At 40.7% G+C, this 72089-nt stretch overlaps 1 protein-coding gene across 1 annotated transcript; it reads right to left on the minus strand.

The window, feature by feature from the left end:
* Positions 1–7458: 7458 nt before the first annotated feature.
* On the minus strand, positions 7459–58515 carry PPARG (peroxisome proliferator activated receptor gamma). Its single transcript, XM_041427565.1, has 7 exons — positions 58454–58515; positions 27039–27266; positions 24617–24786; positions 23030–23168; positions 18187–18386; positions 14581–15031; positions 7459–8050 (listed from the first exon to the last, which is right to left on the minus strand). The coding sequence occupies exons 2-7, from the start codon at positions 27256–27258 to the stop codon at positions 7803–7805; spliced, it is 1428 nt and encodes a 475-aa protein (XP_041283499.1). The 5' UTR covers positions 27259–27266; positions 58454–58515; the 3' UTR covers positions 7459–7802.
* Between the last annotated feature and the right edge of the window lie 13574 nt (positions 58516–72089).

A 72089-nucleotide genomic window follows, 5' to 3' on the forward strand; every position in this document is an offset into this window, starting at 1 on the left:
GCTCCTCTTTCCCTCTTGGTTTAATAATGCCCACAGCTGAATGATAGTGTTCCTGCAAGTGGAACTTTGAGGATTCTGGCTATACAGAAAGAAATTTCTCAGCCACTGGAATTCAGTGAGGCTTGAGCCCAGCCCAGGATCAGTGCAGGATTCACACTGTGCTCATGGCAATCCCTTTTCACTATTTTTAGTGCCTCATTTATTCTTCAAATCACTTTGCCTTTATGTTCTTCAGACATCCCATCTGCATTTTTGGAGCAGGTATCCCCAGTGTTCCATTTAGGATCAAATCCTGCTCCCTTTGGGCACCCCAACCCCTCCTCCCTAGGAACATGAACCTCATTTGTACATCATTCCATGGAGGCCAACCCTACAAATGCTGGCTCAAGGACTTCTCCTGGAAACCTTGTCTGATAGAGAGTGGACAGAACCCAGACCACGAGCCCCTGAGTGGTGCCACTTGGAACACAAATGGGATTTTTCTCCAAAGGTGAGCAGCTTCCCCACTCTCGGCTTGATCCCAGATTTGAGGCTCTGCCCTTGCCCTGGGCAGTTTCCAGTAGAGCTCTGGGTTAATTTTGTGCCAGGCTTGGTGCTGGTTAAGCACAGCTTTATTGTGTACCAAAGGAAGTGCACAGCAAACAGGGAGGAGACATTATATATAAAATTCCTGGCTGGGTGCTTTACAGCCCACTGGTTCCTCCCTCCCAGTATATCCCTGCCCATGGCAGGACAACTGCAATTAGTTGTTCCTAAATGTCCCTTCCAACCCAGCCCTTTCAGTGACAATATTTGGGTTAAATAGTATCATTTCCACTACTGACAATTTCTTGTGGTACCACTGGTGTTGGGCCTGGCAGATGAACACCTCACAGTCCAAGGAGCAAATGAAAAGTGATGCCTTTGGGAACCAAAAATAGCTTCCATCAGAAAATCCCCTCTTTGTGGCACAGAACTTGTACTGCTGGGTGCTACAAGTGCCCTCCTCAGCGCCCAGGCTCTCCAGGTAACTCCTACAAGCCACCTTTCAACCCTGTCATGTTTTCAAATTCCATCTCTTAGCAGGGCTTCGCCCCCTGTGATTTCATCTGGGTGTGATGCCATTGCCTCCAAGGCCATTTTAGCATTGGAATTACACTTGCAAGCAGACTCTGCACCTTGGAATTGCAGTGGGAAATGCAGAGTCCTTAGTGTAGAGTCCACCCAGAAAAGAAGGTGAATAACTCCCAGTTAAATTTCTACCACCTTCATTTATTTTTATTTTTTGTCAATAACAGCTGAAAAATTAAAAAAGGCTATTAATTTACTAAGAATTTAATAAGTTTTACTTTTAATATTTAGAACAAACCTGTCTCTGATAGTCATTTTTCATTGTCCTTTTCCACAGAACTGCAAGTGCAAGCTTAATAGGAGGACTCAGAGAATTCTATGCCATAAATTGATATTGGAAAGTCAAAGCGCCATGGAAGTCTCATCTTCTTTGAATCTGGCTTCATTACCCCTGTTTATATTTTACTGTAAAAATGCATAGACTAAAAATATCAAATATTTTACTCAAGCTGATCAGGCAGAGTCCAGATGCAGAGGAACCTGCACATCCCTGTGCCCTTCCTACCAGTCTAGAATTAATCACATTAATCTACATTCAAACGTGAAAACTGAAGAGTAAAGGACTATAAAAGAAGAAATATTCAGCTGGGGAAATATTTAGCTAAAGAGCTCCTGGATCTTTTGATTAAAGTTCAGCTAAGAGACAGCAAGTTTAACATAATCTGGATTCCAACACACAGCAACAAACCCATTCCTTTGGACTGTGCATCTTAATTTACTTCTGACTGCAGGACTCTGATCATTCCTCTCCTTCCATTTACTCTGCTTTGAGGCTGAGCTGGGAAGGAATTTTGGGAGTCTGCATTCTTCCCAAAAGGACCTCCCTGTGCACAAGGAGCCCAGCTGGAACTGTGAACTTGAGCAGGGTTCTGCTGGTGGCTCAGTGCTCGTGTTGGGGTTCTGTGCCATGGAAGGAAACCCAGCAACCAAAGTCCACCAGGAGCAGCTGATTCAAAGGCATCTCATTGATCAGTCCCTGATGTCCTCCTGTTACCAATGGAGACCCAAATCCATTTTTTAAGGTCTAGAACCCAAAGCTTGCCCTTGTTACAGGAGCCACCTCCTCCACTCTGCTGACATTTTTCATTTATTCAGCCTGCAGAAGACAGGTCTCCCTTGCCAGCAAGCAGATGTTCACCAAGAAGGTTTTGCTAACTGATCAATTGCAAAATCCCTCACTGCAATCCTTTAGAAAATCAGATGCCCTCTGTCCTTCCTCCCACTCCAGCTTAGTTGCCAAAACTTACATACAAAATTATTACTGTAATGTTTTATAGTCACTGGGAAAAAAAATATCCACTTGGTCTTACAGAATGATGTGAAATGAATCTGTGGCCTCAAAAGGAAAAAAAAAAAAGTCTATTAAAAGTAGCTCTTTTTCCTCCCTCCTCCCTCTCCCAGGCCCCTTTTACTCCCCTCCCCCAACAATAAAGGATGTTTTGGAACAGCCTTTTCAGGAAACATTTCCACAGCAAAATGCAGCATCATTTATAATATTTAAAGCTACATTTTTGTTGAGATGGCTTGGCAGGCTTTGCTTGCAAATCTGGCAGGATATGGCCAGCTGAGAGTTAGCACTAACAGACCGAGGATATGCTGACACAACAGAATGCTTTAATCACCCTTGCAGCAGCAGGACAAGATCCTCTCCTGCACTGCCAGCTCTTCCCAGTGTGAGAACCAATGGTGCTGCGTGCTCCTCCTTCCCTCCCCTGCCTCTGGAGACTCCAGCTCTCCCTTGCTGTCTCCACTGAGCTAAAAAAGCCTCCTTGGGTAACAGCACATAACATAATGAGCAATGGATATTCCTCTTGGCCAACGCTGTTATGAAAATGCTCCCCATTTCCAGCACAATGAGGAAGCTTAATAATTAAAAAGAAAGACTTTAACCAGTTTGTGTCCCAATAGAAGGGCTATTTTCACTAGCAGCTAAAGCTCTTTTTTGGCTTTAACCTTTTCTGAAGCAGGGCTGAGAGCCCAGTTTGCAAAATCCCAACTGGAAACTCGTCCCGTTTGAGAGCTGGGAGCTGATCTCAGCCACTCACAACAATCTCTCAAAGCAAATTAATTTCACATTTCAAAGGAGTCCTGAAGCATTTAACCCCAAAAATCTGAGAGCTGCTGCCTTGACTAATGCTTGCCCAGAGCAAGACTTACCCAGAGAATTCCTGCTGCAGGATCCAGCCAAGCTACAGACTTGCAATCCTTCACTATTCTCCACATTAAGCAATAAAGAGACGCAGTGAAAGAGGCTGTGCAATGAACAAACCTTTCCTATCTTGGGAGCATATGAATTTAGAGGTGCTGTTTAGTGGCTTTGGTGCATTGAAAGTTCTTGCAAACACCAAGTGCATGTGGCATTTGGCTCTTGGGAAAAAATAAAGGTAAAATCCTGTGAGGCCCTGCACACACACACATCAAACCCTGCCACACTGCATCCAAAGCTGTGGAATCATTTCCTCCTTTCTTCCTTTGCTGGGTCAGTCTTTGCCTTCTGAGTGTTTACTTCAGGCCAGTGAAGATGTGCTGCCTAATTTCCTCTGCATCTCTTCCTGCGTATCCAAACAAAAATCCAGAAGTTCAGGAATTGTTTTTCCTACACCCATCATTTCCAGGGCTGAGAAGAGCGCAGGTACATTCCTTGTATCCATGGGGTTGGATACAGCCCTGTGCAGCTGATTTTTAACCACTGGTTTTCAGACCAGGCACTCGGAATGGGATTTATGATGAGACCCATACTTTTTTCCAGGGCTGGAATGGGAACCTGAGCTGTTTGACGGGTGTGTGACTGAGCTGCTGATCCAGGAGGGGTTTGCTGGGGGTGTTCCCCCTCAGTTTTGTTCACCTTCTTCTGTAAATTTCTAGCTGCAGCTTTGTATCACTTGTGTTTGCAAAGTTTGGGTTACATCCATTCAAGGGATATTACCTCTTTTTTAAAGGGGGAAAAGTCCTATTGAAGCATACTCAGCCTCAAGACAGAGTTTGCAGCCACAAATCAAAAATAAAATCTGATCCCTCAGGGCTTGTCTGTGCCCATAGTGGCTGGACCTGTGGGGTGTTAGCTGAGGGAAGGGGCTCAGCAGCTCTTGGCAAGCCCATTTCCCATTTCCCATGTTTTGGAATGCTGAGGGCTGGCTGTGCTGGTAGAAGGTTCTGTTAGGGAGGGCTGAAGGGAGGTGAAACACCTGCACCAGGGGTCCAAAAGGGTTTTCCATGCTTTTATGGAAGCTGTGGCTAAAATGGACTGGGCTGCAGCAATGGGGATGCTGGACATTCTTTTTCTCCTCTCAGTTTCCTTTCTAGGCCCTCACAGCAACATTTGCTGGAGAAATGGTCACCAGTGTAGCCTGAAGAAGGAAATGTCCCTGCTGAACAGGAACCTTTGAGCTCCTACAAGGAATGTTCTGCTGCCTGACAGGGCGAGGGGAACAGGCTGGATGTGTGCAGGGACACCAAATGACTTTCCCTGGCTCAATTTTCCTGCAGGTTTTCCACAGAAAAAGCAGATCAGTGTGAAATACAAGGCAGAATGACAGCCCAGAAGTTTCAAAGCCTGTGGGAATGTCCAGGATCCCACACCATCCCTGAGGATATCATGATGTAGTGCACAGATGACTGAGGGGCAGCACAACACCAGCAAAACCAGGTTCTTCAAAGGCAGGCATGTACCAGCTGCCTGCTTCTATTTTTGAGTAGTTCAATGTTTTTAGTAGCACCGAAGATCAAAACCCAAATTGTTCATTTATGGCATAGCCCATTCTACCCAAAACTCTAGAGAGTCTGAAAGTATTACAACCTACTGATGAACTCCCATTAGCAAGTTTGTGTTTTTAATAAATAAAGTCCCATAGAAACAGAAAGTATTTACAATTAGATCAAAATTCTGAATATAATTCACAAGAGAAAATGCTATTTTTTGAGAAGATGTTTTCATATCCTCATAACAGTCATTTGTTCTAAATTAGTACATAGCAATTGTCCATTAAATGAACATTTTTCCCTTAAGACCTATTCTTGTAGAAAAGTATTTCAGGCAAAACTTCTTAACCATGATGTAACCACTCAGAATCAGAACATGTCAGTGATTAGTAACTCACATAAAAAATTAACACTTTGCATGGCTTGAGGAAAACATGGTGAATAATATCAATATGTGAGAGCAGACAGGGTGTGGGGAGAACAACATTTTATTAGAGCAGCTGATACAGTTGAAAGAAAAGTAGAGGCTTTTGGGCACTCAGTGCCTTCATCCTCATAAAGGATAACACCCATTCCTGCAAAACTCTTCGGATTATGATTCCATTAGCACTCTGGAAACATAGGGATTTTGGACTGAGTGCCTTAGGCACTGTCACTGCTGAATGGACAGTTTCAGAAATATTACCCCTTGCAGGAGTGGGATGAAGCTCTTTGGTTAATGTGCTGCTGGGTTACACAGATTTTTTTCAGTGCTTTAACAAAGTACTGAACTCAGTTTCCCTGTCAGAGCATCTCTGCCACTTATTTTCAAATAATTTTGAATATTACTTCTGTAAGGACATGCCCTAAAATTCCTTTTTTTTTGAAGCCACTTCTGGACTTCCATTTCAAGGGAAGCCAGTGGGAAATTGATTGTTTAAGACATGCAGGCTCAGATTCATGGTTCTTGCTGGGTGCTGCTGTGACAGGAATTCAGTGCTGGAGCTGGGGTCCATCCCAGCTCATCTCTGACCCACCCTCCACAGGAGGGGGCAGCTCTGGGAATTCTCCCACCGAGGGATGGAAGGCAACGCTTCAAATGAAAAGTGGAAAACAACTTAAACCAGTGGGAGAACCTTCCCTTTTGCATTGTAACAGCCATGGAAGCGTGGATGCAATTCCTGCCAGGCACTGCTCAGCTGGAACCACCTGAAACGTGCAGCAAGGCTGCAGAGCTGAGCATGGCTGCAGTGCTGTGTGTGCTCCAGGCCATCTTTCTGAGCCACCTGAGATGACCTCACTGCAAGCCTGGCAGGATCAAAGCTGCTCTCTGCAGCCTGGCAGTGACTTCATCTCAGTGCAATTCCACCCCTGGGCTCCACACCTGGAGGGGAATGATCCAATTCCCCAAACTTCCTGGTGGGAACAACGCTCACTGCTCACCTCAGGCCCAGAGGTTACCTGAAATCAGCAGCAGGAAACGTTTCCAGGTGTAGCAGGCATGAGCTGAAGGATTAATTTTAGTATTTACCTCTCTCAGCTCCTTTATTGCATAATTTGCATTGGCTTAAGAGTTTCAAGGTCTGCATTAGGAGCAAAGCCAATTTCTACTCCCTGAAGATCCTACTCACACCTACATCACCTCTTTGTCCACTTGGGAATCACCACTCTCCTTGTCTCAGTTTAAGGCACATTTTTTGCTACATTAAAAAAATACAGAGGGAGGAAACCAAGGGTATTGGGGACTTCTCCTTATTTTGATATATATGTTACCAATAGTGGCTTTTCCCCCAAGTGTTCCCTCTCCTGGTCCACCACTGTGGGTCCCCCCCTGCTTGATGTAGTCAGGGGTCACATTCAGAAACTGTCAAAGGTGGGCAGGTGAAATGTGAATCTCTCACCTCAGCACCAAGAATACCCTAAAATGTCATTGTTAGGAAATTTATCTTCTGTTAAATCTGTAAATTCACTCTGCTGTGCTCTGCTCCCTGGGGAACTCTTGGGTGACATCACAGGGCAATGCATGCAAGAAAAGCAACAACCTCAACAGCAGGAAGATCTCCCAGTGCCCCTGGATGAACACCTAGGCCTTGAGTCAAACCCAGGGCGCAGAGTCTCCATCACAGCTTTATCTTTACACAAGAATTAATCTAAACCTTGCTTTTGTTTAGGAGTTAATTTGTCAGCATTGCAATTTTCCATGATATTTTGACTGCTGTTCAATGGCAGTTTATCAAATAACTGGGGAAGGTCTTGGGCCAAGAGGTTTGCACCAACCTATTCCAGCTCAGCCCTGGCTGCTGTGGGGTGGGAACTGGAGTAGCTGCTGCTCCAGCTGCCTCACACTTGCCCGAGCAGAGGAATCAAAAGGACTCTGTTTCCTAGGAGTGCTGAGCAGTGCATATTCCTCCCCTAATGAGTTCTTGAAGTGGCATCTGATTTCTCAGTTTGCCCACAAAGGAGTGGCCTGATCTCTCCTTACACCCCTTTAGAGAGCTCTGCCAGTGTCAAATCTTGTTATGGAAGGCATGAACATTTTCAGACCTGACACCTCTCCCTTTGGCCTTTGAGGCTCTCCTGGGAAGTTACACCAATCTGTGACTGAATTTTACTGTGCTGCTGCCTTGGGAGCACAAAATGGAACGCTAATGCTTCAAACATTTCCCTGGGAATGCTCAAGGAGAAAGGTTTTTATTTAGTTGAAATTTTAACTGCATGCTTGAGTGAAGCATCGATCATACTCGGACAGCAATTTTAGGAAATAACGTAGTTAAAAAAATTAATTCTGAAAATACTGCCAACAATTTCATGATATAGATACTTTTAATATTAAAAGTAAATTGTAAATGTGTCTTTATAAACAATATGCATAAAATAGATCTACTATACTAAGCTCTCTCTTTTTAAATGCTGTTTCACAGTAATCTCTTAGGTACGCCAAGTTTTTCCCTCATAGAAATAGTGCAATCTGAAGAACATACATCGTGTCAGGGGATCAACAGCTGCTCTGCTCATTAATACAGGTCCTTGTAGATCTCTTGTAGCAGAGGATGGAGGCTCATGTCCGTCTCGGTTTTCTTGATGACCTGCAGGAGCTGCACGTGCTCCGTGACGATCTGCCTCAGGTCCGTCATTTTCTGCAGCAGCTTTGCAAACAGCTGCGAGGACTCGGGGTGGTTCAGCTTCAGCTGCAGCTCCAGGGCTTGCAAAAGGTTGTCCTGAATGTCTTCAATGGGCTTCACATTTAGCAACCCCGGGCGGTCTGGGGGAAAAAGGGTTGGGAGTTTATCAGCACTGTAACAGCGATTTTCTGCGTTAATTTCTTAACGTGTTTATCAGCAAATTCTGATGGCGTGGCCACCAGGCAGCTTGTAAGGTTTCCCTGGGATCTGCTCAAAGGAGTTTTAGGATTAGTCTTGGGAACATTTCCCCTAGGTGCTCTGAGGAAAAAAAGGGTTGTGAGTTTATCAGCATCACAGCACCAGTGCCATGCATTAATTTCTTACATATTTCTTAGCAAATTCAGCTTTTACAGATGGCATTTCCTGAGAACTGTCTGACCATCAGGTAGTTTGTAAGATTTCACTGGGATTTGCTCAGAGGGGTTTGAGAACTAGTTTATATCTAGAACTAGGTTTATCCACTGACATTTCTCTAGGTTTAATCTACTGCAGTGGATTAAACTAGTGGGTTTTCTGCAATAAACTGGGAGTGTGTATGGGAAAAAAAGAGTGAGATAGTTGGGGGATAAACAATCCATATCAGGTAATTCACTTCTGGAAAATCAATATGTACTGATGGTTTGCATGTAGTTGCTGCCACTAAAAATGTTTCTTGCTAAGGTGGATGTGAACCTATCAAAACTAAAAAAAAAAGCAAAAAAAAAGCATAAACTCAACTTCTGCAGTTTATTTCATTCTCTAGCACTAAAAGTTAATGAAATGTTGAATGTCTAAGCAATGAAACCTGCATAACTTTGTTAAATTCTCACATATGACAACAACCACCATGAATTTGTTACTGCTAAAATACTTAACACTGGGTAACACATCCCAAACATCATAATAAATCGTGAAAAGAGTCAATAATTTAAATAACATTTGCTGTGTAGCTATGAAATTATTCTCATAGTTTGATCAATAAAAAGCAGTGCCTACTGCAAGCCTTAAATCAATTCCCTGAGGCAGTGATTCCATTTCAGCAAGGACAAGAGGCTGATCTCCATTAAAAACATTAAAAATAAGCTGTTATTTCCTGTGATCTTGCTAACCTTTCTGAGCAGAGAGTTCTCCTAGCTCAGCTCGACTTGTGCTGGCAAAAAAGGCTGGGAGAAAACAAAGCTCTTTATAAATACATCGTGGCTTTACCTCATGGGGAAAACTGCAGTGCAAACTAAAAGGCAAAGCTGGCAGGAAAACCAGCGAGGGAGCCATGAAAATGAAGGTCACTGATCAGGAAAGGATACTCAGCTCTCCAAGAGGGGAGGTTTAGGCAGAGTTTTTCAGAGATAGGAATAAAAGTAATTTTGAGTGTGAACCTGTTTGTCAATGCGCTCGTCTTGCAGACATCATTTATTTATCCCATTTAACTGATAACCCCATAAAATCTGGTTCAGAAAGTCTGTGAGTAAATATAACAAAAGGTTTCCTTTTTATGAATTTTTTAGCAGATTTTTCAGGATACCTAAAGAATTTTTGATAAATAATAGATATTTATATTTGGATGACCTGCATGCATTGCATGGGCTGCAGAATCGAGTTGACATCCTTCTGAAAGTTGCCAAATTTCACCATTTCGAAGCTGTAATAATTTGGGGTTGTGATAGCTTTAAATTCTCCTTGTGTGCTGCAGCTGAACTCTGAGCTAGCTGGGCATGACTCAGTGTGCAGGGACAGGAAAAATCAGAGAGCACAAAGAGGAGGCCTCGATTTCCCCTGAGATCCAGCTCCCTTTGTCCCCTGCTCCTGTGGGGTGGGAAGTTTTTGGGGTGTGAGCTTTTCAGGAGCCAATCCCAATTCAGATATTGGGCTTCAGAATCCAGGAGGAAACTCCACTGGGTCTGGAATTTATCAGGAGCCCCCTGAATTTGGGTGCCTGAGACTGCAGGGGCTAAAATCCTGAAAAACCCCGTGAAAAACCCCAATCTGATGATTTTTTAATGACCCAGTGGGACCAGAGGCAGAAAAGATGACTCTGACAAAAGCCTAGGAGATCATCAGATGTTATTTTTATATAAGCCAATTCAAGAGGAAGGAAAATTCCCATTGAAGGCAAGAGAGATTTTTCATGAATGAGAACTTCAGGATATGGGCAGTGTTTTTTGGGTGTTGACAGTTTGCTTTACTTTCTCAGTAAAAACCTCTTACAGAGGAAAATGCTGCTTCTGTTCCAAGAAACTTATCTAAATCAGGAAAAAAAAAGGAAATAAGAGGCAAAAGCTTAAACATCCAGCTATTATGGTATATTTCAAGCTGTTAAAATGCTCTTAAATATAGATCTGCTCCAGACCAATTTGGTTTTGTACCAAAAAGTCAGTTTTGTGCAGTGAGGAGCTGCAGAGGGATGTGCCTTGCAGGAAAAAGGAAAATGCTATTTATTACATTTGTTTATTCACATTTCCTTTATATTTTCACTCATTGTCATACAGCTGCTTCAATTGCTTTGAAAACTATTCTAAAAAATGTTCACAGTGACTGGGAAAGGCCAATAACCCCAAAGTTCTGAGAGCAAGCAGTACCACTCTGTGTAAATTGATATTCTACACTGTCTCAGGGGAAAATACTTTATTTGTTTGTTTACTTACTTATTTGGATGCCTCTTTCATGTCCCTAGCAATAATTACAATCTTTTCTACCTGGTCCCCACATATGAAATTGCCACCTGCATGTCTTTACATTTTATTCTCTTTGAATGAATGCATTTTGCTTTTAAATGCACATTTTAAAATCTCAGTGAAAAACCAGGCAAGGATCTGGCTGAGTGAACACACGCGCTCCTTCTTTTTTTCTTTTGCTGAGGCAGATGTGACTCAGCACTTTGAGGTTTGTCTTCTGAGACTGTCACATGTATTGGAGTCACCAGGAGTTTGTCAGAACAAAGAAATGCTTTGTAATCAGAGCAAGAACTGCAGATCATCACTGGAGGCATTGAACAAGAGTGCAGGATTTGTGTGGCACTGAAATAGGAACTACTTCTTGGTAATAGTCTGGGATAAAACTTCAAATTTTGCTCAGCTGAGAATGCAGCAAAATTATTGAACGTGGTGTTTACACCAGGAGCAGGGACTTGTGGCTTAAAATTCAAGGTAAAAAACACACATAAAACAGAAAAAGTGACTTTAGAAGCATCTTTGGATTTAAATACCAGTTTGAATGCACATGGACTGGCAGAGTGAGGATCTTTACGGGGATACTCTGCCCCAAACACTGCTGGATCCAAATATTCCTGTATCCAAATATTCCTGTATCCAAATATTCCTGTATCCAAATATTCATTATCCAAACACTGCTGGATCCAAACATTCCGGTATCCAAACATTCCTGTATCTATATATTCCTGTATCCCAACATTCCTGTATCCCAAAATTCCTGTATACAGGAATTTTATACGTTTTATACACTGCTGTAACTAACCACTGCAGAAGATAATACACAAAAATTCGAGTCCATCCATGCTGCAAAATTCCCTTTTGAGCTTTCTCTTTGTTTGACAACAGCCTGCTTGAGTGAGTTTGCTCAGTTCACAAATGAGAATTGTCCCAGTAAGGTTTGCAGTATTCTCTTTCCTGCCCAAACTGAGCCATCCAGCTCGTTCTCCCTAACACTTCTTGTGGCAGAGTTCATTTTCAGCTCAGGTGGATGTGATATTTTAAAGATGCTTCAGTTCTTTTTCATGTATAGTAGAGCACTCACTACTGACTGAGAGTGAGTCTCAGTGGCAGAGAAGAAAAAAATCTCCTAAAAAAAAAGCTTCCCAAATCTCATTTAACCAAAGTGTGTCTTTTAAAGTCACCACAGCTGAGCTGGAAGGATGTTGTAATGAGGGTTTGCTGCTGCTGCTGCTGGCTAAAAGCATTTCTGTTGTACAAGCCAGGTGAAACCCTATGCTCACACACAGTCTCTGTCTGACCAGCATTAAATTCAGAATACAAGACTTTGTTTGCCATTGACTTTGTTTTCCAGCACCAATAGTAAGAGCAGCTCTGCAGAAATGAGTTCAGAGAAACATTTGGAATAGTTGAGGCAGAGAGAGGCTGCACTGAGCAGCTCAGGAACAGTAAAATCCACTGTGGGAGTATTTTCCATCTGTTGCTATTACAGTTAATTTGTCAGCTCCTTATTGCTGTGATTTGGGCTTTTTGCCTTTTGAGATAACATGCAAAAGCAGCTGTTTGGTTATCAAAAGGCTAAAGAGTTTTATAGGATTTGTGGCAAATTCCAAACACTTCCCAAGGAAAAGCTTTCCATGTGTGATGTTCCAGCTGGAATTATCTTTCCCTTTCCCTGCTCCTCTTCTGTTAGAGCTGCACAAGAGCCAGCCCCCCTGGAGCCAGCTGAGTTAGCATAATTTCACCAGGTAATCACAGATTCACTGCCATTTAGAGCCCCTGGCTGGGATCTTTTTGGGTTTCACAAAGTGGTTTTGTGTCAGAGATGTTTGTACACAGGATTCGTGAAGGGATTTAAGCGTTGCAGAATTTCTGCAGCAAGGCAAGACCTCGAGGTGCTCTGCTGTTGAAATCCTGTACTCAGTGAAATCACCCTGCTATATTCAAATAGTTCTTACAGAAACACAATTTTGCAAGGGTGTAGCTCTTACAGAAACGTCTGAGACAGCTGAGAAATAGGACCCAGTTTTATATCACACAAGATATTTTAATCCCACAGAAGGCACCCAGTTCAATAGATATCATATCTGGCTGTAAATTCCATGATAAAAGATTTCTTTAATTGGCAACAAAGCTTAATTATTTTCAAAAATTTTTTTTTTTTCCAAGCAGCTATCATGCTTTTTGGAAAAAAAAAAAGTTCTACAAAAGGACAGGGAGGTCTTTGTTGAAATTAAAGGATCTTCCTAGAAAGGACTGATTTATATTTATATGGATTTATATGTCTCTACAGATTTGTTTCAGAGTTTTGCTACAGTTACTTGATTCAAATTCATTAGTTCTTTACAAGTCTCTCTTTACAAGTTTACAAATTATTCTGGAAAAAAAAAAGAGACATGCTGATAAATCTGGCTCAACCCAGTTAATTATTGTAAGTGAATCACTGTCCTCCTGCAATCTAAAACCTGAGATTGGTTACATCATTCCTATTTCCTCTGGTGGAAACCAAGCACTGCTGAGGACAGGGCTCTGCTGAACACAAATTCCCTTTTTGCAGTTAGGAGTGAATTTTGAGAGGCCTTTTTCTCATCTGTCACATTTCATTATACCAAAACCTACAAAATATTGGCACGTTCTGAGTAGTGCCCTGAGAGGCTTGTACTATTTCTCCTCTCCCATCAAAACCAACCAAAACTACCCAGCAAGGTGTTTTCCTTCCTGAATTAATGCAGAGCCCTCGGGGATCACCGTGCCCAAGGTTTGCACAAGGAAATTTCTGGGAGGAATTCTTGCTGGGAGCAGAATCAGTGGGACAAATTCTACTGTGACCCCTTATTATTCCTGAATGAAACACGGTGCCAGGAGGAACTGGAGGTGAATTTAAATGCAGATATACCTCAGAGTGCTCTCCCAGCAGCAGGGCTGCTGTTAGAACAATAGCATGAGGTTGTGTGTGATTGCTGAAAAGAAATCTAATAACAAAATCCTCGGCACTGCTCTGCAGAGATGAATCCAGAGCATTCAGCACATTCCTGCCATGGATGTGTGCAGCTCCACCTTGGGCCAAAATACACACAGATCAGTAGGGCAAGATTTTGTTTGTGCAACATCACTGCCTTGGGAGTGTTGGCCAAAGGAACAGGGCTTCGATGTGTCTGGAATACATCTGAAGGTGTCTAAGTGAAATAAATCCTGGTAGGCAGCAGTAATTCCCAAAACAGAGCAGTGACATCACCTCAGGAGCAGAGAACACACTGGCTGGCTGCAGAAAAGCTGAAATTCAGAGTTTTTTCAGTGAAGTGTTGAAAGTGGGCAGTCTGATACCTGGGATTTCAGGTGTATGCTTTGTTCAAAGCGTGATGTGTGAAGATACAGCTGAGGAAAGCTGAACAAGCCCACAATGCCTGGTTGTTTTATTTTTTTTAGGTGACCATAATTTTCCTGAAAAATGCATTTCCCCCTCCTTTTAAAGGCAAACAAAACCTTTCATGAATGGTAGGACAATGAAAAGCACCATAACTCTGTAAGCCCAACACCACCTATCCCTTTGGAATTGTTCTGGAGTCAAAGCTGTTTGTGGTCAATTAGCAAGCCACACAATCTAATTGCAGGTTTAAAAAACAAAAAATCTCCTGCAGAATTTTAGCTCCTGGCAGTGAAATTCCACCCTTCCTGTTTTCCAAAAGATAGCCCTGATTTTGTTTTTTGCCTAAATGAACTGATGACTCAGCAGGCATTTCCAGTTCCATCTCTAATATCGGGGCATTTCCATTTTCAGTTTCTGTCTGGAACTGAATAAAGGATGAACAACAAAAAGAGATTTGAAAATTACTAAAAAAAGCTCTGTGTAACTGCACTCACTTCCAGCCCCGAGCACTTTGCTGTTTGGGCAGGAGTTAAAGGTGTCAATCCATCAAATCCCATATAAATTCTCTAAAATCCCACATAACTAAGAGAGCACTTACCTCCACTTAGGATAATGACAGCTATAAATATTGCCAGGTCACTGTCATCTAATTCCAGTGCATTGAACTTCACAGCAAACTCAAACTTGGGCTCCATAAAGTCACAGAAAGGTTTCCTCAGGCTCTTCAGGAACTCCCGCGTCATGAACCCTTGTCCATCGGATATGAGAACCCCATCCTTATTCATCAGAGAGGCCAGCAGGGTGTAGATGATCTCATGGACCCCGTACTTCAGCAGAGTCACTTGGTCGTTGAGGTCGAGGTTGACAAAGCCCGGGATGTTCTTGGCGAACTCGGTGATCTCCTGCACGGCCTCCACGGAGCGGAACTGGCAGCGCTGGAAGATGCGGATGGCCACCTCCTTGTTCTCCTCCTGCAGGGGGGACACGTGCTTGCACTTGATCTGGTCTTCTCCCATCATCAAAGAGTTCATGTCATAAATAACAAAGGGCTGGAAACAAAGGGAAATTCCAGTTACTCCCAAATGTCCTCCCCGCGAGCATCAGGCTCCTGAGGAACCCCAAGAGAACTCAGCAGCAGCCCCTCAGACATCTCTGAGGAACCTGTCAAGGGTTTCCAAAGAGTTAAATAGTCCTGAGGAACTTGTCAAATGTTCCCCAAATAGTTAAATTGTCCTGAAAAACCTGTCAAGCGTTTCCAAATAGTTGAATTTTCCTAGAGGAACCTAAAGAGTTGCCCAAAGAGTTAAATTGTGCTGAGGAACCTAGAGGATTCCCAAACAGTTAAATTGTCCTGAGGAACCTGTCAAGGGCTCCCCGAAGAGTTAAATTATCCTAAACCTATAAAAACAAATATCCCCACAATGTTAAAATGATTTACAGAAAGGCCAAGTAAAGGGGGGAAGAAGCACTATTTTAAAGTATCCAGAGTTTTGCCTTTTCCTTTGCTTGTTTGGTTTTTGTTTTACAGAATGCTTTGCTTGTTCGCTTTTTGTTTCATAGAATGTAATTCCAGAATCCAAAGTTTGGAATGTTGAACAAAAGGTTTAAATGATCCTACCTTTACCTGAATTATAACAGCTTTTAAAAAAGAGAATCTAATGAGTGGAAAGGAACTTTTTTTTTTTTTTTTTTTTTTTTTGGTAGAAAGACAAAGAATATTCTCATTTTGATTACTTTATTTACTTTCATGTTCCTTTCATGTTCTATCCTAGGAAACACTGCAAATAATATTAACTTTCCGGTATTGATTAACAGATAAATGTAGCCTTTTGCTGTTAATTCCTGTAAAAATAACAACATTAGGATATGTTTAAACCCACTCAGCTCGTCTTTGGGAAAGAAAAAACAAATACCATGCTACAAACCACAATTCAGAACACAAAAATGAGGCTGACTGTGAAATAAACTCAACTGGAACAAATCAATTTTGAAAGCAGCTTAGCAAAAGTAGTGCCAGAATACTTGTATTAGGATCTGGAAACAATCTCTTCCAGAATATGCAAAAGAAGCTCCTTGGTTTAAAGAAGTGGTTATGTGAGGATTTCTCAAATTCATTTGAAGAATCTTCCCTTCAGAGGATTTATGGCTGAATAGTTCATTGCTGCACTGAACAAATCTCACTGATAGGAATAGGTGTGTTAACATACTTGATCAATTAATTAAAATACAAGGGATTATACTCCAACAATCAGACTAAACAAGTAATTTTTTAAATGGAGGGTCATTTATGATTGCAGATTGAAATAGGGTTTTATGTTTACAGCTCCAGACCATGACATTCCAGGAGGGACAGTGTGAGGGATGAAATTATTTTCCCACTTGCACTGAGGATTTCAGTGTGAAACTGAAACAACAAACACTCTGCACTGAGAAAAGCCAGGAGAGCAGGAATTTTTCAGGTAATGACATTTTGGCAGCAGCAAAGCCATTAAATACATATCTGCACATATGGATATGCACACACGTGGAATAGTGGAGCAACAGGATTGCAGCAGATGCTTTCAAAATGCATATTTTTGTTCTAGTGGGCAATTTCTACCTGTTCTTTCTAGTGGGAGCACCGAGTAGAAGAAAAAGTCATTATTAGTCCATGCCCACCTGCTTTAGAAAGCTGATATTACACCACTGGCCTATCCATGATAGATTAAAATTAAGAAAGAGTTCAAAACAGCCAAAGATTTTTAACATAAAGATTCAGATGAACTTGAGAGCAGAATCTGATGTCAAATGAGCTCTGTATATCCCAGGAGATGATGAAGAACTCATTCCAGTTTTGATACACTCACTTGCCTATGCAAACAGTTTAAATTAATTCAGATCATACAGCAACTAAAAAATAACATGAATTTAAACCATGCCTATAGTAAACAGTTTGATGCTCCAGAGCACCAAATCCATTCATAAAACATGAAATTGTGTAACCATTAAATACTCAGTGTCACTCTTGCAGTGGTATCTTCAAGAAAGACTTGAAAACTGGCAGCACTGAAAAGCTGGCTTCTGTCTACTGTTTTATTGCTGTTTCTAATGTGCCAAAGTTTAAAAACTCCCAAAAAGAAAGGAGAATTAATTGATGCAATTATACATTTACTGAGTGAGAATAGCAGTGGTGGAACTTTTCAGGCACGAGTAGGTTGCACATCAGTTTCTGCAGAATAAATAAACTTAGCTAATTCAAACTTTATGCTGAAAAGTTATTCACGTTGTTAGTGCCCACCACATCTTTTATGTAAGGGGTCAACCAATTTCCGGCCAACATTAAAATTATTATTTTAATTGTCTTTAAGGAAAGGAAGAAATACCTTTTTGGAGCCCAAAATACCTCTGAGTTATTGAAATTCTTAAGGAAAATAAAATACACTGTTGTAATCCTGACAATAACATTTATGCCAATGATAGAAAATAAATCAAGCTAAGAGTTATAAGTTGTGGAAAACTATTTTGTTCTTTAGGTATTAAAATACTGTTACCAACATGATCAGATATTATTTATGCTCCTCTCACTGATACAGAAGATTATTCTGCATTGCAAATGAAGTTTCCAAGGCAATCCACAAAAACCCACTTATCACTAGTCCTTACTTTTCCAAGATTTTCCTGTCCATTCTCCTAAAATTCCAACTGCACCAACTCAGGGCACTGCTGTGACCTGAGATAACCCAGAGAAAACAGGAATTCATCAGAGCTTCATAAGAACGAGCATCACATAAGAATGTGCTGGGGCTGGAACCATTTGCCACTTAGGAAAAGGAATATTCCTCAGGGAACAGCAATTCCTGACAGCTGGAGAGGCACCTTAAACAGATAGTGTGGAAGATAACCTCTGGGCAAGGAGAGGGAAAACGGGAAGAGAGGATCAGGGAATACAAAAAGGTTAAGGTGACCTTCAAATTCTTGTCCTGGTTTCAAGTATTTTATTAGGTGAACTTGGAGTTTTTTCAAATAATGTTTACTTACCCTATCTAAAAACATTTCCTGTGTTTCAGAGACAGCTTGAAATGTGTAACTGCCAACAGCAAAGTGTTTTTTTTTTTTTTTTTAGGTTCAGTGTTTTGTAGTTTTTTTTTTTTTAAGAGCTGCCTTGTCAGCTCTGTGAACCATTTACTCAGAAAAAAGGAAGAAACAGAAAGAAGAGGGAACTGACTGATTTGTCTGTCGTCTTTCCTGTCAGGATGGCCCTCGCCTTGGCTTTGGTCAGAGGGAAGGACTTGATGTAGGAGTCGTAGAGGTGCTTGGCCAGCGCGCGCAGGTCGGCGGACTCGGGGTTCAGCTGCTCGATGTCGCTGGAGATCTCCGCCAGCAGCTTCTCCTTCTCCGCCTGGGGCATCCGCCCGAACCTGATGGCTGAGAACACCACAAGAGTTACAAAACCCCACATTTCAGTGGCCTTTCTGCCACCTTCCTGCACCTGCCGCTGCTCCTCAAGAAGCACATTTGAGTTTTCGTCGCCTTTCGGCGCCGGTGCCTCAGCGGGGTTAGGCAAGCGAGGAGCGAGGGTTTTCTGCATTTAGTCAAAAGAGCTGGAGAGCTTGAAAGAAATGTAAACAAACAAATTCACCAAAGAAATCATCTCTGTGCCCACTATCATACCTTGCTTAGAAATACAAACCCCCTGGTTCTACCTCCAATCTACATAAAATGCAAAGAATATTTAAGATATTAAAGTTCTGTTGGCTCAGGGTGGGAACCACAGTTGAGCCTTGTATTGTTCTGGGCAAATCACCACACGGATCTGAGATTCTTCATTTGTTTAGAAACAAAATCCTCACATGCCTTGCAGGAAGGAATTCCTAAATAATTCAGCAGAATTTAACACAGCAAGTGCTATAAAATGTTACCATCAGAATGAAGGAATGGGGAAGGAGGCTGTACAGGGAACAAAAAGCTGGAAAAGGCTGAGTTGCTCGTGGCACCTCGATGTATGTGCAGCATTGAAAAACCAGGAAATGGTTCTACCTCATCAGATGAGCTCAAAATTGCTCAGATCTCCTCTGCACCTCCTCCTTTTCCATCCTGTACTTCCTAAGCAAGACTATCCATGTGGGGACTGACTGGGGCATGTTTCAAATGAGCCATCAAAATCAAGACTGATTTATCACATGATATTTCGGTAAACAGAATTTATTTTGTTTTATGAAAACAGAACAGAACAAAAGAGCATCCAAACAAGAAACGGAAGGAAGAAATCAAGGTCTGCATTTTGGCCCTAGGGGGAAATAGAAATATTATGAATATTTTTTCAGTGATTAGTGTGTTCCTTGGATAAAGGAAAAGTGCTGCTAAGATCATATATAGATGATTTTACTGGGAATGTTTATTTTGGAAACAGGCAGCCACTTTTCTGTGAGTTTGCTGCAATGTTTTGATGGGCAAACAGGACATTTTATTCCAAGAATAAATAATTATGTCACAACACATCCCCCCCTCTCCATTTTTCCTATATTATATTTATTGATCAGTTGTCTAATTTGATGGCTGTAGAAACAAAGTTGTTTATTTTTATGACTGAACTCCTCTTTCAGCAATCTCAGTCTGGGAGTGAGATGTGCTGGATATTTCAGAATCACTTGGGTGTCCTTGATATTAAGTTATTAAATATCCTTGATATTAAATTAGACTGAACACCAGCAGGAAATGATTCTGTTGTGGGCCTGCTCCTGAGAGCTGAGGTTTGCAAAAGCAGATTCACAGTCTGGGATCCCACTGGCAGAAGACTCCATTCCATCAAAAGAAAAGGTGATCAGGACTCAAATGTATTTTAAATACCACATTTCATTATAAAGTATATTTTGAATATTAAAAATATTTAACAAGGAGGGTTGTGAATCAAGAATTCCTATCTTACCATTTCATAGCCATAGGATTTATTTTTCCATAGAATAAATTATTCTAAGTGTATTTGGAATATACTTTTTTTGGTGAGATATCAGATGCAGCAGATTCTGTTCAATGTTTATTAGCATTGCAGGCAAAATCTGGAGCAAAATCAATTCTGTGGGACTAGCATAGCAGTTTCCTTCTGTAAAAATCCTTGTCACTGTCATTTTCAGGGGGCTGAGACAAAAACCAGGGAGAGCTCAGGCAGCGAGAGGTTGATGGGAGGAATTGGGAAAGGGGGATTTTGGATGGGAGCAGAAGGAGGGGCTGATGATGATGCCAGTTCCAAAGGTCAGGCTGGAAAAGGAGAGCCTGGGGAGGAATCAGCAGGGCTGGGAAAAGCCTGGGAGAGCTCTGGAAGCCCAGCTGGCTGAGGGGGCTCAGGTGGTAGCTTCTCTCCCCACAGTCCCAGACTGTGCAGGTCTGGGCAGGAGCCTGCAGCTGGAGCCTGGATTTCTCTCTTTCCTTGGGCAGTTCCTGCTTTTCTTTGAATTCCAGCATTCCCCAAATGTCAGGAGCAGAAAGCCAACAGTGAACACAGTCAGTTCCTCGTGCTGCATTCTGTCCTTTCTGTGGAAGAACTACAGTATTTATCCTCACCCCAGGTTTTACCTCTTGGAGAAGTTAAATGTAAAAAAAGATGGTTGCTCTTCTGTAGGGCACTGCTCTTCTGATTGTCTGGATTATTTCTGGGCATAAAGGAGACCCCAAATAGCCCATCAATGCAGTTTGTTATGCTAGAAATCAGAAGGTAAAGCCAGGCTGGATACCTGTCTGATTTCAGTGGAGATGTGCCCAGACTGAGCAATCCCCTGCTCCCAGAGCTGATGATAAAGACATTGCCATGTGTTCTTTTTATCCCATTGCAGTAGCTGAGTTCATACCAGCAGCACATTTAGCAGAAGAGAACAAAATAAATGACATTTCAAAACAAAAGAACCAAGCTTCTGCTCAGTGGCACTTGAGAACCCATTCTGCACCACTCAGGGTTAAGCCCAGAGCAGCACTGTGGCTTGAGAAGGAAAGGAAAACAATATTCCAAGCATGAGAACACCACTGTCTTTTTTAACCTTTAGCCAAGCGGTATGGAGCATTTCTACGTGAAAAAATGTGGCTGTAGCTGCTGAGTGTCTCCCTGCAGTCCCCCTTTTGTCCTGATCATTTTGCAATAATACATCCACACAAGACTGGAGCCCTCAGGCACAAATAACCCACATTCTGCCTCAAAGCATTTAAAATTCTGCTAATTTCCCTACCCGAGTGGCTGAAGTGGAATCTGGAGATGCAACATTAAGACGTGTCTCAGTGCCATTGGTGAAACGCCCTGGCTCCACCTCCAGTCTACATGAAATGTAAAGAATATTTAAGATATCAAAGTTCTGTGGCTGAGGGTGGGAACATGGGTAGGAACACATCCTGTGTTGCATTTCTTTATGTTTCTGGGTCCTTAAAAGTGAAATTCAGCTTTTTTTTTGATAAATTAGTTTATAAATTATGAAGGAATGAGGGTGTAGTGTTGCATTTCTTTACGTTTCTGGTTGCTTAAAAGTGAAATTCAGCTTTTTTTGATAAATTAGTTTATAAATTATGAAGGAATGAGGGTGTTTTGTGCAAGGCAATGTACCCAGAGGGGACAAAATAAAAAAGGCAAGCGTAGAAGGCAATGTTTGAATAGAAACACTGAGTCCTTGTTGGGAGAACTCCTGGTTGGAGCAAAGGAAAATGTTCCTTAGAGCCCTGGGGCAAATGGCTTTGCCCTTTTTCTGCCTCCCTTGAATCTAGAACTTTTGGTGCCACAGCTTCTGCCTGGGAAGTGGCTAAAGAGGGAAAAATGCAGATGAAATGTGAATTTTAAAGCTGTTCTAGATGTTGTAAGGCAGAGAGAATGGTCTGGGCCATCCCTTCCTGATGGAACTGCCCATGGATCCCACAGACACAAATGGGAGCTGTGCTGCCAGGCTAGGGGAGAATTTGGCATGCACCTTGAAAATAATAATAAAAAATCTTCCTGAATTACTATAAAAATACCCACAGTAGCATTTCAAAATTAGATTTATTTTTAAGTGTTACTGTTGCATCCCAGGAATTTGAAAACCATATTTTCTATTAGCAAAACATTTCCCAGACCAATTTACATTCAGTGCATGTATTAACTTTGCAAACCACAATCCAGCTTTCCTCTTGGGGACAGCACACTCATTTTTTATATTGAAAATAATGAAAGTTCTAAAAAAACCACAGAGAAATTATTTTCCCAGTCATGTTTGCAATTCTTTACCCCTAGAATTACATAAGTCTCTATGTTATGACATTTAATTCCTGTTTTTACTCAGCTTTGCCAAAGCAAGGCAACAAAGAATCTTCATTATGTCCTTCTGCCCAAACATTCATAAGTATTTCCACATGAATTGCTCTGGTAACTTTAAAGTTCAGAGGGATTTTCTCCTAGAGCAGGATTGTGATATTCTTCATGCCTTTACTTTTGGTAAAAAGGCAACCACAGATGGGGTGCCCTAGGAAGAAGGAGGATGGGGATTTTTAAAATTGAACAATTCATAAAAATGAATGTTTTCATTTCAAGTTTGTTGTGTTTCAGTATGAGAAATGCTAACTCAGTGATGCCAACAGCCCTTGCTATGCAACCTGTGCAGCAAATTCCAGTTGGTGTTATTCACAAAGCTTCAGATTCTCTAATCTATATTTTATAATCATGTTTTTGGCTTCCAGGAAAGGTATCTTGAGCTCCAGCAAGAAAAAGGGTCTGGTCAGAAAATGAGACAGTGAAGAGAAAAACAGCAATTACACAGGGGATATATTCAGGAGGAACTCCCAATGAGCAGGAATGGTGGAGAGTAAAACCATGTTTTTTGATGGAGAGTAAAATCATGTTGCATTATGTACTAAAGCAAGAAAAGCAACTCTCCACCTATCTGATTTTGATGTGAAAGCAATCTTAAATCACAGAGAGGCTCCTAAATCAGGGCAATCTCTCTGACCTGTATGTCTAAACTGAAGGTGTGGGCATTCCAGCAGCACTTCCAGCAGCTGTGCTGATGTCCCACATTCTTTTCCAGATGAAGCTCTGCTGGTTCAAAGTCCCCTGCACTCACCATTGTGTGACATCCCAACAGCCAGGCACTTCTGGAACCTGCAGTACTGACATTTGTTTCTGCTCTTCTTGTGGATGCGGCAGTTCAGATCGCACCTGTCGTAAATCAGCTTCAACCGGATGGTCCTTCGGAAAAAGCCCTGCAGGGAACAGGGAAAACAGGGACAAGGTGGAACCTGGGAGCAGCCAGTGCATCCTGGCCCTGCTCCCCCCACCCAGAACACCTGAGAGATGGATTTCCAAACGAAGCACAGCTCCTGTCACCATCCCCTCTGCTCCTGTTCATCCTCTGACCTGGTGTGTCCAACCCCATTCAACAGAGGGATGAAATTCCCAGAAAGCTGGAGAAGCTTTAGGGAGTCAGTGGGGTTTAAAGGACATTAGGGATGGAATTTAAGGGCACAACTCCAAAGGAAGCAAAGTTCCATTTGTCATGGACAAATGGACAATTATTACGAACCAAATGTGACATTTTCAAAATTTAAACTTCACTACGAATTGTAGAAATGTAGAAAATTAGTTGTAAAATATGATAAACCAAAAATTCTGCCAACAGCAGTTCAATTTCTCATAAATGAAAATGGTTGTGGGTTATTTATCTTTTTACAGTTTAAAGATGCTTTTTTGGATCAGTCATAATTAATAAATAAAGTTTATCCAGAGTTATCTCCCTTTTTTCCCCTTGTAAAAATTATTTTTTCCTCACAGGGAATAATAACAGTAAAAGCATGATGCCAACTTTTATTTATATAATTAACTGTAATTTAAGTAATGTACTTTGTACTTATTGCTTTATGTGTGTTCCTAATTCACTGCTAAGAATTTTATTTAAGGTCTGGATGGGTTCTTTCCTTTTAGTTATTTTCCTCAAGACACTGACAATGGAGAAGATGGGGATTTCACATTAAAGTCTAATGTTTTTCTTTGAATTCAAAGAAATATTAATAATTTAATTCTCCGGTATGTCTTCCCTCATTCTTGAGGACTGCAATTTTTACACCAAGCATTTGTCCTTTATATGTTATAAACACTAAATATCATTGACATAAAAATAAGTTGGGTTTTAAAGCAGCAAGCACATTCCTCAATACCATCAAACTTCTCTGTAGTCACCTAAAATATGTAAAATGGGTTAAAAAATTCGAATTAATCAGAATAACAGAGCCTGAATTTTAATTTCTCAAAGCTTTGGAGCTGGGCATGAGTTTGGTACATTATAAGAATTCAGATTTTCTGCACATGACGCCCAAGACAGCAGGAATGAAATATGCTTGCATGATTGAAAGAGGGGGAAAAAACACAAAAAAATTTGAATAGATCAATACCACCAACAACAAAAAAGCAAGCTTTTAAAAAACAAGCAAGGTTTTAAAAAACAAAGTTTTATAAAAAAGCAAGGTTTAAAAAAACCCAAGGTTTTAAAAAACTCCTGCTTATTAACCCATAAATTATATGCAGGAAAACTGACGCAAAGACCTAAAACTTTTTTTTTTTTTTTTAGATAAAGCACAAAGGTGTGATTTTACCAAGTGATGATTGAGATGAAAACAGTATCAAATGCTAGTCAAGGTGCTTTTTTGGAGCTCACCTTGCAGCCCTCGCAGGCGTGCACGCCGTAGTGGAAGCCGGAGGCTTTGTCGCCGCACACGCGGCACTCGATGGCCATCAGCGAGTTGGACGCCTCCTCGTGAGCTTTGCTGTACAGCTGAACCTTCTCTGAGAAATAGGGTGGGGAAGGAGGCTCCAGCTTGATGGCACCTGTGCACAGGGGAGAGGTGAGTGGTAAACTCCAGCTGAATTAATGAAGGAGTGATGCCTTGTACAGGCTGCCCTAGAACAGAGGCTGGATGGAGTTACAGAATAAAGCAGGGATTGATTCAAAGGATCTCCTCAATGAATGCCCCTTGGGCAGCACAAGAGCCCGGCCAGGGCTGCACCCAAGATGAACCAAAATGGTCACAAAATGCACCAGCGCTCACGGGGTCTCTCACTGTGATAATTTCTGCTCCATTTGCCTATTGGAGTTAATTGTCCACTTAATTATCCAATTGTCCAATAAAGTCCCATCCTGCTTGTTTTTCTCTCTTCAGCCCACGGTGTTTCTGCTCTTGGGCTGAGATTTGGATCATTTGTCCTTGGTGCCCAGCTGGAGCAGGAACTGTTTTGTCTCCCTGCTCCGTGCAGAGAGCTCCCCATCCCCTCATATGAAGCCCACACCCACACACTAAAGCAGCACAGAATGTGAAAAATAGACAAGCTCAAACCTGAGGCACCAGAAGCAGTGAGGAATAAGCACAAGGCATCCCAGTGATGCTGGGCTGGCATGGCCAGGTCTGCTCCCCAGCAAAGCCAGCAGCAGAGCAGGGCTGCAGAAGGAGCTGGAGCTGCATTGCAGTGGCTGCAAAAGCTGGAAGGGGCAGGTTCTGCTGGACAAAGGGTGTTACAGATCCAGCTTTCAGCTCGGTACTGTGCAATGCTTTCAATATGGATACTAAAAATTAATGTATGGAGAACTCAGGCTTTACTCAGTCTCCACCTGGTTTATTCCTTCAAGGTGTTGAAAACTCCTACAGGGAGAAGGGCTGGAGTGTCTAATCTAGTTTAAAACATATTCAAGTTTCCAATAGAGCTATATATTCAACAATATATTATTCAATAATAATACATTATTATACATAGTAGTATTATATATTATTATATAATATATAGTAGATTATTGTATGATTATATTATTGAATAAATATTCTAGAATATATAATATATATGCATATAGGATAAAATAATATTGGATATTTCCAGAAATTTAGCTCTCTCCTGGGGAAACTGTTCAACTTCGGGAGCAGTTTAGAGATAAATTTTCTCTTCTGAAAGTTTCTAATAAAGAGAGCAATTTCTAATATTGAATGGTCTCAAACAAGTAAATATGATGTCTTTAAATCAATCATCACTGGTCATAGAAGAGAGCTGTGACATTTGAAAGTTACATTACATCAGGGGTGATGTAACAGAGTATTAAAGAAGGTGAATATTTTTATTTTTCCAGATTGGCTGCACTTAACAAACTAGAAAGATTTCTTCCTATATAAATTGGCAAGAAATTACCAAAGTAAAGATGAGGAAGAATTTATGCCATCTAAACTTTGCTGCACTCTTTAAAACTACTTGGCATTAAAGTGTTATGGATATTTCTAATTAAACAGAAGAAAAAATAAATGACTGGTGGAAAAATGTCCATTCATTTATTACAGTAGTAGTGCAGAGACACACAGCTCCTGCTTCACTGTACCACCCAAATTAAACACCTCAATTTCCCCACAAGAATTCCCTGAAAGAGTCCTTGTACAGATCACTACAAATAAAAGTGAGGTCAAATCTAAGCAGAAGTGGATCCTCAAAAGAGTTCCAGGCACAGCAACCTCACATTCCCACTCTGAGTAGGAATGAAGTGACAGTTTATTTAGGAATAGGTCGCTTCCTTTCTTAAAAGGAGTGTTTAGTGTAATTTTTCAGTGTAAATTGTAAAGAGCAGCATGTTTCACAGCAGGTAAGTCATCCAGGAGCTGCGATGGAGTTGTAACAATGCTGTGCCTCAGATGTAGCCAATATTTCTACTCCATACCTTTCTGAGGCTGTTTGGAATTGAAAAGCTGCACATATTAATAATTCAAATTATGCTCTGTCATTCCTCAACATCAGGGAGTTTATTCTGCACTGTGTGCCCTGAGCTCAAAGGAAAAGCTGCACACAAGGTGCAGGAGTAGGAGACAGCAGAGGGGTTCAAGTGTCCTCTAAAATGTAATTTTGGATACTTTATGGTACCTGTCCTAAACTCCAGCTGCTGCTCTGGCAGGGTCTGCTATGAGCACTTTCCCTTTTCTATCTGCCCTGCAAGAACATCTCTGCTGACACAGGAGATGTGAATTCTAAAGCCATTTGCTGCTAGCACACATTCCAGGGAATGAAAGCAACATGGACGCGAGGGAAACACTTCAGAAAAAGGCAGAGCTTACTTTGGCAATCCTGGAGCTTGATATCATATTTATAACCCAGGCCTGACTGGTCAGCTCTGGCAAGGGGAAGATCTTCATAGTGTGGGGAGGAAATGCTGGAGAAGTCAACGGTGGTGAAGGGCTTGATGTCAAAGGAATGTGTGTGATCATCCATGGCTGACAGATCCACGGGGCTGATTCCAAAATTCAGGGGCCAAAACGGCATTTCTGTGTCAACCATTGTAATCCCTGCAAACACCAACAAGAAAATGACATTTTAGGATGTTTATCTCCAATCTGCTCAGCCCCAAGCTGAGCTCCAAGTGTCCCACGTTCACAGGTTTGAGATAAAAACTATAACTGCATCTCTCCATAGCATGCATATCAATAAAATTAGAAGTCTTCCACAAATAAGTCTCATTTTTGCAAAGGCTAAGTACCATTCTTCCCAAATACCTGAAAATCTCAAGGGTTTTTATATGAAGAAAAAACCCCAAAGTAGCTGGTATTAAATAGTGGTGATTTTCCTCCAAATAACCAGAAATATTTGAAAACTGTGCTCGCTCGAGTTTGCCAAAAGTTTAATCCCAGTCTTGAACCCAAGGATCAAGGAAATGTAAGTTATGACTTTTCAAATTCCATATATATGAAAGCAGAAAACAAATAAGAAACTTCTATCTGCAAAAATCTTCTGCAAGCTGAGTGAATTTAGATTGAGATATGATATGTTTTTCCAAGTCTTCTTTTGACAAATAGCTGAACCAACATCCTTGATTTAGACAGATTTCAACTATGAAAAAGTTTGTAAGTTACAGCAAGTGCAAAGGCTATTTTATAACCAGTGTCTGTGTTTAATTTTCCACTATTTATAAAAAGAACATTCTACCCTAAAAATAGAAGAGATGTTTCAGAACTAAAATAGCTTGGTCACTTTGGCTGTTTAATTTGGACTTTAAACCCAATCAAGTGAGTGGCCTTTAACCTCCAGATAACAGAAACTTTGATTTGATCTGCTTTGAATCAAAACTACTCTGTCACACAGCCAGAAGTGCTGTTGCAAAATAAAGATATTGCAGCAGAGGTGCTCCGGAGTTTGGAGCTCACCTGTTCTTGACAGGTAAGTGAGCCTGTGCCTGCCCTCCCCATCAGCTCTGCTAAATGCCAGTGCCCAGAAATGGTTGCACTTTGCCTTCGCTCAGGAATGGCACCAGAATTCCTCCCACTTTTAGGACTCGCAGCACAACCCTGCAGTTCTTCTGCCTTGACCTTGACAACAGAGGCTGCAAGGGATCTTGTCAATTATTGTATTTGAGAGGAGAGATTCTCACTGCAGTGGGAACAAAGAGGTGCTGCAGCAATCCCACTGGATATCAGGGATGTTGTCCTTAATGAAAGGAGGGAAACAACAGGGTTTCTAATTGCCACAAGTGGCAAATCCCTGGGGAAAATCCATGACAGCTTGTCAGAGCACCTTGGTGTTGTGTGTTATCTCCCAAATGGTCAAGTTTCAAGTGCAGGGCTCAAACCATGAGCTGTGCCCAGGCTGCCCAGGAAATGGTGACATTCCCAATGCTGCCACAACTCCAGGAGCCCCCAGGGATGCCCAAGGTGGGATTGTTGAGGTGGCTGGGCAGGACCAGGAGCTGCACTGGATGATCCTTGGGGGTCCCTTCAGCTCAGGAGATTCTCTGATTTGATATTTTCTGAGCACAAAGTGAAATCCCTGGCCATGAACACTGGGAAATGTCTTCCCAAGACAGATTTCCCAATGAAACAAAAAGGGAACTCCATCTTAAGAGCCCATTTCTTGTAATGGCCAGACTCATATTTAAAAAATACAGAAATCAAGAGACATTTAAAATTGGTTTATATTCCTTTAGACAAAAGACACCAAGGGTTACTTTCTGCTCTGAGCTCTGCCTCAGGGGTGAAGGATGGCTACAGGCACAGCCCAGGTTCATCCCAGGAATTCCCAGGTTGCTGTGTGGACAAGGAGTAACTGCAGGAAACCAAATCATCAAAGGGCAGGAGGACCCACAGCCACAGCTGCCCCTGCACAGACACCTCCCTGCTCTGAGGCAGCTCCTGGAGAGCTTCAGGCAAGGACATTCTGGGGCCACTCTCTGAGGAGAGGTGAACTCCACCACCTGCCCCTGATCCCACTGAAAAATGAACAGTTTTCCTGCACTCTCCATCAAACCTCTGAAAAACATTTTCACAACCTGGAGACCTCATCACTTTGTCTTTTCAAGTTCAAAAGCTCCAGTTCCAAACCCCTGTGGGCTGAACAGCAATGTAGAGCTGAGCTGGGTTTCACTTCACTCAGCCCTTGGCTGGGATGCTCTGGAGAAGTCCATGATGTGTAACATGAGTAATTCTGTGACACTCCTGCATCATTACAACCCAGAGTGTGCAGGAACTTCCCTGGGTACAGATATCTCACAGCTTGGACAAACTCAGATAAGCAGGTGAGTCCAGAGGTCTGGCTTGGCGCACACAAGCTCCAAAATCTAAGGGCTTGTAGTAATCCCTTATCAGAAATCTCGTTTCCCAGTCAGCACAGCCAAATCATTTCAGCAAAGTCTACCAAAAAATGCCAGAGTGGTTTTGTGGTAAAAGCATTTCTAGCCCAGAAGCATGATGGTTTCGATTTTTATTACGTTTCAGAAGGAACAAAATAAAATTAAATAATTAATGAGTAAGCTGTTGTTTATGCATCACTGAATAGAAGGGATTTGGTTCCATGCATGCTCTTTTCCCTCTGCTAGTTGTTTTTATCTCTGTGTCTGTCCAAATCACACACATGCTCTGTATGCTGAAAACAGAGGAAACACAAATTACAAGATCACACTGAAGAGAAAACCAGGGAATTGTGGCTGCACCTATCAGCTGCTGCAGGTCACTGAGTAATTCTGCTTTCTCCTCTTCCTCTTTCTGCTCTAAGGTAATAAAATCTGTAGCCAGCAACCATTTACACATCTTCAGTCAAAAGCCCATAAACTCCACCTCTTCTACAGGTTAACATCCCATGACTCTCAAGATCCCGCAGTAATATTGTTCACAAGCATTTCTGAATGATGAGAACTTCCAGGTTTGCTCAGGTTTTGGGTATAAAACACAAAGCATCTTGATACAGTTTTAAAGATCCAATCTTCACATATGATTGAAGCAAATTATGGGTATCTTGTTCAATTCAACAAAATTTCCTATGACAATAGAAACAACGAATTTCAATTTTCAGATGAATTTGTTTTAGTGATACTAAAATGAAGGAAACATTTTCCATTCTATTTTTATTCTTGCATTATTGAAAACCAAAATATGAAACTGTTCCCATGTTTAATGATTATTTTACAAATACTTCTACTTTGCATGTAGCTTTACTTGATTTTCGCTGTGCACTTTGTCTTTTTTCCTCCCCAGGAAAGAGGAATAGCAACATTTCCCTCTGGAAAAGAGAAGATCGACTAATTGTAGTCTTCTCATGGCTTTAAAAGACCCAAAACCCAACAACCAAGATTAAAAAAATCCAATGGATAAGTCCAACGAACAGACTAGAGAATGCTTTTAAATATCACAGCTGCTTGTGTGACATCCAGGTAACAGATCTGTAAGTGTTTCTCTGATTTAGAAGATTTTCATGTGCAAAAATCCTCCTCAGCCAGCAAGAGGCCATGCAGAACAGCAGCAGAGATGTTATTTGGGAAGTCAGATGGAGGAGCTGGGACATTTAATCCTCCAAAAGAGCAGGAGTGGAAGAGATAATGCTGCTGAGATAAAATTTAATTCTGAGATAGGGAGTTTGCTGAGTCCTTCACCCTCTTTAATCTCCTGTGGAGCTGCTCAGGGTCATGTGCAGGGAACCAGAGGCACTGAGCTCACCTGGCACAGCCACCCCTGGTCATTCTGCTGCTGATAGGCAGAAATCTCATCTCATCATCACCTCATCCCCTGGCTGATCTGCTCTCCAGTTCCTCAGACAGTTATTCCCTGCATTTCTCCTGCTAGGAGAACATAAAATCTAACAGAGGAGATTGCCATGGTATGAAAAACATCCTGGATCACGAGCTGCTCTTTACCATAAACACTACCTGTGCTCAAGTAACCTGAAGGGCCTGTTGTGCTGCATTCTAGACACGCTCTTTCCAGACAAAACTACCAAAATATGACCCTACAGGTATTTAATGAAGCAACCAGAACACCCCAACTGACGGGAGTTACAGAAAACAAGAAGACAAAAATAAATAGGTAAAGCCTCTCAGCTTTATTAAAATCCAGGAAGGTACAATGGCATGACATGGGCAGGAATAAATATGGACAAATTGATATGTGAACTAAATAATGCTATTTCTGTATAAGAAATACTGATTCATGGATCTGAAAAGCTCATGGGCAGGTAGGTCAGATTTAAAAAGAAAAGCACTTCAGAATCATGGGATTTTCGAAATCTGTGGGTTTTTCTTAATGCAGACAAATTTAATGGAATAGATTGAATTTCCTCTCATGTATAAATGTGTCAGAGTTTGTCAAGTAAACTCATATGCAAGTCCTGCAGAACCTTATGGGACCTTTTCCAATTAATCTAATTAAGGCAGCTCAGACCCTCTGTGAAATAATATCTACAAAAGTTGGTTAAGATCACACAATCATCCTCAGCTTTCAGGAGAGATTTAGAGATGGTGAAGGGGCAGCTTGATAGCTCACAGATCCAATTTATTGATCTATTTGGAAGAATAACAACACATTTTATGTGTGCCTTGCAAAACCACAGTGATGGCAGCAGATGAGCTGAACTGAAGACCTGCACTGATCTCTCAGAGGAGAAGGGCTCTGAAAAGGGAGCAGAGTCCTGTGATAATCCTCTGCATTCCCCTTTCCAAAACTGAGTGCTCTCGTTGCCTCTGACACAGAAATTCTCTGTGGCAATGGTCGACAGCTCAATTCTGCATTTTATCAGTGCTGCTCTCAGCTCCCAGATGTGAGGGACTACTGAACCTCAGGTTATTGAGTGAAAATCACATCTTACTGAATTTGTTTTTTCCTGGCCAGAACCCCCTCGGATTCTTGCCCCACTTCTCTGTTTTTCCAGTGAAAGTACATTATCTTCCCTCTATACCCTCCGTGCCCTGTGCTGCCCGTAAAATATCTCTCCTCTTCAGCAGGTGTAGGATTACTCCACAGATTTTGAATATTCCTGCTAATGCCGGAGTACAGTGGAGCTCTAAGCTTGAAATCTTTACAGGACACCTTCCTCACGAATGAAAATTATATCTTTTTCACTAATAGCAACTGCCACTAGAATGGACTTTATCTAACAGAAAGCATTTGCATCAAGCAGAGATCATTTTGTTTCGGATTTACCAAACTCTGTGAAATTTTTTGTGTCCCAAATGATGACTCAAAGCTGTTGCCTATTGCTGTTTCACACATTCCCGGCCGGCAGATTCCCGATTTTCCCCCATTTCCCGGCACAGGACCCGAACCTCTCCGTGTCCTGTTGCTGCAGAGTCAGCAGAGGGAGCACAACCTAACTAAAAAAACCCCTCTTTCCAAGAACTCTGCTGGCACAGCCAGTGATGCTCCTAAACAAACAAACAAACAAACACAAAAAGGCAGGAGAAAGAGCCTCGGTGGCTGATGCCCCAAATTCTGAGTTTGACAAAATCAGAGCTCTGCCAACTGCAGCGGGAAAAGCAAAGGAACAACAACAATAAAAAAACAAACCCTATAAAGCCTTGCTTTAAAAACCCACTACAGAATTTTTACTATTTAAAAGGAGAGATATAAAGATTTTTTTGTTTTGTTTTTATCTGCGCACACACTCAAAACATTGTTGGAATGAAACAAAAAATGTTTCAATGGTGTGATGATGAACAAACACACTGAACAGCAATATTAATAGGATTAAAATAATTATCCACCACTCATTTCCCAAAGAAATCATACATTAGAAACCACTATGGATCTGGAAAAAGGGTCCAGGCTACTGAGAGGATAAGTCCTGTTAAATTTTTGATTGTAAATTTTGAAGCCACAGTGTTGCCCCCCTGTACCCAGCCCGGAGCCAGGCATCCTCCTGGGGCACCATTGCCTCACCAGATCAGGGAATTTCCTTTTCAAGCATGACTTTATCAAAAACACTCACAGGAATGAAAACTGACCTCACTACGGGACAGAAGAAGCAAATTTTTATGGGTTTGTTTCAATTAAATAACTGCAAACAAAAGTTCCCCATGCCTTAATTTAGCTGTGAAAACAAAGAAAATACCCAGTGTCTCTAGCAAATGTTGGGTGTCAAGACAACTCCATAATAATAAGTAACTTAGTGAAAAAATGAGCTCACAAATGACCAATAATGGCATTTTTTGATTTTTTGCTAATGGCATAGGCGACTTTAAAAGCACTGCTGACTCCAAGCACATTTTCCTCTCTGTTCCTCAGGTCCAGCTCTGAAACCATCTAAAAATGGCCCCAAAAAATTGACATGTCCACCTGAAAACCCCCAAAAGAAGCCACACAGAGAACACACTTTGTAGAGAAGGGAATAAACACTCTGTGTTTATAATCGATAAAACCAGAGGAGGGTTCTGGAGCAAATGGCTTTGTCAGCCCAGGGCACACCTCAAGGGTTAATCACTGAGTAGGAGGGGCAGGAGCTGAGGAAAGAAAGGCTCCTCTCCCACCCACTGTCCAACCTGCAGAACCAGCACAGGGCCCAAACTCTGAGAGCAAAAGGAAAAGCAGCAACCTGGGGCTGAGAGGAATGTTCAAGGGTGCCAGCAAACCCAGAAACACCTGCAAACACTGCTGGGGATGGATGCTCATTGCTGCCCCATCTCCCATCTGACCACTGCTGGATGATCAAACTCTGCTGGAGATGCTCATTGCTGCCCCATGTCCCAGTCTAACCAGTGCTGGATGGCTCAGAAATCAAACAAACACTACTGGGGACAGTCAATTCTGCCCCATCTCCCAGTCTGACCACTGCTGGATGGCTCAGAAATCAAACAAACACTACTGGGGACAGTCAATTCTGCCCCATCTCCCAGTCTGACCACTGCTGGATGGCTCAGAAATCAAACAAACACTGCTGGGGATAGTCAATTCTGCCCCATCTCCCAGTCTGACCAGGGCTGTGAGGCTTAGAAAGCCCAGCGGTGCAAGGGCTGCAGAGCCCTGTGGCAGCCACATCCTTCAAAAAGCAAAATAAAAGGTAAAGGGGGAGGTAATCCATTCATCCTCTCAGCAAGGCTGCACAGTAAAACACCAGGAGAAACTGTATAAATCCAAACACTTGGAAAGGCCAAAAGAAAGCAACTCATAAATCAGTGGGAAATGTATTTTATTCCTATAGCTGAATTATAACTACAAGCTGTGCTCACTAATAGCACAGTCCATAAAATTTACCACACAGTTTAAGAGGCAGTTGTTAATAGAAACAAGGAAGAAAAGCCCATTCAGGGAATAATAGAGCTGTTTAGTGTTAAATATATTTTCTATTCCATGGAATTCACACAAAATGGCCTGGGTTACTTGGAATAGAAGCATTTTATACCCTTGCAGCAACATAAACCCTTGTAAATATAATTGCAAATGAGAAACAAGTTCAAAAATGCCACAGGCTACTCAGATATGCTACAAATTCTCCCATCCTATTTTAATTTGTTAATGTAGGGTTTGTTGCATTCTGATACTGGATAGAGATCCACGAAACTTCAGGTTATTCCAGGGTATGAAAGAAACTGATGGCAAGGCTGCGCTTCAATAGAAATTGAGAATATTGAACAATGGGAAATTTCAGTATAAGAAATACTGATTTATGGATCTGAAAAACTCACAGGCAGGTAGCTCAGATTTAAAAGGAAAAACACTTCAAAATCATGGAGAACTTAACTACAAATTTCTGGAAGTGGCAGAGTTGGGCTCCTGGTGGTAAAATCTGACTGCGAGAGAAATAAAAGTGTTCTACTGGGGTCACAGCACTGGCAGAACAGGGAGATGAGGAGATAATTTCTGTTAAATCAGATTCAAAGTTTGTGGGAAAGGATCCTCAAACTGTTCTTAGAAATCCCTGAGCAGAGAAACTGCACTTTCCTAGTTCCAGTCATCCTTTGTGAGACACCATGTGCTGAAACTAAAAGTGATTCTGAAGAAAGGCTTCTTTTCCAATGCCTTTTGTTTCAAAATGTCTTAAAAATTTCTCCCACTCTTCAAAATAGAGATGATTATTTATTTTCTCTGGGGAAAAAAAAAAAATAAGCACACCTAAAATGTATAGCATAAAAATCTGAAATATAAGGTGTCATCTGGTTGGTAATATAAAATCAGAATAAACCTCTGTAGGATTTCAAGGGGCAAAGACCATAAATTGGCATTTACAAGGTGCCTCAGTAGATGTGAAATGTGGCTCCTGTTTGTTTGGAGGGATTTGAGGGAGGCAGGAACAAGCAGCACATCCCTGACTTGTGCTGGCAGTATTGTAAAAGTGCCTCATTATATAAAATGTGGGCGTTGCTCTCTATGAATCATTGTGATTTAAAATAGGATCCTGATAGACAGGCAATGAATCACTTTGGATTTTGTAATCAGCAAGGGCTGACTTCTTGGGAGAGCCCTTTGCCCCCTTTGGCAAGCAGCTGAGGGAAGGTCTGCTCCAGCCCTGGAGGTGCCTCCCCAGGCTGAAGGAAGTCATTGATTCTAAAATATCCCCCAAAACGCCGTGTGGGACACAAGATAGCAGGGCTTTGTCAGCTGCAACAGCAGCACACAATTCAATTGATAAGAGTGTTAACATTCTCAGGCCTGTGCTTGGCTCCAAGGCTCAACATACTTTAATAATTGGCATTTATTTCTACTGGGCAGGCTTCGTATTGCTGGGTCTAGCAAAAGTTTTACCAACTACAAGGAATTAATGAATTCCAAAATACCGTATTTGCCATTAAATGTATTTTAAGAGCAAGAGACCAATCCAGAAGGTTCATCTGCACGAGTTGTGACTGTGCTTTCAGGAGTCAAACTTGCTTTGAAGTCAATAGAAAGTTTTCCAGCTTTGACAGAAATTCAGTGTTTGGGTCGAAATTGAGCAAAACACTCATTTTGAATGTTGCATTGGTGCTAATGGCATCAAAACACCTGCCTGAAGTTAAGCACTTCTAAAACCTCAGTTTTGGCTAAGAAAGGACTTCTTTGGCTAAGATACATTATTAAATTACATCTCCTACACACAGATAAATCAAGGTGTGTCGCAACACACATCCATAAGAAATTAGGGGCTCATAAAATGCCCTATTTCCTGTGTAAAATGACTGCTCCAGTGGCAAGGCAGTGCCCAGAGTTAATAAAATAAACTCCCAGCACCACAAAGTCCCAGTGGCACTGTCAGCCAGCAGCCTGCTGATGTTTCAACAAGGAACAGCTCTGTCTGAAGCCTTAAAGCGCGGCACAAAAACATTTATGAAGTTTATCCTGTGCTCACACATGGTGTGTTGTAGGAAAATTTGATTTTCCAGGATTTCAGGTGGTGTGGCAGAGCACAAACCTGTGTGAGCACCACAGCCACTGACAGGACAATCTGCTGCTCCACTGCTTATCTGGTTTCATTAGGTCATTATCAACTGTCTCTTAATGCAGTTTAATATACTAATAACAGACTCCATTCTTTGGAAATGGTGCTTGGCCAAGAATTAATAGCTGAGGTATCCATTTGGTATGGAATTTTCAATGGCTGTACTCCATTATGAAATTCGGAACACAAAGTTTGCATTTGTTTTTGAAATGTTAATAACTTTCATAATAAATGTTATGTGCACTATATCCAGTTAATCTTCTTTTAAAACACTGTAGTTGTGATAAATTTGACACTAATCCTGAAGAATTTTTTGCAATTTTAATACTAAATAACCACATCAAGTTTTCTCAATCCATGCCGTAGTAGTAGGGAATTTAGGGATGCAGAATTCTGTTGGTGAGAAGCCTGGGATTTTTTCTTCTCCTCAGACTCTGTCATGTCAGTGCTTTTTAATGTTCACAAGACAGTAAACTTCAGTATTGTTTCCAAGAGATGAGCTAATGAGGCACACAACTGGACTGGGGTGAAATACACTCATTAATATCCTAAATGCAGTTCCCTGCCATGGCAGAATAATGAATACTCCCACAGGAAGAGGAGGAGGAGGAGGAGGAGGAGAAGGAGGAGGAGGAAAAAAATGCCATATGAATTAATACTCATTCCTTGAATTAAATCCCACTTTTAAAGTTTTTCCTGGCAGTCAAACACACTGCAAATAATCCATAAAAATGCTTCTGTCCTATCAGGATGAGTAGTTTCCATCACATTCTCATCTTCCCAACACTAAAAATGCAAAATATATTTGAATACAGCAAGACTGGAGGGAGGGCCCACGTGATTTGACTGAGTGCTGGGTTTTGGCAAAATATTTAATCTTGGACAATCACCAAGTTGTAAAAGTGAAAAGCACCATGTTGCAAAACTCATTCATAAATGTAAACATGCTGAGCATTTCTGCATTAAATACAGGGAGCTCAGTGAAACGGCAAAAACACTTTCCTATATAGAATTCTGTAGAATTTCTGTACATCCAGTGTAAAATATTCTCTGTGTGCCTCTGCAGCCACTCTGATGTCAGGATAATTCCAACACACCAAATCCTGAGAAAGCAGATAAATAGCACCAAAGAGGGCTGAGCATTCACCACTCTCCTCTTTTAGCTGCCCCCGAATTCATCATCTCACATACAAATCACAAAGCATACACTACAATTTTGCCCACAGACTCTGTGATATTTGATAACTTGATTGTTTTGTTTTTAATTTAGTGGGGATCATCAGATTTTGTTTTTAACACACAGTTATTGAAGGGTATTTTCATTAGCATACTTTCCTAAGCTTGGAGGAGAAGCAGAGGTGACATCCCAACATTATTCTGACAAGACAAACACCAGGAAAGTAAAAAGGTCCCCCAAAATTTACTATATCCAACATCAGGCTTTCTACTCTACACTGAGTAGGGTTAAATAATGTAATAATAAATACACATGATAAATAATGTAATAATTTATTACAACTAAATAATGTAATAATAAACACGCATGAACTTTTGCACATCTATAATCTGTTGCACAAATGGATCTCTTTCATCTTTTAAATTAGAAAAAAAAAATTAACCTTCTCAACTGTATGAACTGCAAAGCATCCAACCTGCTCAGCCACTTTCCAGCACCAGAGCAATCCCTTGTCACCTGACTCCTGTACTTTTGACCCTCCAAAAATTTCCCAGCTGAAGCATGTTGACATGTTTTCACATGTGATTCAAGAGGGATTGCTCTCAATAGTGCTGGATGCTTATCACAGGTTTAGATCAATGTTGTCTGCTCCCTCTTTCTGAGCAGTCATTTTTCCAGGCAGCTTTCAAGCTCTCCTGAAGTCAAGGTGGCTTCAGGCCTGGAGTGTGGGCTGGGGCACAGGGAGGGTGAGCTGCTGTCACTGCAATTGCAACACTCTGAGGAGTATTTCATGCACACCAGGAAACTCATGTCGAGCTCTGCTCCAGATTTAAGTGACCTTGAACAGTTTTCACTTGTGAGTCTTCTGCTGGACTACAAGCTTCAAGAGAATCTTCCCCATTCTTCTTTTTTGGGGAGTCAGTATAAAATACAATATTAAGTAACATTGTGCTCAGTGTTTTGTTCCAGAAGAAAAAGAGGTGGGGAATTTCTGAAGGAAATTAAGCATTGAGGATTGTTATTAGAAATATTAATTTTAAAGCCTGTGTTTGACTAAATAATAGCAAACTGGGAGAAAGAATGCTAAAGCATCCACTATAAAAACTGGGAATTAAATTAGTACCAACACACCTCCTTTCGTATTTCTAGCTTTCAGCAAAAAAGAGAGGCATTTCATTAGGATTTTTCTGGTTTACATACTTCAGAAAAGCTTTGTGCAAACTGGTAGCTGAAACTATAGTAACTACTGAGCAGCAGAAAAAAAAACCCCAAACAGCCTCAGATGCAGCACCCAGGGTCTGAGTTACTGTGAAATAATGATTCCAGAAAGCCCCAGAACAGAACTGCTTCATCTTGAGTTCTAAACTAAAAAATTGTCATTAATACTATAATATTAGTACTGAATTTTATAATTTATAATGGTAAATATTTTAAGTTTATAGCCAACATCTTCCTTACCAAACTCCAGGTAGTCCTGGATGTCACTTTATATATTGGGCAAATCAAATTCTTTTCAGCGACGTAATTTTCCTTCTGAAATTGATAAACTCAACCCCCTTTACCACTCAAAAAGAAAATACCATAATCCATGACTCTAATAGAGAATTATCAGCTCAACTTTAGGTGATAATTAAAAAAGGGGACCTGAATCCTCCTGCCACCTTCCTCCCAGTTTTCTGAGAAAAGCCCCCCTACAACACAGCCCAGAGTTGATGGAAATATTGAATTCTTTTCCAAATGTACTTTTCAAGGGAAAAAAAAAATCCCAAGATACCATTCTCTTCAGAACCCAGAAGGAATTTACTGAAAACGCAATGGGGAAGCGCTGTCTAAACCTGAACTAAGAGATGAATATTCCCCCTGCAGCCCTTTTATAACAATAAAAAAGACAAAATATTTGTGGGGAAAGAACACGATTTCATCTTTTACTTAATGTCAAAATCATTAATGCACTTCAAAAAGAACTTAAATATAACCTGCATAATGATACATTAATGGGAAATTCTACAAAGTCCTGACTTGGTTGCAGTTTCAAAAAACCTACTGTATTTCCTAATAAAGTATCTGGCATGGCTTGGATTTTATAATGTGTCTGAAAACTAAAAGGAAGAAGTTTCTTTGATCTTATTTTCTGTTATTCTTCGTCTGTGTTATTAATATCCTAAGAATATGTCTGATGTGATTTGCTCCTACTTTTGTCAACCTGTCTATTTTGAAGTAAAATTTTTCCAATACCCCTATGGGAATTGAATTGCTTTGCCCAGAAAGGAACAAACATTTTCATGAAAATGATTCTGCACTTCTGAGCTGCCTGTCACTCCTGTAAGTATCCCTCATCCCCAAAGCAGGGGCTGTTTGTATTCATATTTGTTTAAATAAGTGCTTAAATATGTGTTTAAATAAATAAAATAAATATCTAGAAATAAATATATTTCTTTATAAATAAATAAATATAAAATAATATCTATAATAAATAAATTAATTAAATATCTGAGTCTGCCAATAAACAGAATTCCACACCTTTTGCTACCGTTCTTTGCCTGTGCAATAAATAAACATTTTAAAAACTGTGTGTGATGTGATTCTTCTTAATATTGGTGATCTTTGACCCACAGTGTCAGCAGGTGGCAAGTGACACTCACAGGGCCCCTGCCACTGTCCCAGCCTCTGCTCAAGGAAGATGGAAACTGGCCTTGCTATTTTTGACAAGAGATGTCCAAGAGTTCAAGTGACATCACTTGAGGACACCAATGGAGAGCGGAGCATCCAGGGCTAAGAGCAGCTCAGGAGAAAGCTATTTCTGTCCAGTTTCACAATTCTGTTATTTTTAACAGCTGCTCCTAACTAGTCATTTTTGGAGATGTGTTTGCAGCTGGAAAGAACTTACCAGTGCTTGAGTGAAGCAGTAAAGCCCCTGCGGTTTGTATTTTACACAGAAGTCTTGTGGAGAGAGTGGCAATCTCAGCGAGCCCCAGCCACCTCTGCTCCCATGGATTTGGAATCCTCTGAAAGTCTGACTTTGAGATGACAGCTCACAGAGATCCCAGCTCACGGAAATTCACCTGCTGTCATTAAAAACCTGAGCTGCCATCCTGCCTTTGACAGCATTTGCTGCTTTCACTTGAGGAGAAAAGTGTATAATCAAGTTCTAACAGTGTTTCAAAAAGATTAATAATTATAGGGTTATGCAACATTAACAATAGGGGCACCAGCAAAGCAGCTGTGTTAAATTTTAACAGCATTAAAAAGAGGGGAAGAAAGAGATTGAGAAAATTTCAGTTCCCTTCTCTGTCATGTGTTCTTGTCATCGTCTTGGTTTTTGCTATATTTAAATTGCTGTAGGAATTTCTTCTGCAAGGAACCTAAGAGGGCAGCTAACACCAAATCCTTCAGTTTCGTGTCGTGTTAAGCATAAGAATATTCCACAATTCAAGCCAAAAATGTAGAGTTACTAGAAAACTAAAAACTAGAGTTACAATTTACTATGATTGATAACATTAATAGCTAATGTCTTGCCTTTTTTTTTTCTCTACTGAAAAATATATGAACTAACTTCCTGAGAAGTGCTGTTTTGAATAATTACGTGTAAGTATATTTATTTAATCTAAAGACATGTGCCATTCTCACACACAAACCACAAATCACACACTGCAATTTTGCCCAGAGACTTTAGGATATTTGATAACTGGATTGGTTTATTTTTAAATCAGCAATTTATCTTCAATTGGGCCAGAATACCGACAGTTAACTTTGCAATAAATGATTATTGTCATAACCCCATTTTTCTTTTTAGGAGATTCCTTTTCTAGGCAAGCAATTTTGGTGTGAGGAACTAAAAGTCATTTCTGTGACTTTCTGTAACCCCTCAAGCAGGCGTGTGAACAGCCAAACATGTGGCTCTGATGTAGACTGAGGGTGAGCTCCTGGCACTTTTTACTGGTCTCAGTTTTCTTTAGTTGCCAAACCAAGCTCAGTAATTACAAATTTCTCCATGCCAATGGTGGATCTCTTTAATGATCCAGCTGTATTTAAAAAGAATTAGGTTAAAATATGATTGAGACAATCACCAAGAAGCAAATTGTGAAGGGACACCTGGATTCCACCCAGTGAGGGGGAGTGTAACAGAGCACTGGATATCAGGGTAAGACTCTCCTGATGCAGAACTGCCCCTGGAACTTTGGGATCAGCTGCAATCCCTGAGATCAGAAGGGGTCTCCAGCAGCTGAGTGCTCCCACACCCTTCCTGCCTTTGCTAACAAAGTGAGAACATCTGCTTTAAACCTTCTCCCTGCACTCTGTACAAATTGAGCAGTGTCTCTGCAGCAGCTCTGGTGACTCTTCAGCAGCAGTGATGTGCCTGGTGTAGAGGGACATGACCAGGATGGAAATAAGCACAACAATGATTTAATCCCATCCACCCACCCAAACTGCCAGGGCTTGTGAATGTAGAGCCTGATGTTGATCTCTCCCCTTCTCTTTCTGCTATGAGTACAGCATCACAAATTAGGCTAAACAGCAGAGTATTTGTGAAGCAGACAGGTGTTCACTGGGCTCCAAGCAGTGTTGAGCTCATGGCACACCTTCCCTGCACAAGGGAAGAGCTGCTGAAACCTCTGTGCCATGGTGTGCAGCACTAACACAACCAGAAACTGATCTAATTCTGCTTTCTGCACTGCTTCTGGTGTAATCTGCTACTGGGCTTGGTTCATTTCAGAACTATGGATTATTTTTTACAGCTTTCTCTATGTATGGACACTGAGTCAGACAAGATAATTTGCAGACAAACACTGGCTCCTTTGAACCTGGCTGTAAAATTTCCACCAGCACACTTAATTTACCTTTTGCAGGACAGCAATGGCAGCATCTGTTTTGAACAGGAGTGCTGGGCCTCCTGCTCAATAACAACCCAAAATCTCCATCCAGAGCATGCAGGTACCACAGCAACCCGAGGGAATCACTGCTCCAAAATCTGAGACTGGGGGAAAAGTGCCAACTATCGATCCTGACATCACAACAATACATGGAGTGAGCAGTAAAAAGCTTCCTCCTGAGATCTCCATCTCAATGGAAGCAGAGAAAGCTGCCAATCCCACTGTGTTTGTCAGCTCCCCTGGATTATCAATGGGCCACGTGCTGTGAATCACAGCACTCAGGAGGATCTCAGATCCTGCCAGTTGTGTCTTGCTTTTACTATTTGTTCTGAGATGTTAAAACCACTATTGTAAGCAGTTCAAAAATACATGCTGGAAAATTGTTAATGCCCTAGTCATACAATGTCATTTTGAAGCTCCCTGGGAATTTAGATTTGCACAGCTTATTAGGATATGACCTTTCCCTTGATTTTTTTATTTTAAGATCAAGTTAAGATGAAATTTCCCCGGTGGGAGTTGCTGTGTTTCCTTCACAGATAAGGAAAAGAGCAATGGCAGCTCTGCATAGAGACAAATTCATACACTTCTGCAGCGTGGACAGCCCTGTGGGCTTGACAGACATCCAGTGCATTCCTAGAGACTGAGAGGGAGTCAACCAAAAAATCCCCCAGAATTTAAAAAAAGGTATTTCCCTGAGTCTTTTACCTTTTTATTTTTAATTTTTTTTTCCCCCAGTGTCATCTGAGAGTAAACTGTGAGGAGTTTTAAGGCCTGTGAGCTTGCACGCAGAGCACCAGGGCAGCACTGGCTTTCTGGAACACATTGCTATTTCTGTGTGGAATATCTACCTCTACAGCACTGCATTTTCCTCTTCACAATATAGATTCTGTCTCAGAAATTCACACACTTCCCTGGGATTTCATGAACCTGATCTAAAAGCAGGAGGTTGTAAAATTAATTCTCAATATTAGTGCTATGTGCAGATTACCAACTACCAATCACAGTGGTTACATACTTATTATATATTATGTATGATAAACATTTTTAATAGTTTAAGATGGGGTACTCCAACACTTCTTAGTCTTTCTACCTCTATGTCAATGAAACCAACAAAGACAGTTAAATAACTAGAAGTTGAATGACGTTGCTTATATTTTAAAATTTTCAAATGCTCAAGATGGTAAAAACCAACAACTGTTAATAAGTTCTTATTTAGGAGAGAATAATTCTTTCACTAAAAGTAAAACCCACTGGTCAATAAAGACACAACCAAAAAGAATGACATGTTTTGCTTTTTGGATGTTCAGGGTGAAAGCTTTATGCATTGAACCTTTGCTAGGCAAACAATGTATTTTGTCAGCCACAAGAAGAAAAGGAAGCGATGATGAAATAAAGTGAATTACTTTTTGTTACTTTTACTATCTTTGTTACTATTACTTCTTGTATAACTGGCTGGCTTAATAGTTTGGGGTGGACCAGTAGAAAGGGAGGGTTTGGAGGTCATGGCAATAACAAAACCAACAAAGCCCCACAAAGACTCAAAGGAGCCTCAAACCAAGCCCGCCGCCTTTACGAGTTTCCGTGTCTGCAGCTCTCCAGCCCGGAAGGCTCAGGAGGAGTTCTCTGCACTTCCCTGCCCCAGCTGTGAGCAGGGGGATCTCCCCACCAGGGAAATTTGCATTTCCAGCAGCAGCCCTTCCTCCTTCCAGGGCTGACACGAGGTACGGGTTGACTGCTCCCACATCAGGGAGCTGACAGCCTTCCCGTGGTGTCAGGCTCTAGGCAGGGCTTAATCTGCAATTGATCCCAGCCTAATCTGCCTCTCCTGGGCAAGTCCAAAGTCATTATCTGCATCACCAGCCCAAGAGCTCTGTGACACTCATGTGTCCAACAAGAGAGCAAACAAATCCCCGCCGATAGCATTCACTGCCTATCGCTGGGAGTCCTCTGAGGTCACGCAGCCCGAGCTCTCCTGCCAACAAATCCAGCACCACTCCAGAAAAATAATAATAATAATAATAATACTACAGCAGGAAAAAGGACCAGCTGAACAGCCCACGTTACAGGAAGGAATCTCATGGATAACATCATTCCTGCTCCAGCAGTGTTTGAGGAGTGATTCACAGGCTGGAGTACCTTTTTTACAGTGGTGACACAGGGCTGGTGCAGATGCACAGTGCAGGCACTAAAAGTTTATTTACAGAGGGCAGGACTGAACATTTCATGCGAGCACATTCAGGCCATGATAAAGAGCTTTGTCTCCCATTAGTAATTTAAAGGATTGTGATTTGCTACTCCCAACACACCTATAATTGAATTCCTCAGTCATAAAATCACTGGTGCCAAACAAGTGCTGATATCTTTTATCAAGCCTCTTTTTTCTTGTCATTTGTTAACATATTTCTTATGGAGCTTTTCTTCTTTTTATAGATACATTTGCTTTAGTTATAAATTAACCCTGGAATTTACTCTCCCAGAGGCCACAAACTGCTTTTTTATTCTCTTGGAAAAGTTTCAGGCTCTATGAATTGGTTTGACACAATTTTTGAATAACAGCTCGTGGTTCAGATACAGAGGAAGGAAATTCAATATATGGACAAAGTAGTTGAGACTGAAGTGGAAATGTTTAGATGCCTTTCTGGGCCTTCTGCTCTGGAGGCCATGATTGATTTACCAAAAGGGAAATATGTCCCTGTGGGATTTCTGGTGCTTCCAGTTCCCTGTAGTGAAATACTCAGATCCAGCCTCATTCTGAAGTGAGGAACTTCTTGGAAGCCCCAGATTTCAGTGGCTCCAGAAGCTGGCCAGCACATCCCAAAGGTATGCAGAATACTTCAAATTTTGGAATGCATTCTAATACACTAATATTTGTTTAACAGATTGATTCATATAATGCCCATTAAAAATAATTTTTCAGTTGACAATGCCATTGTAAAGAAAAAAAGCTTATAATATTCACTCCTAGCGTATCTTTGTTGGGGTCTTTCTCTTCATCCCAAGGGTTTTGGAAACTTGGCTTTTTTCAACTAGAACTGACTAAAAATGTAGAGGAGTTTGAACACAAAGGGCTGAAATAATTGTTGGTGTCACCATTGGAAGAGCAACAATTTGAGCTCAACTTGTGAAAAAAAAATCAGAAAGTCCCAATGAAGAATTCCAAAAAGACATACTTGTAGGAAACTAAGGGAATAGGTTCTACTGCTGAAAGAACTCTTTGGATATGGGCAGAGCCACACTTTTTAACATTAACAATAATTCCCACATTATCTCCTTTATTTCTCCATCTGTGTTACTTTTAGTCCTATTACAAACCATTGAAGTTGGGAAATTTTGATCTGATATTAACACACCAGATATCCATTCTTATGGTTTATTTCCCATTTTAGCTCAGGTAAATATGAAAATTTTGATTTGATATTAACATACCAGATATCCATTCTTATGGTTTAGTTCTCACTTCAGCTCAGGTTTTGCAGGGTGGATGGAGAAAATTTGAAAAACATGCCTTAAAGGTTCAGAAAAGAGGAAAAGATCTCCCAGAACTCTGCATTTCTGGATGGCTCTTCCAGGTTGGAGTGGCTGTGGTTGTGCTGCTGCCCCAGCACATGTAAGGGGGAGATGGCTTCACAGCATCCCAGGATGGTTTGGGCTGGAAGGGACCTCAAAAATCAGCCAGTCCCACCCCAGCCATGGGCAGGGACCTTCCACTGTCCCAGGTGGATCCAATTCCTGCCCAACCTGGCCTTGGGCACTGCCAGGGATGGAGCAGCCACAGCTTCCCTGTGCCAGGGCCCCCCCACTCTCCTAATTAGGAATTTCCCTCTAACATCCAACCTGAATCCCCCCTCTTTCAGTTTAGTGGGTTAAAAAAATGGCAAGTTTTGTTTTAAAAAAATTCCTTTAAAAATTCCTCTTTAGTTAAGAATAACAAAAGGGCTTGAGGAGTGCTGAGGTATTTTTCCTAGATAAATAAATGCTTTCCCCATCTCTAGATTTCCATATTCAAGACAATGTCCTTACCAAGGGAAACAGCTTCCTCCTCTCTATGCTGTTTTTCAGGTTGTCAGTCAATTATTTGAAGGGAAAATATTAAAATTTCTTCTGAAATTGTACTTCGAGTCTCTGAATTGCCCAATTTTTATCATGAAGTCAATGTCTCATTCTTTTGAAAAATCTTATGGCTTAATCTGTATTTCTTCTTGAATGCTTCGCCTGTTTAATTACCCATACAAGGTTCTTGACATTTCTTTTTAAGTCTCAACAAAACATGGTAATTTCAGCTCCTTTAATTGAATCAATGATCACAGAGCTGAAAGAATTTAACACTTAAAATATTTATCAACGTTTAAGGCAAAAATGAAATTTAAAATAGTGTCAACACTGTCAAATATTTTAGCTTTCAAATTTTCAGGTGTTTAAATACACGTTCATCTTTTAGATTTTACTTCTGTGTAAATGCTTTCTGTTTAATTACCACAAAATTAAAATTCCATGGTTTATTTGTTGACACAATCTGGGGCAAATCAGCCAATGTGGCTTGTTCCTGCTGTCCTTTGCAATCCCACTCAAGGCAGGAGATGGTGAGCAGAGCTTAGGGTGCCCTGAAGGACCAGAACAGGAATTAAAGCCAGGCCTAACTCTGTTCTCTCACACCTTGTGCACACATTTCAGAACTTTGTTTGCCCTCTGCGCTTTCACTGGAGCCAGGAGGAATTTTCAGAGCAAACAGTTTGTAATATATTCTTTACAGGTGAGTTACAATGTTGTCTCTGGCTCTTGGAACAGACAGTAGGACAATAAAAACTCAAATTATTTTTCAGAGCAGTGACTGTATCATATACAAGTATCGCACTAAGATCTGCTCAGGACAGATGAATAAATAGAGGAAGAATTTTGCCACAAACTCCAGTAACTTGTTTCACCGGGGGTGAGAAAAAAAAATTGGAGTAATTTAAAAGATTCTGGACTTTATTTCTTTTATTTATTTACATGGCAGCCAAATAAACAGGCAGCACAGGCTAAAATGACCTGCAGAGATTTTTCTTTTCATGAAACTCCATCCTCCGCCAAACACAATTTGTGTCTTGGGTGCCACGAGCTCTCTTAAAAAGATCTCCACATTAAAAATCACTCCTCTTTCAGAGCTAAAAATCTAGGAGTGGAACATTAAGCACAGATCATCTTGCTCTGAGGGCAGGAAGAAATTTAAAAGAAATGCTAACAGCTCTGGAAGGTGTTTCAGCTGATTCCATGTCAATAAACTGAAGGGCACCAGGGCTCCCACTCTGGCCATGCTTGTCCCTTCATCAAACTGGGGGGCAATTTGCAAATGGCCTCTTGCAAATTGTCCATGGCTCCTGCTGGCTCCTAAATTATTCCAGGGCAGTGATGGAATGGCTCTTAATTAGCTGAGCTAGAACAGGAGCAGGGACAGCACTAAGAATGCATCCATTGACCCTTCCACTCCTCACCTGTGCCCAAAATCAGCTGTCTCTGATTTGCTGGTAGGTCCAAGCCTTTGTGTCCAGTAAGACTGGGGAACATCATTGCTTGGGGGTTTGTTTGGTTCTCCTCAAATGCACTCAGTTATTTCATTGTGAACCAGCTTTTCTCCTACCTGTGGTCCCAGTTTCTGCTGGGCGTACCTCTGGCGGGTCCTCACCGCTCTGGAGGTTCATCCCCAGTGTGAACATGAACAGGACTCCTAAATCTCACCAGAGATGCTTGTCTCTTGTACACCCTTGTACTGAGCACTAATAAAGGCACTGACACATTTTTCCCAAATTTGCAGTTCATTTCAGTGAAATATCTGTGCAGAAACCTCTGTACAGATGGAAAATTCTAAAATACAAGTTCCATTCCCGATAATGATCACATTCCTGTAGTTGCCATCCAACAGAGGCATTTACCCATCCATCTTCATGTCTCATAAAATCACAGGAGATATTTTGCTGCTTCAAGGCTCCACAATATAAGAATGGTAATACCGCAGCGAACTGGAAAGTCGTTTTAAGTATTCATATTTATAATTATTCATATTTATAATTATTAATATTATTATTATTATATCTCCTACTCTGGGAATAGTGAATTACATACTGGCACATCAAAATCGCCTACAGCTTTTAGGATAACCCACATTGTGCATGGATGTAGAGGAAAACTCCCTTTTCACCAGATTTGCTGCTCAGCACCAAAGGAAATAAGGGAACCTGTTCTGAAGAATGGCTTTTAGAAGATGAAAGGAGGAAATTCCCATGGGCTCTGTCAGTAACTCTTCCCACTGCCACCCTTCCCTCTGCAGCATATTTCCCATTTTTTTTCTCTGATTTAATTTCAGGAATTCTTACTCAGAGGATGTTTTCCTCTGTTTAAATGACACCCTGGAAGAAGACAGCAGTGCTATTTAGCACTTAGCCTACATTGTCTTTATTTCATTTATTTCATTTCCATATTCATAGCTAAATGAGTGCTCTATCACTCTGGCTGTTTTGAACTCCAGAGAATCCCTTTATTTCACAGAGTAACTGCCAGGTATAATTACTACATTCATCAGCCTTTCCTGGAGTAATTGTCAGGAAAGTGGCAACCATGCCTGCATCAATTCCTTCTTCCTCCTTGCTTTTTCCTGCTTGCCTTCCAGGACAATTAAAAGCTCTCTCTACTTTCTCTTCCTTTGTTCACCTCAACCCTTTTCCTCCCTTTATTCCTCCCTTCAAAACTTTGGGGAGGAAAGGGAGAGACAATCCTGCTGTTTTCACACCTAGCAATTTGTTGTGGGTTTGTTGTTTTTAAATTTAAATTAAAATTTTTTTTAATTTAAAAAAAAATCAGAAAAATGTTGATTTTTATTTATTTTTTTTTAATTCAAATTAAAACCCTGCCATTCTGTGGAGATGTCCAGTCACCAGTGCCAACACAAGAGTCGCCCTCGTGTCTAAGGGTCAAGCTGGAGCAGAAACTCAAAACTGCCACATGGTTTTTATGCTGTGCCTTCCTGTTCTTGGGGAGGGAGGAGACAGGAATCTGCTGCCCAGCCTGCGTCAGAGGCACGCTCAGGACAGAAAATTGGGGCTATGGACGAGTTATTGTTATTCTAAACTCACCTCGGGCTGCAGCAGCACTCCCTGCCTGCCCTGCTGTCCCCAGTGACAGGAAAGCTGTCACTTGTTGTTAGCAGATCAGACAGTTCCTGTTCTCAGAGGAGTCGTAAGTAAGGCTAGATTTAAAAAACAGAGCAAACTTGGGCAGAAAAAGAACAATGAGCAACGATGCCAAAATACAGTGAAAGACCACGTTATGGCATTGTCAGCATATCTTAAACCAAGAAAAGCTGAAAATCTCATAAGAGACCAGAGAGAAGAATTCAAAATCAAGAAGGTTCCAACAATAAACTTTAGGCTTTGAGAAAGAAATTCAAACATCTGTATTTTTTTAAAGAATTCTCCTGTTTTTTAATACTTTTCATTGGCAAAAATAAAAAGGGCTAAATAAATACAGAAACCCAGCAGGCATAGCTAATCTGCCCACTGCCTTCCTTTGAAATTTCCTTTAATTAATTAATTAATTAATTTCCCTTCCTGATATTCACTGTGGACAGCTTCTTCCCATTTTCCCAACTCCCTACTCTGCTGGGCCTCCAAAGTCCCACACTGGCCTTCGATCCCTGCCCTAATCCACCACTGCAATTAATCTAATCACACTGCACACCAGTAGCCTCCATTAAGATTAAAGATAATCTTGCTATTTCACAAGATTAAAAAAGCCAGAGCCAATCTTAACATCACACATTACTCCACCTATTCTGCATAAATTCTGTTTTATGAATATTAGAAAAGAGGAGGGCACTGGTAATATTGTTATCTTGTAAAAGCAGAATTGAGAAAATACACAGCAGTTTTCTGGGCTTTTGTCTGATCTCTCACCTACTCGAAATTGGCACCAAAATGAAGAATGGCAAGAAGTGCACATGACTTCCACATCCTCAGTGTTACATCATGAAGGATGAAACAGCAGATTGTGTACAGCTCACAGTGTACAGCACAGCTGCTGTGCTGTGTGCAACTCTTCCCTTGCATCAAAAATACCCTTCTCAACAAAACTGTGACTCATGAAAAAATTGACAGATACCAATGAAAACAGTGATAGGCTCATTTCATAATGGGACCTGCTACTGTGGACTCTGACATTCCCCTGCTAAGTGGGTTTTTTAGTATATAAATGAACCATGTAGATCTTTAATATTCTATTTCTGGATTACGATTTTCATTGCCAAAATTTTTTCAAGAAGACATCTACAAGAAAATGTCTCTGCTGTAGGAAAGGTGGGTTCTTGATCTGAAGGGTTTCCCAGTACTTCAAGCACTGTCAAGAATTCCTGCCCATGCCAGCTGTGCTGTAATCACTATTTCTTAATAAATCAGTAATCCTGATCTAAGAAAATAATTCCTCAAATGTCATTACCTGTGTCAGAATGCAGCTTGCATAACCTGATGTGTTACCCTGTCTGAAAACCTGGAGCAGTGCAAGGATTTCAAGTGAGGGTTTCATCCAAGGGGCTGGATCCCTGCACAAAGCCCGACCCTAAAGTAGATTTTGGGGACATAAATATCCTGGTGAAGTTGGCCACACGAGGGTCAGAGAACAAAATCTGGGCAGTGCCCAAAGGAAGCTGTGCAAGAAACCCTCTTGAGTTTCCTGTTCATCATGGCCTAAGGTTCTTTGCTGTGTCACAAAAACAATTCAGCAGTTTGAGACAACTGGCAAGTTCACATCACAAATATTGCTCCAAAAGTGGCAAAGCAGGGCTGGAATTTGCTTCCAGTAGCATTTATGAAATATAATAATAATACTAATAACAGCAACAACAATAATAACCCAAAGAAGCAAGGTAGGAACTAATAACTGAGCTTCCATCAGATTAAAAAAAATTATTTTGCCTTGCCTTACTAATGAAAAATACATTGAAACCATTGGTAAAAAACCCTGAGCTTTTCAATGGAATTCTTGAATATTTGTTTTTTCCTATTTTAAATTCAAGACCTGAAAATTTTGTAGCACCAATCTGGAAACTTGTTTTCTGTAGTCAAATGAACAACTCCTATTTAGATGAGATCTTCACTAAAGCATCCAGGCCAATTCAGCAAATCTGGCAATAGCTGTAAAGTAAATGCAAAAACATCTAAACCAAATGCAGGAAAAGAAACCTTTTAAACGGTGCTTATTTTATTCAGAGAGCTGATTTAATGTGAAACCCTTTTGTTTTAAATAAAGCTTAAAGTTTCATCTTGTTTATCATCTCAAACAGCTTCAGCAACAGCTGGAAATTCTGAAAGTGAAAGCACACTTGTAGAACTTTTGTTTTCACATTCTCTAATCCTGTTCTAGGCAAAACTCAAAAAGTCTGCACTTCCATATGAGTACCCCCAAATATGCACCCATTTGTAAAACTCAATTTATATTGCCAATAGCATGGGATATTTAAAAGAAATAAAACAGTTGCTTGTGTTTCTTAGTATTCCCAATAATTTCAAACTTTAAACATGTTACCATGCCTTGATGTACAAACAAGGCATCTCAGAAATGCAGTTTAAGTGCAAATGTTGGCATCTGGGAGTGACAGCAGGGAAGAAAAACATGAAACCCTTGCAGAACTTTAGTGACTCCATGAAATAAATCCATCCCCTGTCACTGGTTAACTTCAGGGGGACCGCAGCATTGCATCATTAAGTCAGTACAAGAACTTTGTTTAGACATAATAAGTACTAGAAAGCAAATAAATATCATAATTTTTTTCCTCATCCTGAAGGGAATGAGACCCTCTGCTACAGCCTCTTCAAAATTTCTCCCTGAATATGGTCCCGAATAAGTTTAGAGAATACAGATAAACTCTGAGCAAATAAAGCAACCTTTTGCCCTCATGTACTTCTGTACTTGCTTATCTATAGATTTCTCTGGGTGTAACTGAAAATAAAATTTGGGTTTCTCGTTTTTTTACATTCATAGGTAGGATTCAAAATCAATCTAGCAATGTACCACATAATAACATGCTTCCATGAAGCTTAAAAACTGAGATTCAGCATAAAATTCTGTAGTTGAAATACCACTGTAGGGAACAGCAACTCCAAGGAAAACACATTTGAGATGGAAGGATAAACTCTCAGTTTTATTTACTGTAGACATAAAAAGTCAGGTCCTAAACCTATCATGAGGAAATATGTACATTATGAAAGGCAGTAAATAGAAGTGGCTGCATTTTTCCACAAGCCCCCATATTAGATAGCACCACAAAGCACCAGGTCCAGGTAGTAAAACCTGTTTTTCTGACCACCCCTACTAGAAGATCTTGGTGTGAGTGTTAAAGCCTGTAATTAACATTTTTCTTTCCATAGTTCCTTTTTTTGGTGGAACAATCTGAGTCTTTTGGTAGCCTGACATCTCTCTCCCAGCACCACGGGAGAGCACTTAGCTCACAGCAACATTCAAATACTCCCCTCGCACAGGGAGTGAAAATGTTCCTCAGTCTGTTTGTACACAGATGGCACCTGAGTTCAAAGCCTCTCAAACTTCACAATTGCTGCTACACGGCCACAAATACTAACAGCAGTTACACAACCTCTCTGTTCAATAAATCTAAACAAACACACAAGTACTATGGACTTCTCATGCAATATTATAACATAAAAAATCCCATTTTATGCAACGCGGTGTAATCATGTATTGTGTAAAAAGTTTAAGACGAGATCATAATTCTGGGCAGGACTGCTCTGTGCAAATATAAAATTCTCTGCAAAGTAAATGCTGAAACTCAGAGGGAAACACAAGATGCAATCAGAAAACTTCCACTGCTCTGCCTTATCCTAGAAATATTCCATACAGCTGAAAGTATGACTGATGCAAATCACATATTTCGGATTTTATACACACAGGTGAGTTAGAAGATTTGGAGCTGGAGGTCTATAAAAAATTACAGGATTCTGGCAAAAGGGAATCTAAAATATGTCACAATCTGATCTGTGATAAAGAGGAAAGACATCAATCCCCATGGAGCTCATGAAATTCCAGCAGCCCGTAAAGCAGCACGAAGTAGACTATTTTATAATGGCATAATAATAGCTGTGAGAAGACCAAAAGTAGAATCCATGCCTAATTTGAAGTCTAGAATAAACTAACACCAACTGCACCAAAATGTTGGCGTTTCATTTGGAGCTGAAATATGTTAAGAAATTGGTCACATAAAAGGCAGCTGAATATACTCCTCCTGTTACACTGGCATTTCTCACAAGTTTAAAAAAAAAAAAAAAAAAGAAGAGCTTAAGCTATAATACATACTCATGGTTATTTAATTTCAGGCATTTAGTCTCACAGAGCAAGCAGCAATTCCTTTAGAGCCGGAGCCTCAATTTTGAGCACGCTAAACCCACAGCCAAGCAGGAATCCAGCAGTAATTGCAAGGGAGCAAACTGTACAGAGGACTAAACTTTTATCACTGCAAACCTGATCCTACTGAGACAGCACATCCGCCACTGACCTCAAGGAAGCTGGCATTTTGATTTATTTTTTAGATTCTATGCATCTTCCATGAAACCAAGAAGTTCCTTTGCTAGCGTGGAGTGTTCTGTGCATTTTCTGTTGGGATATTTCCTAATATTTATTACCCTGCGTTATCAGAAATTACACAGGGCCCTTCAGCACTGCTGAGATTAGCAGGAAGCCATTCCCAACACAGGGTTAATCCCTTCCCTACACACACACACATCCCCTATAAGCACGTCCAGAACCCCACACGGATGTTCACCCACGCAGTGCTGGACGTACATCCCCAGCGCTGCGGCAGCTTTGTGTTTTGTAAATTGCTAATTATCAACCAGCAGAGTAGACTTTGGGATTCAGAGACTTGAATTCATAGACTTTGTCCTGAATGTGCAGCCTGCATGGCATGGAGGAGATCTGCTTAGTCATGAGGAAAGGGGGTGGCTTATGCAAGTCCACAGAGCATCTCCTGCTAGTCCATTCCAGAAATTCACAGCCCGGCTCTGGAGCTGGCTCCTTCTCCTCCCCTCTCTAAGGGGGATATTCTCCTGTTTCCAGGGGAAGCTTAAAAACTGCCCAGTAAAGAAGGAGGATACTGCTTAGAAGTTGAGGTGGTTTTTTTGCTGCAAATTTGGAGCTTTATTACACAAATCCCTAACTTTTTCTGTCATAATGCTGATTAGAATCTATTACCATTGTCAGCATCATTTGCTCTTGTAAGCACAAATGGACACACCAAAATTTTAAATTTCATTTTTTGCCTCAGTCTCCTTCCTGCATTGTTTCTCCATTGCAAATGGGGAACTCTTTGCATTCTTATGTCCCAGATCACACAGTATTGAGGACAGGGGCAATTATTTCATTTGAGTAAGAAGATGGCCCCAGTCTTGACTAGGCTGCTCGGTACCACTGCAACACAGGTAATTAAAAATATCTATATTTCATGTATCACGAATTTTAATTGGGGAATGATGTCATTGTTTAGTTCAGTTCTATAGAGTGGTTATGAGAGGGCAAACAGGCCAAATAATATAATGGAAGGTGTGGGTGGAGTGGGAGAAAAATGTGAACATCATCAAATTGACTTCAGTTCTGCGAAAGTTTCCGGATAGGAAGACTGCAGAATAGGCCTTGCTTTATTTTTTTTTCTCCCCCTCTAAATTTAAAGGGCACAACTCCATGACAGATTTATTATGATTAGCCCTGCAGTGTGAGAAGAGCTGACAACTTTGTAGCAGGAGGAAGAGGGAAGTGCATGCTGCAGCAGAAGAGCTGATGCTGAAGTAGAAACTTAAATGTTTCCTATGGTTGCCACATTTATTTTCTCCTTCCTATTTCCTTATACCTGCAAGACCTGGGAGTATCCCAAGCCCACTCACCACAGGGCTGAGTACCAGGGTGATAATTTGCTTAGCCACCAGCATTTTCTATGTTGTCCCTGGAACCTGAAAGCAGCACCACTGAAAAAGGCGGACTACCCTACATTTAAAACAAAGCACAACTGGGAAAACTCCCTGGGCTCTTCCCTTTGTGGAAAATAAAAAGTGGATGGGGGAAGCGACAAAAGAAATAGAAAAGGCTTATCATTTAATGTAGGAATCAACTGATGTTTCCTATTCCTGAGAATCCCAAGACAAATCTCACGGCTTTTCCATTTTTCATCCTGCCTTGGAAAAGCCTCCACAGGGAAAGATGGGGGCAAGGAGGAGATTTTTTCCCCAAGTAGTCTGTAAATGAAGTCCTTTAAATTGACCTGTTATTGGGAACCCCCAAATTCTGTCTGTGGCATGAGGAGTATGGACTTGAGCACATCAATGTTCTCTTGCTTTGGATTGTCTCTACCTCTTCCTCTTGTTAGTTCACAAAAAGTGAACTGACACACAAAGAACATTTGGCATAAAGTACCTGAAAACTAGATCCTGCTGTTAAAAAACGAGACACCATTATGGAAATACAGAGTGAAATAACTAGCACTTATCACCCGATATCATGCTGGATTTAACAAACCTATTAGTGATTAAAAAATGAAACTAGTGGCAATAACTAATGGAAAGTATTGTATCCATGACTTCAAAAGACTCATGGAGAATTTGTAATTGTAGGATGATTCCTCTTGAGTAACTGCACTGGAAACTTTTACTGCGTGACAGAGAAGGACATGGGAATAATCCTCGTGAAAAAGCTTGTAAAAGAAACTCAGATTCTGAATATCAAACAGGCACAATTAGTGATTCACAATTAGGCTACTAAAAAGGGCTAGGAAAGATATTCAACTCCACTCTGAGCAGATCACACTAAAAAAAAAAAGGGCCTGAAGAGGGCCTCACCAATCAAGGTGAAAAAAAGCATTAAGTTCACTTTTCATTATTTGGTCCAGCTTTGTACAAGACAGTGGTTTTCATTCCACTTTTATTTTTTTCTTGTTTTTACAATAAAATCGTTTTCAAAATTCAATTTATTAGCCATTGCTATAAGGAGGAAATTACACTAAAAGTAATTGAAACAGTGCCTAAATGTATTTTACTGACTTAGAAATGGACTTACGGTTATTTAAAAAAGTCCACAAAAGAGTCAGATTCAGAAGCGCTGTTGATAAGGGGTGCATTTATCAGTCCCACAAGGAAGGTTAAGAGGCATACCTTCGATATCCTTCAATTAAATTCTAATATTTCACCGCCTTCATTTCAAATTCGTTACATGAAACACAAATTCTTATCAGGAAAACTATTAATGAATATTAATTGTTTTAATTGTATATTCTGTATTATAATTGAATGCTGATGTTAAATACAGTGTATTATTCAGGAATTTGGCATTTCTAAGAAACACAGACCATCTTAAGGCTGCTTAGAAGTACAGAATCTCTGAACCCCCACAAGTTAGAGAGATATTTTACAAAACTGATGCCTAAAAACATCCAAACTCAAGAGCTGTCTGTGTAAAAATACCTTTATATATTATATTTCTGATTGGTTATCATTCAAAGTCAGTGCCAACTTTTTTTTTTTCAGCTCTCTCTCCCCTTGACAAGCCCATGCTTATATTGTGCCACATGCCTTAACACACTGCTAGGAGTGATTTCTTGTAATCTCATAATTAAATCTCTGAGCAATTTTTGCAGCAATTTTTTTTTGTGACAGCCAAAGTGAATAATGATGTCAAGCACATCACTTGATGCACCAAGTTCTGATATTAACGAGAGCACACCATATGAAACTCCTTTTCAAAGGAGAGTGCTCAGTATCATATGTCACAATTGCTGGGTGTACACTGGGAATTTTTGGTTAACTAGTAACAAATCATAGTAACCTTTTAAAAGGTAACTTACTTATTAAATGATAGACTAATTGCTACCAGAAAATAGATATTTTTAAATGGAACATTATAACAGTGTTCTACAGCAAAAGCTTGCTCACAGATGGGGCAGCAAGTCACAAATACAAATCCAAATCCCAGGTTATTTCAAGGAGAATTTCAACTGATCCATCTGATTTAAAGGAACTTAAACTCCACAGGACATATAGAAATTGATAATTCCCTGAGCTTTTGATCACAATAAATACCAGCCTTACATCACTGATATTAATAAACGCATCCCTGTTAAGTCAGCATAGTATTGTCGTGTGTACACAGGGCCACAAAGTTACAACACCACAGGAACTTGCACTCTCTAGCTGCAGAATACCCTGGGGAGAAATGACACCAGGAAGATTACAAAACGCTCCTGCGAACCTGGGGCATGCCATCAAGACACAATATATTTCAACATAGCATCTCAGTTGTTGCAGGCTGTGAGAGGCTCCCCGACTTTCTGCGATTGGGAAATTGAAGGGGAAAAAAAAAAAAAAAAAAAAAAAAGAGCAGTTCATTCATTACGAGAGCAGCCAGGTGAGCCCAGCACTGCCCTGGCGGTGCTTTCCCCACGGGCGGCTGGGATGGACGGCGCGCAGCGGATCCATCCATCCATCCATCCATCCGTGCCCGTCATCACCTCCTCCACCCCAGCAGGGCGGGACATCGCCCCTGCGGCCCCGAGCATCCCCCGCTGCCGGTGTGCCGGGCCCCGCTGCAGCACCATGGACACAGCGCCCGGGCTGCCCCGGCCGGAGCGCCGGCACCGCACCTGGAGCGCGGCCGGGGCGCTCCGGGCACCGCATCCCGCCCGCGGCTCCGCGGCTCCGCCCGCCCCGAGCCCCCGCAGCCCCCGCTGCCCCGCGGCCAGGTCCGCACAGCCCGCGGAGCCCTCAGCCCCGCGGCCCCTCAGCCCCGCGCTGCCCCCGCCGCCCCTCACCTCGGGGACGGTCCCCGCAGCCGCACGGAGCCGGCGCTGTCAGTTCTCAGCGGGAGAAGCCGTTCCCTTCCAGCGGGATAAACTCCCCCGCTCGGCCCGGCCTCCCGGGCAGGGCCCGCCTCCCCCCGGCGCCGCCTCCGCCGGCCCACGGCGAGCGGGGCTGGCAGCGAGCGGGGCCGGGCCGGGCCGGGGACGGGGACGGGGCTGGGGATGGCAACAGGGACAGGGTCGGGGATGGGGATGGGGACCGGGGGCGGCCACAGGGATGGCGAAGAAGAGCGGGACGGGAGAGGCAGCGGGCAGTGAGGAGGACGAGGAGGAGGAGGCGCGGCTCCTTCCTCGCTGTCCCCTCGGGCCGTCCGTGCAGCCCGGCCTGGCCGGGCCGCGCAGCGGAATCAGCCGCGTGTAGCCGAGGGCAGAGCGCGGCCCCGCAGCGCAGCTGGAGTTTGATCTCTGCTCCCTGTAATCTCCCGTAACTGAAAATTCACTTTTCCGCCTGCCGGCTGCTTTCTCTTTTGCCTTGCCATTCGGCAGCCGGCTCCGCTCTGCGCTGGGTGGTTTGGCTGGGTCGCCTCACGTCGGGCTGTGTCCTGCTGTGACAGGAGTAAAGGCTTTTCTGACAAGGTTCTTAGCAGTAACGGAGGTAAAGCAAATTCTTTTTCACTTTTTTTTTTTCCCCTTTTTTTTTTTTTTTTTTTTTTTGAGATTATCTCTGGGCGCTCTTCCCCCCCTGCCAGGAATGCAGAGCCGAGCGGTATAGGCTGTGCTCGGTACCTCTCCAGAGGCAGCAAGCCCCAACAAGCCTGTCACCTCCTCTATCTCAGCCTCTGAGGCTTTGAAAAAGAAGTCAGATGTGGAAAAAAAGGCATAAGATCAACAGGCTTTAGAGAGTCATCCTGGAACTCGAGGTGCCCCGGGATACAACAGTTTATCTTGAAAAACTCCTGATCCCTTGGACATCACTGGAAGGTTGAGAGGATCCCAAATTTGCCTCATTATGGCTCTTAGTCATCAGCGTTTTGAAAGAGAGCCCACATTTGCTTTATTATTTGTATACTGAAGGCAATTTATAGATTAGGGTTGAACACGTCAAAATACCTGGACTACCTACAGATACTAACTTTGCCTCCAGCCTTTTGTTTATGAGAACAATCTCTCTGTCTGCAGAGGCTTGAAGCCTTGTGTTAATTTTTATGAGAATTATCTGTCTATTTGTATAGGCTTGAGGTGTTACCTCTGCCTTGACAGATCAAGGATTTTTTTTTTTCAATTCCTGCTTTTTCCCTTTCATCTGAATTTTTTTAGCCTTGGAAATGTGGAAATATTTTTTTCAGTGGTTCTTTTTTATTGTTTGGGTTGGGTATTTTAGAAATTATTTTAACATACTGCAGTAATAACCTATTCCAGTAATACCCTGGCTCAGAATTAGAAGCCAGGTCCTGAAAACAAGTAAAACAAACCCTCAGAATTACCATGGATGAACAAAGAGGCAAATGTGGGCAAAGCAATCTTAACAAAGAGGTTTTAAATACCTTGGTTATTAATATTTCTACCACTTTACAGCAATAGCTGAGGAAGAGTTTCAGTAGAAAATTAAAAGGAGAAGGATCTGTGCTGGACCCTCAGAGAGTTCTGATTTAGCCCTGCTGAGAGCAGAACTGCTGCTCTGCTGCTGGAGAATTCCCCATTTAGTTTAAGTGTCTGAAAAAAGGGGATCCCTCCCCAAAATCAAGGTTTTAACCTGCAAACTCTTTCAAACTCCATGCAACTGGAAGCATTCCAAAAATTGGCAGGTATTGATAACATCCAGTGGGGACTGTGCAGTCCTGCTTTGAGCCCGGGCTTTTAATAAAGGCAGAAATACAAAGCACAGTTTGGATTTTAATTAAATTGCAGGGGTGAGACAGATATCTCTGTCAGTCCGGAGAAATCAGCCAAACACAGCTTTCACAGGAATATTCCAAATACACTGCCAGTCTATTTCTGTTCTAAACATTATTTTCTTCAGTTCATCTTTTGAACAGAACTCATAAAATATAAAGTAAAACAGAATGATAACTTATGTAAAAATTTCTTAGATTTTGTAAATTTTATGCATTTTAGCAGATTGAGACAGGAAAGGAAAAGATTACGTAATCTGATTTCCTGCTTAACATGGATTTTTAGGTAGGATTTGATATTTTATTAAATGTTTCTTTTGGACAGTTAATTTGAAGAATGAAGAGATGAAGAGCCCATACATTTTCTCTGGTAATTAAAAATTATGCCTTATTTATAATTTGAATTAATCTCTTTTTTTTTTTTCCTTAACAAAGAGTGGTTTTTTTTCAGAAAAAGACAATAATTTCTGTATTGGTAAAGAAATAAAACAGACTACAAATGTATTATCTATTCTGTAATCATGTTGCTTTATGCAGTAATGAAATGGTCATAATAAAGACATTTATCAGTTTCTCGTAAGTTTTTGTTTGCATTGTTTGACTGCAGTTTTTGATGATCCAGACTTTCTCCCCTGCTTATCTGAGAGGATTCCTAAGTTTGGCTGGGAGCTCCAAGAGTTATGAAACAAGAATGAGATGTCAGGCTCAGGCCTTGCTGAACCATGGGCAGTTCTCCCCTAAGTTCAAAGACAAGCAGAAAAGACTCTCTCAGCATCAGTTCTGGTTTTAAAATTAGAAGATAATTTTCCTTCACACAAGATCAATTATACTCTCTTTTTCTTATTGGTTATAAAAGCATTAGTTAATTCTTTTCATGCGAAAGAATTGCATTTTAAACTAACTTTAATCAGCTCATTTTTCGTGGTGGGTCTTTTTGAAGCATTTATTGCATCTGAAAAAAAAATTATTTCTGCTTGCAGTTATTACTGACTGACTGTACATTACAGTTTCAGTTATTCAGAAAATTTGAAGTAGATTGAGTTGAATCATATGGCAAAAATAGTTCTCACTGAGATGAGAACCTGAAATGAGGACTTTGTGGAATCTCCAGATGGATCAGGGTGTTAGCAATGACAAAATAACCTCCCCTGAGTGGTTTCATTTCTCTTTCCCATCTTGGTGAAGAAATTTCTGTGCAACAGTTCCTGAGGAATTCCAGGTAGGCATTTATGGTTAGAAAAACTAATTTATTGGAGGTGATGCTGTGATTTTTACAATTGGCTTGAACACGCTGGCAACCTTGCAAGGATTTCTACCCCTTCCCATCTCTGCAAAGACACAAATTCCACATTTTACTGACTTTTTATGTTTCCCCTGGATGTGTGCTCAGTCTCTGGGTGCATTTCTCAAGTTCAAAATCACCCCTGAAGCAGTGTGTCCCATCCTGGTGCTGTGGGACAGAATGGAGAAGTAGCCAAACTTTTAACATCTAGAGGGCAATCTCCTGCTCTGAGAGTGCAGCCAGAAATCTGACAGCCTCAGCAGCAAGTCCTGATTGTGCAAATTGCATTGCTTTAAAGGAATGGAGTTGAAATAAGTTAAAAATGTCCTGTATTGCTGCCTTTTTAAAAAGTTACCCCCTGTTCTGTCTCTTGGGTAATGCAATATTTTAATTCATATATCTGGTGTCCTTTTATTGATAAAAAGCATATCTTATTTGCCTCAGCATATCTCATTCTGTCTTAACTGGCAGTTTTTGGTCTGGGAAGGCATGTTTTTAAAAAGTAAGTCATAATATCACAGCACACTCCTATCTGCAGCTTGCACACTCTTCACTTGAAGGGAATTCAAAGTTTCAGCTGCTATCAGTGGCATTTTACACAGATATATGGCAAAAGCTGGGGCATAAACTGCATTCCTTGAGCAGAGGGGTGTGCTGGGTGAATTTCTCCTGGGTTCCAGCAGGAGGGATAGTAGAAGCAGGCACGGTGCAGATTTTCCACAGATAACTGCAGAGCGGGTCAAAACAAGAACCCCTTAAAAATGAGCCTCCTTTGCCTGAACTTCGAGGCTTGGATAAAAAGAGAACAAAGTCCAAAGCATTCTCTAAAGCCAAGATCACACCAACCTGCCTACCTCTAAATTGTAATGGGTTTTTTCCTGACCTTCAGTCTCCCTCCAACTCTTAACTTCTCTGATTTCACCTGGGAATAACTTCCTCTCTAGGACTGTCTGGCTTTTCTGTAGTGGGATATGATATTGCTGTTCCAGTCCCATTCTGATTAAATTGGCCCAAATTGCACATCACAGACAGTTGGCAGGCAAAAGAAAATGTAGGAATAAGGAGCTCAAGCACAAACTGGTGTGTTAATCCATCCGAAATTCATTTCTGAAGGAATCCTTTTCAAGCAACCAAAAGGTTGTTTTGAGCCTCATTTAAAACCAGTTTATCCGAATTTCTTGGGTGATTGAGCTGAGACAGATTTATGAAGGTAACTTAACTTCAGAAATCCAGATTTCTACAATTATACATGCTTAGACATCTGAAGTGAGGAGCTGATGCAACCAAGGCTCAGGGTTGTGCTAATCTGAGATGGGAAGGAGGTGGCTGGGTTGTGGTTAAAGCATGGGACTGAGCTGCTGAGAGGTCTTGCTTCTATTCCTGGTTGTGTCACTGACTTCCTGTGGGTCACTGGAGTCACTGAGCTCTGTCTCATTTTACTCATTTATAAAAAAGAAATAATATTGCGTTGCTAAAGCACTGCGAGACAAGTCACTGCTGTCTGTACCATTGTTTTATGCTCATAAAAGAAACTTGTGTCAGCAGATCACAACCATATTCCTAAAGTAACTCCTTTTGTGTAATTTGTTTTATACAGCAATTCAATGATTCCAGTAAAGACTAAAACCTCAAAAAAACAAATTTTAACTTAAAATGTCTTGAGAAGGTTGCTTGCAGGTTCCAATTAAACATTTGCTCATGAAGAGGATTGTGTTTTCCTTGTAAGAGTATGAGAAAGGTACTCAGTCCCTCATAATAATTGTGAAAAAATAATTAATCCCCTCCCTACTATTACTTTTGGAGGACTGCTCATTTTACTCATATACAAAATAGAAATAATATTGCATTGCTAAAGCACCAACTCATTGCTGTCTATACAATTGTTTTATTCTCATAATCTGTATATAATTGTATCAGCAGATTACATCTATATTCCTAAAATTATAGGAATATATATAGGTATAAAACTATATTCCCACATTTATAGGAATATATCTAGTTATAAAGCTATATTCCTAAATTTATAGGACTATATCTAGTTATAAAGCTATAGTCCTAAATTTATAGGAATATATCTAGTTATAAAGCTATATTCCCAAATTTATAGGAAAATATCTATTTTTAAAGCTATATTCCTAAAGTAACTCCTTTGGATAATTTGCTGTCTCAGACAGCAAGTCAATGATTCCAGTAAAGATAAAAATTTCTGAAGTGCAAACTTTAACTCAAAATATCTAGAGAACTTTGCCTCCAGATTGCAATTAAACATTTGCTCACGAGGAGGATTGTGTTTTCCTTGTAAGAGTATGAGAAAGGTACTCACTCCCTCATAATTATGAAAAAATAATTAATGCCCCCCCTCCCATTGTTTCTTTTGGAGGACTGCTTGAGGATCTCTTGGTACTTCCATTTCCTATAACCTTTGTCCCGCTTTATAGTTTTTATACATTGTTGTGATGGAGTTAATTTGAAGTACTATTTTTAAAACCCCTGCTTTTTACATATTTTCCCCAAATCTCCAGGGTGCTCAGATGGATGTAGGAAATGCTGCCTGCCCATTAAATGCTGATGATGCTGTAGAACAGCAGTTCTCACTGCAACTCCTAAATCCCAGGGAATCCTGGAATGGGGAGCATCTCCTCGTCCTGAGGAGCAGTTCTCAGCATTCCTGTCATGGATCTCACTTTCCCGTCTCCACAATTTTCATTTCTACTGCAAAGAGGTTCGAAACCAAGGAAATCAGGGTCTCTTTCAAATGCCCTGTGAATCAGGTTTATTGACTTAATTGCTTAAACACATTTTGGAATTCTTTAGGGTGGATATAGGTGACAAAGACTGAAAGAGAAGTAGATGGCATTCAGATTATCCTATAGATTCAATGATGTCTGCTGAAATGCCTCCATTGGTCTTTACAGTGAATGGGTTGCATGGCTTTGGATAAATGACCAAAGATTGAACAGAGCAGTTTCTTGATTGTCTTTGCAATTAATATACATCATTGTAACACTGAACATCCTAAAACAATGCCATTTTTCTGAAATGATGGCAATAAAAAAGTTCAAAGGGTCTGAAAAGTTCACAATAAATTGTGAGCATCCTTTTCTTACAGCTCACAAATTGTGATGCAGAAGCTTCTTTACCCACAGGTGTTGTGACCTGACAAAATACACACCACACTCTGCCTTCTGACTTTATCCAGGCAGGAGTGTGAGATCCAGACAGAACTCAGTGAAAAATTACCCCAATATTGGTCCTGTTAGGGCATCCTATTTCCCAGGGCTGTTTTGTGTAAATGCACACAGATGCTGAACCCAAAGACCTCCGATGAGATTTTTTAAAGTGTAATAAATATCTCCTTACTCCGTGATTAACCCTTCATCATAAAAATGTGCAGGGAATTCTGCTGGGCAGAGAAACAGTGACTTTAATCCTTACTTGGATTATGTTTTGCACAAGTACAAGAAAACAAAATATGGCCAGGCAAAGCAGCTTGAAATAGATGTTACATTAAAGGCAGCAATGTTCCAGCCATGCAAATTGTTCTCCTGCTTTGTCTGCTCCCCTTCTCAACTGACTCTTGGTAGTCTTTCAAATAAGTCATTATTTTCATTTAAGATCTGAAGACTCCTAAAAAATAAAGTTAATAACTGGTTGTTGGGCTGTGCTGAGCATTAGAGGATGCCAGGTAACTTGAGCAGTGAATCAGGGGCTATTTTGGGGAGAAAAATATTACAATAATTTTCAGGAAATAACCTTTTTGTTCCAAAACAGCTGTCATTGAACACTATTATATCTACAACAATTAAAATTATCTTTGGTAACTTTTAGTATTTGGCACTGCTCCATTATTGTTCAGTTAAATATTTTTCAAGTGTTTTAGGACTTCTGCCCACTGTGTGCCTGAAACCCTTCATCATCACTGGAGAAGCTCCTGGGTTTGTCATGTTTTGCTCTCTCAGGATACTTGACAATTTCTGTGGAGGTTTTTTTGCCATTCTATAGCAGGAGCCATTCTGCTGACTCAACCTGATCTCTATAGAATTTGCCTTTTCATGTCAAGGGTTGAATGCCAAAAAAAATTTTAAAAATTAAAAAAAAAAGTGCTAGCTAACATATAAAGTGAATTAGGAAGCATGTGCAAACATCCTGGTGAATTTAAATAGCTGGTTGGATCAGAAATGGAGGAAAAATAACACTGGGTCAGGAACAACACACAAAGCAGCCAGAAACCTGGTATTTCTAATTTAGGATATAAATACTCCCTGCTGAAAATTTCTTTGTTACAAGATGCAATTGATTAAATAAAGGCAGGTCTAGAGTAGAGGGTAGTGTTGGTTGATGGCTTTAATATGCTTCAAACCCCAATTAAAAATATTTCCACATTGCTGGGATTTTTTATTCCCTCAGATTGTAATGAGCTGATAATGCAAATAACATTTTTTTGTGTTTTTCAGAATGAAATCTGAGTTATTTTTATTGTAATAGCACTTCTAATCGCTCTCTGTGGCTCTGAGTCCTCAGTATTAGCAGAGGAGAGCTGAAAAAGCTCTTCAAAAAGTCTTTCATACACATGTGAGGTATGGTAATTTTTTATTAATAGCTCATTTGCATACTACAGAATGTTTAGTTTTATTTGCATAAGTTAATATAGAAGCATCCCTTCCATGGGACGCGGAACAGATGCCATCAAACTCATTTTTTTTCTACAGAAGTCTTTTCTCTGTGAACCTCATTAAGAGTATTTTCTTCCCCTGTAGCTGTGTGAGCAAAACAATGCAATTCTGGGAATTTACAGAGGACGTTGTGCTGATTTCTGGCCTTTGAGTTCTATATAAAGCAATAAATAATAAAATGCAGCAGTTCAGTACACCATGGAGTAGAACCTGGCAATCCACTGCTGTTTCAGTGAACTACAGTAAATTGAATATCAACTTCCCTGCTTTTATTTGACAGTTTTGGAGATTTGGGTCTGGTCATTGTTCTGTGCACAGTTCTGTGCTCCAGCAGCTGAACCTGGAGCCAAACCTGTGGAAGCAAAGTGCAAAAATGGGGGTAGAATGGTAGGACAGAAAATTGGATTCTATTGGGAAATTCTCATGGTATATTATAATTTATTGTGCCTTTGATTTATCTATTTTATTTATTTTCCTGCTCAAATATGCTTAGTAACAAACTATCCACTTGTAAAAACCTTTTTGTGTTGTGTGGTTTGGCCCTTTGCTGAATTTTTTTCTCTAAATGGTCTCTTTAAGTAACTCAACTTCTGTCATCTATCACTGAAAAGCTAATTTTTAAAGGATAAAAGACAGATAATAAAGTGTATCAGAAATCACGATTATCTTATCGTAACCCCTCTCCTCAGAGTGTGAGAATTCCAACCAGGTCACAATGGAAGTCACTTTTTTGGTAACAGCTGCTTTTCCATAATTTTGGGGTGGTTTTTTTTTTTTTTCCAAGAATAATTTACACCTGCTTCCAGGGAGCAAAACACCTCTTTAAATATGAGTGGAAAATAATGCAGAGCTTTCCCTTCCAGCCAGAGCACAGAAGTTTCAGCTCACTGTGAGTAGTTCTCACTTTCACTCCTAGAAATAGATGGGTCACTGCTGAGAGCAGGGGGAAGTTGCAGCAGGAAAGATTTTTGGGGGGAAAATGGCTTTTTGTGTACTGGGACTTGGGCAGCTTTGCTCTTCAGGGACATTTTGCAGGCAGGATAAAATAACAAGGATCCGTAATGGAATATAAAAAGCATAACATAAATGCCCAAGAAGTGAAAAGCAGAATTTCAGATTTAATATCCCATGCAGTATTGCAGAGCAGGAGTACTGCTGGATTTTAACTTCCACTGAGATCAGGAGAACAAAAGAGGTAACAAAATTGCCTTTGTCTGTAGATATACGTCCAGAAAATTACTAGAAATTGGGAAAAAAGTTATTGGTTTTAAGAATTCAGCCTGTTCCTTGGAACTGAGTTATTAAACCTGTTAATCTTAGCGTAGGAGAAAGAAAAAGCTTGGGGTCACTGCTCTCACCTATGGCAGCAGCCTCCTTCCATTCTGCACTCTCTGGTTCCAGTTTCCTGTTTACTCATCATGCAGCTCCAGCCTGGTTTTGTCTGGAGTTCTATTCATAAAACCATATTCACATTCATTCATATTCATATTCATTTATTAATTTTTAATTTAATTGTTTTTTAAATAATATTGGAATTTTCAGCTCCATTGACTTTTTACCTCAGCTGTTTTTATTTTGTAATATTCCTCCTTTTAACTTTTGTGATGTGATCTCTGATGGTCTAATCCATTTACCAGCTCAGGCTTTTAAAATGGTCTCAAACTTTAAATTAATGTTTGTATTTTTGAGAAACAGTTTCTGTAAAAATATATGGTTTTTTTTCAACTACACAGCAATAAAACTTTTTTCCCAGCAACATTTATTAAGTTCTCTAATACTCTGAAACCACTTAAATTGAGAAAATAAATAATGATTTCTAGTAGCCAGGTGAGAATAGGAATGTACACAAGCTGCTCTGAGATCTGTGGGTATGGCAGCAAATCCACTTGTTAAATTTACCTCTTTCTGTCTGTATTATCTTTTCCATCTTTTAAAAATGATTATCTAAATAATCTAAATATTTGTGCTTCTCCAATATCTGGCCAAGTTATTTATAAGACAATATTTGATAATTATTCCCTCACATGTCTAAACCCTGTTTTATAGGTGTTTTTTTCTGGAGTGTTGTTGGCTTCCAGCTACACTTTTCCTTCCCACTTTCCCACAGCTCTGCTTTTCCAGAAGCCAATTATCTGTTCCCCTTGAGCTGAAATAACAGCCATTGAGCTGGTGCTGGAGCTCTTCTGAATGGCCATTTAAATAAATTATAAAACTTCCCCAGCACTCATTTCAAATTCAAATGTGTGACTCAAAGGTAGAGAGCTGCCCTGGACCTAAGCCAGGCTTAAAATCCCTTTTAAGTGAGACAGGACTGCAAAATTGTTTGGGGATCTTTGATTTGCTCAGCCATCACCTTTTACCTGTTGGGTTTCAGCTGCAGGAACATCAGCAGCCCCCAAGATTTTTTAAAATCCTTTTTTTACTCTTTGTTTCTACACAAACCAGGTAGAAGAAATACTTCCTTACTCTAGAAATATATGCTCATTATGTGGGGCACGGCAATAACAACAAAAATCCCAAACACCAAAGCAAAACTGAAGTAAGAGGCAGAATAATGATCCAAAGGGCTTTAGATTGATTTGCATAGTAAGAACATTAGGAAAAGCCAAAGTTAATTGAAGAAGAGTTGACTTCAGATCTCTTAAATTTGAAATCACCCTTAGTAAGACCTGGGCTTTCTGAGCCCTGGAGACACCCATGGATGTGCTGCAGTTTGCCTGAGCTGAGGGAAATGCATCTTAAAATCTGGAGTTTATTCCCTGCCTGAATGGTGCATCCTGTGCCTTGTGCCCCAAAATTCCATTTCTCCTGCCAAGCAACTGGCCAGTCTAACACTGGGAAACGAAATTCCCCTGATAGAGGAATAATTCCCCTAAAAAAGGAGGGCAGCAGGAGATTTGGTTGTCACCTTCTGACCAACCATGTCTCAGAAGCCAGGCTGCAGGTGGGGGAAAGCTGCATTTTGGAGAGGACCTTTCCAAAACACATTTCCAGATTTATTTCCTAATAAACCTACTGCACCTGAGACCATTCACATCACGCCTTTTGCAGAAAGAGTTTTCTCAGTTATTGGCTATCCAATTTGGTTTTTAATATTTATTTTTTATTTTGTTGTTGTGGTTTATCTTCCAGAGCTAAAATTTCTAAATATTTCTAAAAAGAACTGCATTTCTGTCATGGGTGCTGTTAGCTCTCCTGTGAGTAGAAAATCTGGAATTAGTGAGAAATGTTGACGAGGAACACAGCCCTGAATTGCCCATTACACTGAACCTTAGGTGAGTGGCTCTCATTGGTGGTTTACGGGCAGAAATGTTAAACATTAAAAATCTGCTCAGTTGTGTACAAGATGCTTGGAGTAGATAAATGACCCTGCAATAACTTCAGCTCCTGAAGCAGATGTTAATTAGGCTGGGGGTAATTTTTAAAGCATTGCCATAGCCAAAGTTTCCAGAATGTTTTCTGCTCAAAGCAGAATTTGGGGAATTCTGTTTGCCAAGTGGCTTTAGTTATTCCTGGAATATAAGAGAATAAAGACATTTCCATAAATTATTGGTTTTTATTGGTGTTTTTTTTAGCTCATTAAACCAGCAAGGTGATTTGACCTTTTCTGGGATTTCCTTAAAGGATCAAGCTGAAGGATAAAGCTGGATTTTGAATGCTACAAAAGTTTTCTGTCAGCAAAGCCCTTCTGTATTTTCTGTCAAGTTTTAAAATATCTTTGTGGCATCAGTAATTGTCCCCCAATGCCACATATGCTGACACGTGTCTGCTGTCACTGCCATGGAATAATTTATATTCATGGGGTGATTTGTGTCTCAAGGACTGCAGGAATCAAGGCTCTAGCTCATTTCTGACAGAAAAATGAGCAAAATTTAGACTTTGCTCCTTTTCTTAGAAGTGTGGGGAGGCTTTGAGGGGGTTCTTTGCCCCAGCTCTCTCTTTTGGTGGGTGATCTGCCATGGAAAACAGACACTCCTGAACTGAAAATAACGAATGGGAATGTTGGTTTGTGCAGCTTTGCTTTCCCAAGTCTGAACAGCCCTTTCAGACTCCCGTGCAACTGAAGCTGCCTGGATGAAATCTGGTGTGCAGACAGAAAAATCCATTCCTGCTAAAACCCAAAGCACTTCTTTTGTACAGAAGAAAAAATGCCCCCAGGGATGGGAGCTGTGAGCCAGCTTTTTGTCGGATTCCAGCACATGATTCCTTCCTGAGGGCGAGGAAGGTGCTAGAAGGTGACAAACTCGTGAGGTGGGAGAGGCAGACTCCACAGAGGTGTGAAGTTCTCAGAGCTGCTCTGTGCACACTTGTTTTGCTTGAGTGTTCATTTGTGTCTGAAAATGACCCTCAACTTGTCCCCCTTGTGGGCATCTCCTCCCTGGCTCCTCTTTGCTCTGCTCTCCCCGATAACTCTGACAAATATTCCTTTGTTGGTGGCTCCTGGTGGGTGTTAAACTGAGGAAAGGCCCTGGCGTTTCTGCACAGAACCTTTCACATGATCAGAAGGGTTTTGATGGGTGCAGGGCTCTGTTTTGTGCCAGAATAGCCTTACAGACATGGCAAGCAGCTTCTTTGGGTTTGGTTTCAACACCGCCGAAGAATCCAAGTAACAGCGACACGAGAAGTGATGAAATGTTAGCTGTGGGATTCACATTCTCTGGAAAAATTCCTTTGCTTAGCATTTTTCTCCTGGGAAGTTGAGACATTTCAGAGAAAAAAGAAAACAATTATTATTTCATTTGCTTCTCTTCTGTTTTGCTTATGTGAAATGTGTTTGGGGATTGTTTATTTACCGGTAATTATTTTATTAGTTTCTGGTGTAAGTGTTTTAATGGTTAATCAGTGCCAAACTGTGTTGGGACTCTGGAGAGAGTCACGAGTTTTCATTATTATCTTTTTAGCATTCAGTAAGTATCTTTTCTGTATTCTTTAGCATTTTTTAAAATATAATATAGTATTATAAAATAATAAATCAACCTTCTAAGTACATGGAGTCAGATTCATCATTCCTTCCTTCACTGAGGCACCCCACAAATACAATAGTTAGTAAAAACAGGTGATTTTTTTTCTGAATTAATTAGCAATTTAAATGGACTTCTACATTGCAAAGGCCACTGTTGGTACAACCTAAGGGTATTTGACAGTGTGTGGGAAGAAAGGAAAAGCAATTCCCAGCTTTGGTGTGGCCTGGAGACACCAGGGACTTGGAGTGACCCCAAGAAGGTGAACATCAATTAGCTGGGATCGAATCAGATCAAATCTTTTTGTCTTCTACACCCCCAGAATCTTTATTTATTTATGGGTCTGAGTGTTGAAGATTGGTAGTACCAAGGAATTAATTTCCTTCATCCAGAGTTGCTTTCATTAATTCTTTCCTCTATGCTGAGTAATTTCATGATCAGTAAAATCCATGTAATCTTTCCCTAAACATTATCATCACATTTCCTTCATTCCTTCCTGAATCGACAAGAACACCTCTATCTCCAGAGCAAACTCAACACAGAACACTTCGCTTCAGAGCTGTTCACAGTATTTTATGTTATTTATTTTATGTTATTTATTATTTTCAGTTTATTTATTATAGCATAATACATACTTCAATAAATACAAATAAATGTAAAATTAGATTATTCATTTTCCTATTTTTCAATGTACTTATTATAAAATAATAAATACTTCAATAAATAAAAAGAAATATAAAATGAAATAATTTAATTTATTTTATTATTTTTCAATTTATTTATTATAAAATAATAAACACTTCAATAAATATAAATAAATATAAAAGGAAATAATTAATG

Source organism: Onychostruthus taczanowskii, unplaced genomic scaffold (assembly GCF_017590055.1).
Source record: "Onychostruthus taczanowskii isolate IOZ18803 unplaced genomic scaffold, ASM1759005v1 scaffold116, whole genome shotgun sequence".
Taxonomy (NCBI): Eukaryota; Metazoa; Chordata; class Aves; order Passeriformes; family Passeridae; genus Onychostruthus; species Onychostruthus taczanowskii.

Bases quoted from the DNA above. Each gene is read 5' to 3' on its own strand.
- PPARG (XM_041427565.1), bottom strand. From the start codon at position 27,258: ATGGTTGACACAGAAATGCCGTTTTGGCCCCTGAATTTTGGAATCAGC. The intron at 23,169-24,616 runs GTGAGCTCCAAA...TGTTCCCTGCAG, and splicing joins ACGCCTGCGAGGGCTGCAAG to GGCTTTTTCCGAAGGACCAT. The intron at 8,051-14,580 runs GTAAGTGCTCTC...TTTTTCCCCCAG, and splicing joins TGTCATTATCCTAAGTGGAG to ACCGCCCGGGGTTGCTAAAT.